Here is a 50,504-nt window from a genome sequence, read left to right as displayed (position 1 = left end):
ATTATAATAAAAAAATTAAATAAAATTACATAAAAAATGAGAACTTTTAAATAATTGATTTGATATTAACATTGATATTTTTTTTTTTCAAATTTGTATGATATATTCAAATTTATATTTTATTCAAAAATAAAATCATTATTGTTTTCTTAAAAACACATAAAATCGTATTATAACATCGACAAAGACAAATAATAAAATAAAACATTAAAATCGAGATGTGTCTCGCTGCATTGCACGAGTACTCTTCTAGTTATAAGTAATTAATGGATACAAAAATTTTAATTTCTTCAAAATTATATTTTGACATTATTTAAATATTAAGAACTGAGTTTTACGAAAACTATCCTATCCTTATTAAATATGAAGCCAATCATTAAATAAAACAACATAATTTTTACAATTTCTAAAAATCTAGTTTCGTAATTGATTTTTTTTTTAGAACACAAATAAAAAAAAGTTAATAATTCAACTTTTATATGTGAATAGTTAAGTAATTTATATATGAATTAAACAGGTTTATATATAAAATAATTTATATGTGAATTATACGGGTTCAAATATGTATTTGATTATTCGATATTTAACAGTAAATAGTGTAAATCTTGATCAAATAAAAAGTTACGGTCACTTCTCAAATTATATATATATATATATATATAGGCCTAATCAAAAAAGAACTAATTAGTTTGTGGTAATCATGAGGTCCAATCTCAACCATAAACCAATAGATAAATTAGAAAATTTATAATTTTGGTAATTTTGAATTAAAATTTTAATGCAAGAACATTTTAGGTATTTTCTCTCATCTCTCATCTCTTCTTTCTTCGTCCCATGTCCTCAGGTCACCTTCCTCCAGTGGTATCACAATGCATCTTATATGTGTTTGAGTATCACACTGAGGTTGTTTGTGTGGCCGATCGGAGATGTACACAGTGGTATCACAATGCATATTATATGTGTTTGGGTATTACATTATGTCTTTTGTTTAACAGAATCAATATTTTTAGGTATCACAGTGATATCACCGCAGGACGGTGGCCGGAGGACAAGAGACAGAGAAAGAAGATAAAATACCTAAAATGTTTTTGCATTAAAATTTAATTCAAAATTATAAATTTTCTTAATTTATCTATTGATTATATATATATATATATATATATAATTTTTATTTAGAGGTTTAAAAGTTGTGGAAATTTTACGGACAAATGGAGAAAGAAAACTAGTGATTGGGCATTGATTCGTGGATACACGTCGCAGCAGCCAATCATGTGCTCTGTTTTTGCACCTTGCGGGTCCTTCCACTTGTATCGATATTACACTCTTGGAGAGATGCTTTTGGCCACACATAATTTTTTCAAAGAAATTGCAACACCAAATTATTTGATTGCTAGAAAATGTAACTTAATGAATTAAGAACAAATATTCAAGATATATTTATTATAACCAGAAGAGTATTCATACAATGCAGCGAGATAAATCTCGATTTTAATGTTTACTTTTTATTCTGTCTCTATCGATATAATACGATTTTATGTGGTTTTGAGAAAACGATAACATTTTTATTTTTGAATGAAATATAAATTTGAAGATAACATAAAAGTTTGAAAAAAAATAAATCGATATTAGTATTAAATTAACTATTTCATAGATCTTGTTTTTTGGGTAAAACTTCTTTAATTCAATTTTTTTATTATAATTTAATCTAGATTTAATAACAAAGTAATTTATTTTTGGTTTAACAATATGTTAGAATTCAATGATTGTTTTAATTATATTTTAGATTTTTTATATTTAAAATGGATGTTTATCCTGTATTTGATTATATTTATCCGCATTTAGTTACACGAATTTAAAAATGAAGCTTTAATAAGTTGTACTTACGTAAAATTACTTGTAATTTTGAATTTTAAGTAATATACATCAATAAACAGTACTTTATGCATAAAAAAATTATTTTTAAGAGTTTTTTGACAAATGTTTTATAATATAATTTAGATTTTGTGAAAAAACTTGTTTGCTTAAACTATAAATAGTAGTAAAATTAGAATTTAATATATAAGATTATGTAAATTATCATTTAATAAATTAAATATAGCAGTTAAATAAATAAACAGCGATTTGATAGTTTAAAACCAACGATTGAATATGCCGAAATCAACAAAAACACTAAAAAATCACTCGAAATCAACAAAAAATCTTTAAAAATCCCTCAAAACGTTGTAATTAGATTAAAAACACATCGGACGATTTTGTGGAACTTTAATCTACCTTAAAGGTGACCTCACTGAACAAAAATTCTAGATCCGTCACTGAACATGCCGCTTCTGGTTATGTAAATGATTAGAAAGGAAAAAAAATTAACTTTATGAGAGGACAAAATTTTTTCTACATAAATGTGAAATTATCTTTAATCTTTAACAAATTCAGGGTCTGTTTAGTAGTGGGTTAATAATATAGAAACTAGTTAATTCAGTAAGTTTCTTGAGGGAAACTTTATGTAGAAAGTCAAGTTTTTTTCAAACATATATTTCCCAATTAAAAAGCATGTTTATTTTCATCTATAAAAAACCTATTCAAACAAAAATCTTCTTAATTTATATAGACGGATTAATCCACGCATATAACTTTATTCAGACATGACTTAATAGAAAACCAACAAAACAACCCCTTGGTTTAACAAAAAAAGAACAACAAAGGTTTTATATCCAGATATCCACTTCATAAAAATATGTTAATTTAGATCACATATTATTGATAAAAGATTAAATTGTTAAAATTTTAAAAAAACTAGAAGGATACTCGCACAATGCAACGAGATGCATCTCGATTTTAATGTTTCGTTTTATTTATTTCTTTATCTCAATTGATGTTATAACAGGTTTTATGTGATTTTGAGAAAACGATAATATTTTTATTTTTGAATAAAATATAAATATGAAGATATCATAAAAAATTAAAAAAAATATTGGTATTAGTATCAAACTAACTATTTAAAATTTCTTCTTTTTATGCATTTATTTAATTCATTTTTTTATTTTTGGTTTAATAATAAATTTTTTATAAAGATAATAATTAAATATTTTGTTAGAAGTCAATGACGATCTTAATTATATTTTAGATTTTGTATGTTTAAAATGAAATGTTTATCTTTTATTTGATTATGTTTATCCGTGGTTAGTTACACGAATTCAAACATGAAGCTTTAATAAGTTGTACTTACGCACAACTTACTTGTAATCTTGAATTTTAAATAATATACATCAATAAACAGTACGTTATGCATAAAAAATTGTTTTTAAAAGTTTTAGCCAAATGTTTTATAATATAGTATAAATAGGTGAAATAATTTGAACAACTTAAATGTTAATCACTTATAAAATTTAAAGCTTTGTTAAAAAAAATTGGCAAGTCAAGTCAACCTAAATCATTTGACCCGTTTCAAAATTCACTCGTTGCGACTTAAAAACCATTCCAATTCATTGGACCTTTCGATACAATCAAATAGAAAGCCCCAAGGACACGAACCCAAACTATGTGAATAAAAAAAGTTCTTATATTATCTTGAAAATTCGGGTTATTATTTGAGCAATAACCATCTAACATATTAATTATTTATAAAATTCAAAAATTAACAGATAAATACAATTTAATCCAGTTCAATCCAATTCATCTCATCAGGTTTCAACTCAAATTCATTTTAATATGTTATATTAGTCGTTATATTTGAGTCTGCTTAGGATTATTAGAATTTTCTGACTGTTATTTTCAAGACCTTATAAAATTAGTTAAGATACGTATAAGTCGGTTGAAGTATATATTATTATAATAATAATAATAATAATAATAATAATAATAATAATAATAATTTTGGCAAAACCTTTAAAATGTGGTTATTTTATGGCAAATGGTTGTGTAAAACGATTATTTTTATAAATTTCCCTAATAATAATAAAAGGGTTTGTGTTGTCAATTATACCCAAAAGGGAAAAAGTAGGAAGGTGGGCATTTTCGTAATTTGGAATATATAATAAAAAGGAAAAAAAAAGGTTTGTGTTGCCAATTATATCCCAAAGGGTGCGTTTGGTGCGCAGACAGGACTGGACAGGACAGGACAGGACAGGACAGGACGGGACAAGACAGGACAGGACAGCTGTTCAGCGTTTGGTAAGACAGGACAGGACAGGACAGGATAGAACTGGTTAAAATGACCAATTTACCCCCAGTGAGCTGTTTAGTGTTTTTTCACTACGAAATGCATTCTGGTATTAATTCAACAACAACATTCAGCAATCATAATCAATGTAAACTCTCGAAATAAATCATAATACTTCATTAAAATCCCTAATAAGTACTTCAATTAATCAAGTTGTTGGCAAAATTGAGTACGAAACCACCATCAAAATATAATTCCTTACTTGCATGAAATAAGAAGAAAGATATTTGAAGAGTTCCTTCAAATTCGTGATGTAGTTGCTGTAAGAAGCAGCGGCGGCGGCCATCGGAGAAGCAGCGGCGGCGGCCATCGGGAGAAGCAGCGGCGGCGGCCATCGGAGAAGCAGCAGCGACGGCCATCGGAAGTCGCCGTCACCGGACGCCGGTTGGGCGGTGGAAGCGATGGAGGAGAGGAGAGTGAAGGGGAAGAAGGAAGGTATGCGTATGAGGTTTTTGAGGGTARAGTGGTAAAAAGTTTCTTGTTCTACTTAGTTCCATGGGTAAAGGGTGGACAACCTTGTCCCACCCTTGTTCTAGTTTGTTCTAGTTAGTCCCACATAAAACCACATCAAACATAGGACAATTGTGTTCTGTCCTGTCCTGTCTCACCCTGTCCAACGTACCAAACGCACCCAAAAGGTGAAAAAGTAGGAAGGTGGGCATATTCGTAATTTTGGGAATTGGAAGGGGCAAATTATGAAAGAGAATATCGGAGGACTTGAAAGTTGAAATGGAATGAGTTGACCGTCGCCTTCATTAAGTCAAAGTCTTCGTCCGTGTAGAACATTTCACAGAGACTTTTTTTTTTTAATTTTTTATTATAATATATTTAAATTTTGAGAAATAAGCGGATAATTGTTGTTAAAACAGAACTGATTATTTAAAATAAATATAAATTAAAAAGGCATTTGGGATTGCTTATAAAAACAACTTATTGACTTATTTCGATGTGGCATCGGTAATAAACATTTTAGAGTATTTGGATAAACAGCTTATACCGATGTCAAACTAGTAATAAAGAATTTTTAAAGAAGTTAAAGCATTCTAACTTATAATAAGTTAATAAAAAAATTTGTAGAAAAGCATAAATTGTTTCAATTAAGCAATCCCAAACATTCCCTAAATGGTTATCATATTGTTAAACAATAATGAAAGCTTACTATATTTTATTTTATTGGTGGACTTGTTCTTACGGAATTTTTAGGTGGTTTTTGATTCATATATTGGAATTAGTCAACAGAATTGGAAGAATTTAATTAGGTTAATTTGATCGTGTATTTAGTTGGCAGGAATTGAAATAGAATCTGTCAAAAGAATTTGAATATATTTCGTTGGCTCGTTGAATACAACAGTGGTGTTGGGATGGAGGTGACAGCGGTGTCAATGGTAGGTGGGTGACGGTGGGGTGAAGGCAACAATGGTAATGGTAGCGTTGGCAGGTGACGGTGGTAGGAGATGTTTACTTTTTTTTTTTCTATTAAGCACTATATGTGTTAAATTGTCTTTCTGGGTTAATTTGTTTATTTGATAGACAATAAAAGGAGGCAAAGAGAGAAGGTCGGATTATTCCAAGGACAGTTGGTATTAATTTGTTTGAGGTGCTTAACGAGGACAAGTGAGGAGTTCTGACTTATTCCATGTAAGTCATTTTGACTTAATGGCATCACGGTTAAGCCTTAAGAAATCCTCCTATATGGCTAGTTGAATAAGTCGTCAAGATCATTAAGCTCATTAAATTATAAGAACATTTCCAACAGTTATCCTAAAATAGAAAAAACATGGATTTTAGTAACTTTTTTCTTCAACAGCTATGTTATCTTGTATGCTAAGATAAAGAAAAAATGAGAGACATTGTACAAATATCTAAATTTAGAGAAATCTCTAAATAAAAAGGAAAATTATTTATTTTAATATTTTTCATCAATGAAAAATATATAGTAAAATATTTAGAAGAAAGAAATAATATTTTATTAAATGTATTGAATATTTTAATAATATAGTTAATACTGGAATTGTTAAAATAGAGTAGTTGTTAGAGTTAAATGTAACTTTTTAGATATTTTGATTTTTAATACTTTATTTTAGAAGAAAATATAGCATAGTAGTTGGAGATGCGCAAAGCAAACAACTCTTTAAGAGCATCTTCAAGAGCTATATTGTATTTTCTCTAAAATAAAGCATTAAAAGTCAAAATCTCTAAAACTCCAACAGCTACTTTATTTTAGCAGTTTCGACATTAACCATATCATTAAAGTATTCAATACATTTAATAAAACATTATTTATCCCTCCTAAGCATTTATCTCAATGCCTCTTATTCATATAATGTATTAAGATAATAATTTATCGTTCTGTTTAGAAATTTCTCTAAATTTAGAGATTTTTACGGTCTCTCCTCTTTTTTCTATTTGAGCATACAAGATAACATAGTTGTTGGAGCAAAAAATTACCAAAATCCCTCTTTTTTTTTTTTTTTTTAGCATAGCTATTGAAGATGCTCTAAATGTTCTCAACATATTTAATAGCTTGAAAAAAGTTTTTTTATACATATAACACCTTCATTTTTACCCTGAAGACGTTATGTTTTCTTCCGTATAATAATCATCATATTTATCCTAAATATCATCGTTAGAAACTCCCAAACTAAAACGCAACTCACTCACATCGGAAGCCTTTATAACGAAACCGACATCTTATCACCAATAGTTCGTTACATACTAAACCAAAAAAAACGTTGAATACTGAAATACATTTTGGTTTTGGTCTCTAAAACGCATTAAGCGCACCAGGGGTCAATATACCTCGTGTTCTCATCCACGTAAAAGTTTTAAGTCGAAACAAATCGTGCTCCTTCTTCTTTCGACTCAGCGCTTCAGAATCCCATTATCGGGCTAGGTCACCACAACGACACGTGTAGAAGACAAAAGGAACTGGGCGACCTAGTTGCATGACTTCAGGTCATGGACCCAGATCGCGACTAGGGTTTTCAGCTAAATAGACGAAATTCTCGATCAGATAGTCTCATGCTAAATTTGTTCAATACTCTTTTCTTCCCGGTTATAACAAAACCGAAGGTCTTACTTCTTGTCTCCATTTTTATGGACAAATCTTCATATAAAGTCGTTTTGTAACTTCAGTTTAACGTATAAAAATGCTCTCTCTCTCCCCCTGTAAACGTACACTATCACTAAGATAGTGTAAACACGTTAAATTGCAGTCTTATTTTACGTGCGATAGACATATTTGCGCATTTATGCTTGATATTACCTTTACGGTTTTTGTGGTTTGATTATTGTGAACGGATTGTTAACCCCTGAAAACCGTCTATGCTTACGGCACGGTCGCTCCTAAACGCTCTTTCTTTTCCGTTTGATTACTAACAAAATTCAAGACACTCAACACTTACGATAACCAAGATGATGAGTATACTATACAATATGAAGAAGCTAATGAACAATGAACTCGACAAATCATATAATTACATTGAAATAGTAACGGATATACGTATCCTAAAGAACATATAAAACAAAACGATTGCTTTCAGGGTTTTTAAATACAACGGCATTTCACTTCAATTCGTCCAATTGATCAACGTACCTGCAAGAAATAATAGCAACCCCAAAATCATTCGTGAAGTAGATGTACAACGTGCGGAAGAAATATCTCCGGCATGGACCTCAAACTCATTCCCGGACTCTTCATCTTTCACTTTGATGGTTGATGAGCCTGAAATCACACCAAAACCGACAAGAACGGGGTTAAGCAAAATACGTTTTTGACCATTTGACTCAACCATTTTCCGATAGCCCGCGCATTAAAAGTTGAATGGTCGAATAAACTTAATTTCCCGGTGGGGAAGATTTACGGAAGTCAAAAATTAAAGGCAAGTGTACTTACAATCATGGTCAACCCATCCAATGGCCTTGTTTTCTATATCATATGTAACCAGCCTATCTGCTAGAAGAAGATCTGCATACAGAGAAAAAATGGAAGAAAAAAGAAATTCAAATTTAACCGAACAATGCTGCTCAAAGTTCATAGAGTCCATATCTGACTTTCGGGAGTCAAACGTGTCTTGGTTTTAACTTCAAAAGTGAGAGAAATCTGTGTTCGATGTGGTAGGATGTACTAGTTTCGAGTATTGAACTATAAAAGTATTTGAATGATGAGTTTGAATCTAAAAGGCACTAAAATGCATGCAAAAATCTGGTTCTGCATGGAACGTAGGTTTGACTATCAAAAGTCAACAGTGAAGCGTGATCATGTTAAGCTCCCAATGTCCCACGAGAGGCACGTAGTGATTTAGATGGCATTGAACTGAAACCAAGTAAAACTTATCGACAGGCCTAAAAGGTAAAGGCTACTAGCAACCCAACCTGCGAGAATATGTGGACCCCACCAGATTGATTACTCTCTAAAAGAGCCCATCCATCGCTGGAACTTGTAAAGTTTGACCTTAAACATGATTCCACACAAAGTGTTTGACTATAAGTCATGTGTCTAAAATACCCTTGATCAAAGGGCCAGTGACCTAGTAGTATCCGGTAACCCAACCTTCGTGGAGGTCAGGGGTTCAAACCTCACAAAAAATGAGAAATGTGTGTGAGTTTTGTCGTATATAAGTATTATATCCAAACATGGTTATGTGCACAAGAAAAATTATATTGCCTACCTCCCAATAGAGTCAGCTCTCCTCCAGAACCTGATTGAATATTACTGTTCTGAAAACCGATGCACCATTGGTCATCCTGACGAGAGAAGGTAATGGAAATCGTTATCACAAGTAAAACGAACGATTAGATTACTTCTAACGTTTGATGCATATATATATATATATACCTCCACTTCGAAGAAATATTGATGGGGAGTAACTGTCAATGAAAGTGAATCATCAAAGTGAAACGTGACATTTGGAAAACCTTCATCAATGCTGCATTATGGGAGGATCAGACGACGAAATGAGTCATTTTGGTCAAGTTTCAAGTAAAATAAGGAACTCATGTGGCACTCGAAAGCCAAACATCTGAATCTTTTGACAGATAGTACTACTACAAATCGGGTTTATAGGACGCCAAAAATGTCTAATAGACCGCTTCGTAGGGCTTAAGTTTATAGGATCAAATAATTGTGTGTCCTATGTAAAAACCGTTGCAATAAGTTTATATTTTGGGCGTCTAAACAAGTTTTTCAGAACACTTCTAAAATAAAATATTGTATTAGCTTTTTTACATGACACTTTTGAGAAGTGTCCTATAAACATATTTTTTTAAGATACTTCTTTTTACAAACCATGTTTTCGGATAACGTCATATCAAAAAATTAACAAAACGCTTTATTTCAAAAGTGTCCTATAGACATTTTAAGACGTCCAAAAGCATCTTTAAACTTATTGCAACACTTTTACATAGAACGCACAACTGTTTGGTCCTATAGGCGAAGGATCGTGTGAGAAGGAGAGTTAAGATGAGAAGCATAAGAAGAGATCTGGAATCTTGATCACCTTTAATCTCAAACCCACCCATGAATTGCGCTTGATACGGAGATTGATCCGGTGCATCTCATCCTAATGTGCATCTAAGGGTGAAGATCTCTTCCTACGCTTCTCATCTTAACTCTCCTTCTCATCGGAACCCAACCCTGGTCCTATAAACTTAAAAGTCATATAAAGCAAGTCTATTAAGACACTTTGACATTTTTGGCATCCTACAAACCCTATTTTATGATAGTCTAGTACGTCTTTATAGTGGAAGAAACCATACTTGCCGGAATACTTGTAGCATTTAAAAAGCTTCTCAACTGTTTCTGGCTTCTGGTCGGGTTGTGCGGCCATGATCTAGGTGAAAAGAATAACGTTCGAGAATTATAAAGAAAAATATATGCAAATCTAAGATAAGTAAAGAAACTATGGTAGCAAATGGAGCCTAAAATAGTCCAAATACCTTTTGCATTAGCGGGTTGTAAATCTTAGCGGGAAAATAAGCCAAGGTCGTACCACTGTCAACTATTGCTCCTTCTTTCTTTCCCAAATCAAGTATATTTTTTGGGATATCTAAAGTTTCACCATTCACATCAATTGACTTCATTTCAACATTATAATGCAGACTGCATTGTAGACAAATCACAATCACACCAATTCTTGCACAATAAAATCAAATCAAACCAAACAAACCCAGTATGTCCCACACAGAGGTGGGTTTCGGGGAGTAAGATGTGCGCACACCTTACATATACCCTCGGAGGGGTAGAGAGGTTGTTTCTTTGAGGACCCCCGACTTGCAAAACAAATAAATAAGGGCACGTTTGGTACCCAGATAGGATTGAACCGATGAGAGTGAGGTAGTCAGGTGAAAGAATTGTGCAAGGTTTTAGGGTTTTAATTTGGCATGGATAGTTCAGTAATTTACCAATCTTGTTCCACCTATCTTGATGGGACAAAGAAATGCAGCGTACCAACTCTTGTTCAATGTAAAACAGAATTCATTGGAAAGAAAGAAAATTTACTTGTCTTCTAGCATTGGTGTTGTTTTCACTTTTGGCTCCACCACTTCTCCAATAGCAAAAATGCCACCTCCTTTGGAACCACTCAAGCAATGTGAGAACATTCTTTTCACCTTTTTAGCCGAAGCAAACTGTGAAAGCAACGAAGTACCCGTTTGCCCAAGCCCAAGAATACCGTCAAGAGCTTGTTCTGACGAACCTAACTCCCCCGATTGTTTAGCTCCACACCTGTCTTGGATCATAATATGAGCATTATATCTAAACCCAAAGACTTCATTCTTACATCATACAACCACTACAACAAAATGGGTATGTTAGGATGCCTAGTCATTCTTGGTCGTCCTAATAGAGTATTTAACGGGACTTATGAGTTTCAAGTCCAACAACAATGTGTCATATACAATAAGTTGTTAAGACGATGATCATTTGCAGGCTTGGGCAGGGCCTAACCTATTTGTCTTGTCCAACGGACCTAATATAGCAAATTTAAGCCCTTTTTACCGGCTTGAAAACTTGCCTTTACCCGCCCTACAAATGGTTCAGGCTTGCCCACGAGCTAATGGGCCTAAAAATCTTTTTACATTTTTAAGAGAACAAAACTTATATAAAACCACAAGTCATGTAAAATAATTCAAAATACATAACAATTTTTCCAACTTAAAAATAGACGCAAATACGTAATAATGTACATAATTTATAAAAAAAATATCCGCAAAATATGGAGCATCAATAAAAGAAATGACCAAACGAGATAACAAGGAGTTGAGCAATTGATGTCATTATGTTTTTAGATTCCGAAAGAGTGTTTATATCACGAGTCATAATTAAGTGGAAGCGGTAAGTATCTAGAATTTTCAATTTTATTTTGTAAATTTTAATTGCAAAAGTTGATCAATTATAAAAATATTAACAGCCAGGCGGGCCTGTCCAAAAATTCTTCGGACGCCCATGCCCGTTCATTAATTTTAACAAGTTAGTTCAGGCCCGCTAGTTTCTTCAAAAGTGGTAGTCCAAGCCCGCTTTTCTAGCGGTCAGGAGATGGCGGGTCTAGTGGGCTGTCTCGCCCATGAACAGCCCATTTTGTTGTAGTGCTCTCAGAATTTTACGCTTTCCGATACTAAAAGACAACTTAAAAACTCACCCAAATGTTATATTCCCACTCATATATTTAGTCTCACCGTCTCCGGATGCTTTGAGAAGTTGCAGATTGTCGTTAATGAAATATCCAGCAGTTCCGCTCCCATCACCATACGTAACAGTATATAAACAAGACATTCCGACCTTACACTCGGTATTAGAAGAATCCATTGTGGTTCTGCAAAAGTCATCATCACAGGTAACTTTTTTGGCACTTGAGGAGTCGTTTGGATCATATAGTTGCAATGGAACCTGTAGGTAGAATGTTTAACAATTGTTGCTTTCTAAGTAGAACGAAAACTTCAAGTAAACATATGAACCACGATAATGGATACATACTCCAAGGTCACTTGTCTTTGGGCACGACTCACATTCGATACAATTCACCCATAAAAGATCACTCCCTGTATCGACTTGCACGTGATAATCCTTCGGAGGAGACCCGATTTGAATCTTGGTGAAATAGAGACTGCATAAGAAAATAGAAGACTAAACAATATGAATTGGATCATATACTCGGAACAACAAATCTGGCCATGTGGGCGTTCCAAGAAGTTCCAATCTTCTTGGAGGCCCTGTTATACCTATACCAAGACTATAGATCAACGGGACGCCAAATCGGCTAAAGGAGTAAAAGACTAAAGCATTATAATCGGGTTAAAGGTTAAAACCCATATATAATTGGGTAACCATATCTCGCATTGGAACACCAACGGGCACGGCCCCATGTGGCTGGGAGATATAACTATCATGATGTAACTACATTCGTTTATATCTTTGCCATTAAGGTGGTGTTTGTTTTTTCATTAAGTCCAATATGGATTAAGTTGTCTGTATGGATTTATATAAATTTGTTTGTTTGTTTTTTGTACTGAAATAAGTCAAAAGTTTGAAATGATGCACCCTTTTGTGCAATGCAACCATCTCAATAAACGAACAACAAGATCATATGTTTTGTGTCATCAATTATACATGCAAATAAGCATTTGAATTCAGAGCTTGTTTTGGTGATCCATCTCCGAGTTAAGTTCACAATGACCACAAAGGGGTTTTCCATTCTTTTGACATGATTATTGGAGCAACGCAGAACCATGAAAAGGAAGCACCAAATTGAGGTCTACGTAAATAGGCTCTGATACCATTACGAAATAAATAAATAAATAAACGATTAAGCCAATTGCTACATGAAGCTATGCACACACACACACACATATATATATATATAGAGAGAGAGTTAACAATGAGAATTTAGGAAGTATTCCAAAAGCAAACAATTATTTAGCTTAATCCAAACAGACGGTAAAATGGTAAGGTAAGAATTCAGCATGACAAACAAACAACAATTTAGCCTCCTAATCTATACAGCTTAATCCATACCAAGGTTCTAAAAGGCGTGCGGCGTATCATGGCGGTGAGGTCAAGCCTCAAGCCTTAGAAGCCTAGGTGAGGCCATAACGTTTTTCAAGACGTGACTTATCAAGGCAAATATGTATATCATACATAAAATTATATATACATACACATATATATTCTACTATTACTCGATTAGTCAATGATATTGAACAATTTAAATAATGTTTATGCACTGAAAACTAAAAAGTAAGACACTAAAAAGGTAATAAAGAACAAAAAATCAAAGTATGCCTTACAAAAACTGCACATCAGGCCATGGCGTACCATAGGCTTAACGGTGGTAAACTTTGCTCTCAAAATCATAACGTCTAATCAACAGCATTATCAAAATTACCCATGATTGATCTGAATAGAGAATTTATCTTCCACACATAATATAACTAATCTAACATCTGGGTGATCAAGCAATAAACAATATCCATACAAAATGCATTATGGCAATCCATAAACCACATTTATGAATACAACTTTCAGAGGAAAATATATCTATTGACATATACATGCATAGAGGGAGGTTCAGGGGAAAACTGAGGAACACCATGGTAACCATTCATTTGGACGGTATGCACATGTGCATACAAGTAATTGAAGTTGTTTTTTGATTTTCATGCATGTGTGCATGTTATGCTTATGTGAATGCAAATGTGCATACCGTCTTTCATTTTCATTACTCGTATAGAAATTCTCATATGCACATGTGCTTACAAATTAATCGTATGCACGCACATGTGCATACCGTATGCATGCACATGTGCTTACAAATTAATCGTATGCATGCACATGTGCATACCGTATGCATGCACATGTGCATTGTGCATACGAGAGACAAATTGCTTGTAAGTTACAAATTACTCCGGATGAATGATTATTGGAGTGTTGCTCAGTTTTTCATTTTTTTGCGGTTTTCCCCGAACCTGACCCTACATACATACACACATACATGCATGCATATATATATATATACATATATATATATATATAGAGAGAGAGAGAGAGAGAGAGAGAGCTAACGCGGCTGAGGTGGGGCTGCCGTCGCCACCAAGAGGGAGTTCAGCGACGGCCAGCATTCTCTTATGGCGGTGGCAATCATGAGAATGGACTGCACTCAAAGGCCTTTTACGGTCATGAAACTTATGCTGAACATGTAACACCATATTCGCTGATGCCAAAACACCCAATTGAAGAACAACAACAACAAACCCAATTACACAAACAATTCCTCTTCTATTCACATCCATATCTCAAAATTCGAATCAAATCTATCTAATCTTCAAATAGGTATCTTAAAATCGAAATAAATTAAGAAAACCCTGTCCTTTGTGCGTGTTTATTTACGAATTTGTATGTTCTACAACATTATTGAAAGCAAATTAGAATGAAGACCAGAAACGCACCTGAATTTGACGAAATTTGAAACCAGATATAAGGATGGAACGAAAATAGGGGGAGAGCGGCATTAACGGCAAACAGACGATTGTTTTGGTTTTCCGAATGTTTGAGCTTTGCTGGCATGGTGGTGATCAATACCCCCTTTGACTTTGACCTTTTGAAGTATTAAAATGTCTCATATCAACCCTATACTTCTGAACTATGACATATTTAGTCCTTTTAGTTTTTTTTATTAACTTGGATATTCAACCCGCTATTCGAGCCGACTAATCCCAGAACGACCACCTTCTTTGCAGATAGACCGGAGTCATTGCATTTGAACCTCCGTGGCCACAAGCGGATTTTTATTCCTCGGATTTGAACATGAGACTAGGGGTGAACGCGGGTTGGGTTGGGCGGTTTACAACAATTTTACAACCCAACCCAATTATGGCGGTTTGGAAAATCTCAACCCAACCCAACCCATTCAAAAGTATAACCCAACCCAACCCTTGCGGGTTGAGACGGGTTGGGTTGGGTTGGCGGGTTAGTAGTTACATAATTTGACGAATGAAATAATTCATAAAACTTATGTTTATAGACCATACTATAAAGCGTCCTATCTAAAAACGTAACAATAGGTTTATAGGACGTTTTTGGACGTTTCAACAAGTGTTTTAGAATGATCTTTAAATAAAACGTCGTATTAGTTATTTTGTGGAAACATTTTGAGAAGTGTCCCGTAAACTCATCTATTTATAGGACACCTATGCTCATATGACACTTTTTCAAGTCGTGTTGTRTAAAATAACTAATACGACACTTTATTTTAAAAGCATCATAGAATTTGTTAAGACGTCCAAAACCATCCTATAAACATATTGAAACTCTTTTAGATAAGACATTTTTCTAATGTAACTCTTTAAAAGCGTCATAGATTGATGGATTCGTTCATCAAATATCTATCAATATCATTCATATTTTCCAACATATCAATTTGTTGTTTTCTACAAAACAAATCAATAATTTTCCTTATTAATTAGATTTTTTGTCATCATTATTTGATCGTGAATTTTCTTTTGGTAACCTATACGTTTAGTTAAAATGGAACAAAATATAATATCAATAAAAATTATATAAAATTATACATTATTAATATATATATATATACATAATAAATATATATATATACATAATAAATATATATATATATATATATATATAATTTTATAAAAATTATATATTAGCGGCGGGTTGACGGGTTGGGCGGGTTGAGCTAGGCTCAACCCAATTTCAACCCTCCTAATTGGCGGGTTAGCGGTTTGGCGGGTGGACGGTTTAGCGGGTAGACGGGTTGGATTTAATTGGGTTGTTAGCGAGTTGGGTTGGGCGAGTTTCGCGGGTTGACGGTTTTTTGTTCACCCCTACATGAGACCTCCATGTACTTTTGACTTTGGACCAAGCTCAAACCAATCAGGCACCACCCTTGTGGTTAGTTCCTTTTAGTTTTTTAACATTATGTTTTCTTTTGCACTTTTTTTCCCAATCGTCAACTTAACAAATTAAAAACTTCCATTAAAACCTCGTTTTTTTGCTAAATTTTAATATCAATATATACATCAAAAATAACATTTGACACAATAATCAATACAAGAAACAAAGTTCGTGTACATGAACTCAAAAAATATTGGTGGCCCGTAAGAACTCTTCGTTATGGTAGTAATTTTATAAGAACTCCACTTTTTTGTTTGTAAGAACTTTTCATTGTGGATGCTTTAAATACATATTGTATAATTTATACAGCAAAACTCATACACACTTCTCACTTTTAATAAGGTTTAAACTTTTGGACTAAAACTGTAACGCCTCATTCCACACATTGCATGTAACATATACTTCATATACAAGAAATACATGTTTGTACACCACAAAGGTCCCTTAGTACAAGAATCTACCAGTACAAAAATACATGGTCCAAAAATTCCAAAATACAATCTTGTACTAAACCAGTTTCATCTGCCAAAACTATACAAATCATCAGCCAATTTTCATGCAGATAATCATATAGGGAATTTACTATATTTTTCTCTTTCCCTTACCATCAGCACTTCCTGTAATACATATTTAAAATCACAAAACGAGGGTTAGACCGAAAGGTCTAATGAGTTACCCTATTTATGTCATTGTAGGGTGAAAATCACCAAAACTTTTAAATAAAACAATTTTTCATATATATTACAAATATATGAACAAGTAAGAGCATAAAGTCAATACCTTTCACTTTTCAAGCCATTAATCTCTGCTCGTAAACAATATATCAAGACAAGTTTACATTAATCAATATCAGAACGCCACTTTTAAACCTCTTGAATCAAATAAGGTTTAATCAAAGTTTCAGGCCAAACCTGTTATCTCCTCTTCTATAACATCCAGACTATGATTTCCATTAAGAACCTTGATTCTAAATCTTTAAATCACAAAGAAATAAAGATTTCAAACCACAATAATCTTAAGAGATATAATAGTAAGAGTTATATTACGAAATACACACACACAAATGCCACCCTTATATCCAAATGTACACCTCTCCTTGATATGACACCCTTATCCCATGGTACACCTCTCCTTGATATAACACCCTTATCTCATGGTACACCTCTCCTTAATATGTTACTATTATCTCATGGTACACCTCTCATTGATATGTCACCCTTATTTCCTCATCAAAATATTTCATAAAACAATTCCATATATAATACACCGCAGTCAATGGAATTATTATTAGTTCCAATTCAATTTTGTCAAAATTCTCATTTATTGTTTCAAAAGAATCATATTTTGTCAAGATAACACTTAATCCGGTCAACCTTGTCCGGATAACAAATCCGGACAACACTTCCACAAATTGTCCGATTTATCATTTGACTCAAAACACAACCTTGTCTGGATAACAAATCCGGACAACACTTCCACAAATTGTCCGATTTAACTAAACCGGTCACCACTTAGTCGTATTCTTACTTCTCCGTTCAAAATATTTAACATAAACTCAAAATTCATAAATCGCTCAATGCTTGTCCAGTTTAAGACTAAACCGCTTAACACTTATCCGGTTTAAGTCTAAACTGGACAACATCCACCAGATGGTTCATTTATAATTCGTTCATGCCTTATCCGGTTTAGGGCTTAAATCGGCCAACACTTGTCCGATTTAGGGCTTAAATCGCCCAACCCTTGTCCGATTTAGGGTTTAAATCGCCCAACCCTTGTCCGGTTTAGGACTAATCCGGACAACACTCGACCGGTTTAGATGAAATCCGGTCAACACTTATCCGATTTAAGGTGGTAATCCGGATGATATATGAAACATAACAAACCAGTTCAAAACAATTATAATTGTTATACCAAAATTGATACTTCAAAGCATAAAACACTCACCTTATGCAAATCCTTAGAAAATCAGATGAGTTCAACTTCTTGAAATCAGGTAATGTGAAATCCGGTCAACCTCTCTTTAAAATCACTCAATTCTTCAAAAATGGCCAACAAAAGATACGAGGGTTTCTCCTTCTTATTTATACTTACCAAACAAGGTAATGCAGCTAAAGTGCCCTTACCATACATACATGCATACCTCATAACCATTGCACATAGATCATATATATATATATATATATATATATATATATATATTACACCTCGTCACACCACACACATACACATATATATATATATATATATATAAATTCTTGTATATATATATATATATATACATATATATATATATACATTTCACATTTATGCATAAAATTCGCATACCCACATGATCAAATGTACAAATTTATCATGCTGTCACATAAACACATAATAAATAATCACGTATAAGTTACCTCAGGTGATAACCAAGATCCAGTTATCACAAAACAACGTCAAGATCTACCACTGACACGAATACCACTGAACCGATAACTCTTTGGTACTTGTTCTCTTGACGGGTAATTGTTTTCTTTCCCTTATGGTGATTATTTTCGAGTTTGTTTAAAAAAAACCTCGTTTTTATCTTGTAATATTACGTTTTGCTACTTCAAAGGGTTCACATTAGTAGAGTTTAGCATCTGATGATGAGTTACTAGCTACTGGGGAGTTAGCAAATGCGTGGAAAAGATAACATTCATTAACGAGTTTCAGTTAGAAATTGCAGCAATTAAATCTGAATCATAAAATAGATATAGGATTAAACCATGTATATACTATTTATATTATAATCACTTTCAAAGGTACTATGGCAGTTCAATATTTTTCCGATACTACATCAATTCGTTATGTATGGATGATGAGATTTCATTGATATAGATCTTCCAAAGAACAAGGCCCGAGAGGATGATTAGTCACACTGGGACTGAAACACGGCCCATACTCCTATAGGAGGCAGCAATGGGGAATTTTCTAATAAAAGGCCCATAGCCGAAAGTGAAAGTGTCATGAGTTGCATATATATTTTGAAATTATTAGTTGATCATCATTAATAGCCTTATGGAGCTAATCTATGTTCATTTTGAAGAAGATTATAAAGGAAATTACCCAAAATACCCATTTTATACATTAATAAAATGATAACTTTTCAAAACTTTTTCACAAAATGACCATCAAAATCGTATAAGGAGGGCGATTTTGATTATAAGGTACGGATGGGTCCTACATGTATACCATTTGGGGGACAAAAATAAGATATTATATCTGAAAATGGGCAAATCGCCCTTAAAAAGTGAAAATCGCCCCATGGAGGCAATTTTGACCTCCATTTCGTCTTCTAGTGAAGACAGCTTATGACGTAACGATTTGACACATCAACGACGATTTGACGAGACATCAAGGGCGATTTTCATTGGTATTTTGTTTTTTTTATGATCCAATGTAATATATATAAATTTTGTAGTATTCTCTATAAAATTGTAGTGATCCAAACATTTCTACTCTTACAAGCCCCATTGATGATTTTCACTTTTTGAGGGCAATTTACCCATTTTCATATATAATATCTTATTTTTGTTCTCCAAATGGTATACATGTGGAACCAATCCATACCTTATGGTCAAATTCGCCCCAAAATAGGAGGGCGATTTTGGTGGTCATTTTGTGAAAAATCTCTGAAATGTGGTCATTTTGTTAGCGTACCATTTATAAAATGGTCATTTTGGGTAATTTCCTTTACTATAATTTGGAATCTATGTACATAAACCGACATATTATATTAATATATTCAACACAAACAAGTTCTTTATTTTCAGTATCAATTATATTTATTAAAATATTCTATAATTTTATCATCTTAATACATCTTTTAAAACAACTTTATATAATAATTCAATCTCATCGGTGAAAAACAATAAAATAAATAATTTCTCTCTTCTCAAGTTAAATTTTAAAGAATTTTCTGAACTCGGAGTTTCCTCTATTTTAAAAAACAATATAAAGTATCTGTCATAACAAAACAGATAACAAAATCTCCATTTTTAAAGAATCTGTAGAAGATGGTGTTATATATATATAGGGGTTGGTTCAAATGTTAACAAAGATTATCGTGTTAACTTTGTTAACCGATCTTGACCGTTAATTTGAATAATAAACGGTTGTGATTTAATGATATTTAAAAATTAATTATTATATTAATATTTTCAATTAACATATGTGAACAAAATATCAAAGGGTATTTAGGTAAAAAGTAATCTATCTTTGATACACGAGTTGTCAGACATATGAACAACTTGTGTGTATCTTCAAACCACATCAAACAAAAAAGATTAGACATATGAACAACATGTGAATTGTATGAACATCTTCTGTATATTTAGGAGCCAACTCTGCTGTATGTATATGAACACCTATGAACCAAGGCATCTAGGGCTGTGTGTTTTCATACGTGTTCACATGTTTTCACATGTTCTGTGTGTGTATGTATTCATATGAACATCTAATGACTTGAATATTCATGAACACTTATGAATCACGACATCTAAGGCTGTGTGATTTCTGATGTGTTCATATGTCAAAGGTGAGAACTGTAGATTAAAATAAATGTGAATTATAGAACATGAACACGTGTGAAACTCCAATGTCAGTATTGGATCATGATCAATTGTGATATTTTCAAATTTGTAACTCCCAATTAATTATTTGGGAGTTACATAAAATAACAAATTACTTAAATACCCTTGTATTTTATATATGAGTTACATTTGAACCAAAGGAAAAGATGGAATATGATTGGTTGAGCTTGGTTAACATAGTTAACACAAAAAAATTGGTTAGTATTTGAACCAAGCTATATATATATATATATATATATATATATATATATATATATATATATATATTTTTTTTTTTTTTTTTTATTAACCTAGACATCCAACCCGCTATGCGAGCTGACTAATCCCAGGGCGACCATCTGCTATGCAGATAGCCGGAGTCACCGCATTTGAATCTCCATGGCCACAAGGGGATTTTATTCCTCCTCGGATTTAAACCTGGGACCTCCTGGTACTTTTGACCTTTGGAGCCAAGCTCAAACCAATCAGGCACCACCTTGTGGTTGATGGTGTTATATTTTTACTGAAAAGGGATAGAGACTAAAGTGGAATAATTAACAAGTAGAGAAAAGCAATTTGATTTCAGAAACAAAGATTATACACAAAGCAGGAGGAGGTGTATGTATGTATAGTAAGAGATGGTAGATCAACTGCATCTAACCTCATCTATTGCATCAACTAAATTGTTAAACTTAGCCCCTGTCACTTCTTTTACAATCTTAGAGTCCTTGAGAATCTTGAAGGTTGGAACCACCTTTAATCCTAGCTCCTTTGCCAATACCTGCCATTTGCCACCTAATTAATACCGTATCAACGCATCTCTACAACTCTTTAAGTTGCGAGTATAAACGGTTGCTGGGTTGGGTTCCAGAGAGAATTGTCCCTTTTCGTGACAACAAGTGAATCTGCCCTTATATTGTGTGAACATTTGTCGTGAGAACTGGGAAGGTTACCCTTGTATTGTCTAAAGATTTTTCGTGAGAACTGTTAAGGTACCCTTACGTTGTGTGAAGCTTTTTGTGAAAAATGAAAAGACACCCTTATATTGTGTGAAGATTTGTCGTGAGAACTGTGAAGGTATCCTTATTAACGTAACCTTCACAACACACAATTAAGGTGAAGTGAAGGTTACAATCGTCACACAATATAATATAACCTTCACTTGTGCTCACATTCTCATATGACCGTAACTAAGGGATGGTGGTGTTAGCGAAACTTGCTTTTAGGGAATTCAAATCAGTTAATCACAAACCTTGTTGTCTTGATTGCAATCAAGCTTTAGAAAGACCACATCAAGATACTTCTCAGACAATTCTTGGAATTTTGGAGCGATGACCTTGCATGGACCACACCTATAGAGTTCAATAAATAATCAAAACCATGGGACGAGGGGGAAGATGCAAATGAAGAAAGGAAGATAGCTTAGAAGTATTGTTATCATGGTTGTATTTCGTGCATGGTTAGTCTTAGATTTTGCAATTGACGTATTTTCCAAAGAAATTGTTTCTGTGACTCAAACCTGTTATCTTTTGGCTGCAAACATACGATTTCCCTCTAGCAACAAAAATAACCATATGGAACAGAACCACGACAAGTTTTTCTTTTATGGTAATCGTGGGTATCCGGACCAACTTCTGCGCACTTCGACTAACTCCATGGGTCCCTGAATATAGCAGCCAGGAAAATCCCAGTGGCCTAGACTTGAACTGGCGACCTATGGGGAGGAGCCCCAAGGCTTAGCCTTCATATTGACACTTGAGTTAGCCTTCAAAGTTCACTCCAAGTATGTGAAACCAACTAGGAGGGTTACTCACTGTCAGGGATTACAGAATGCAAAAGAAAAACTACATACAAGGACTTCCCTTACCAAATTCACAAAGCTGGCAATGCTTTCGCTCACCAGGTTGCTGCTTTGTCAAACTAAACCAAACCAAACCAACACAGTTTATCTCGCTCAAAGATAGGTCTGGGAGTGGGATACCCCAAAGGTTGTTGCTTTGTCGTTTTCTTTTAACCATAGGCAAATGTTAAATCGGCTACCGGTATCACTGGGGACTTTCAAACTCATGGATGAAGTGGGCATGCTCAAACAAGGTTTTATCTTTGGTACCCGGCTATGGAACCGGAACCGGAACCGCCTTGGAACTGCCGGTTCCGGAACCGGAACCGATATGAGTGGTTCCAGTTCCGGTTCCTAAAATACGGAACCGATTGAGAATGGTTCCGGTTCCGGTTCTCAATTTTTCGGAACCGTTACCCGCCGGGTACCCAGTATTTTTCAAGTAAAAAAATAATTATTATTTTTTAATACCAAATTTATATTAGGTTTACATCTTGAAAGCATGTCGTCATTTTCATTCTTCATCTAAATTCTCCATATAAAATGATCCGTATTTTTTTAAATTGTGTATTCACTTGGATTCATAGTATGTAATCGTTAAACTTTGAACATTTACCATTATAATATGTAATCGTTAAACTTTGAATATTTTCTATTAGTCTATTATAGTTTGTAATTGTTAAACAATATTTGTAACAATTATTTTGTATAATTTGTATTCTTGCTTATTTATTTAGTGTTTTGGCAATGTTTTATTTTTTATTTCTAAACAATAAAATTTTAATATTTTAGGAAGCGGGTACCCGGAACCGGAACCGGTTCCCGGCGGTTCCGGTTCCGGTTCCGGTTCCAAAAATTTAAGAACCGCTCTAACCGGTTCCGGTTCCGGTTCCAATATCTCAAGAACCGCCGGTTCCGGTTCCGGTTCCTGTCAAAAAGGGCGGATACCCGCCTATGCTCACCCCTACGTTCTATCACATAAGTAATAGATATAGATCTTTATATATATTAATGTTTATGTCCTTTGTCAATGTAAAAATACATTTTGTTTCAGATTGGCAATGCTAAATTTCCTTATCAATCCTTATAAAGAACACCCTTTATATAAAAATCTGAACATCTTCCAAGTGTTGATCTAGTGTCCTCTAGGAAGATTGGAACAAAGACATTTTAGAAACATTTAGAATTACTCGCATGCAAATACCATAGAGCATTGATGTATGGAAATGTGGTTTCCAAATATGTAAAAAATACTTTCATATATTGGTATATGCAAGGGTTTGGTCCGTGAGTTGGCTAGGGTTGTAAGCAAGTCAAGCCAAGCTCCACAGTGTTAGGCTATGAAACTCAATTTGATGGCTCAAAGAATTTCATTAAGGCATGCTCTCGAGCTCAACTCTGAGGAAGATTTGAGCTTCAATAATTTGCCATTAGAAATATACAGAATAAATTAAGCTTGACATAGTATACACACTTGATTTACTGTCATATTAATCAACTACATAAGTAAACATAGACTGGACTTGAAAAGCTGGATAAGAGTTCACATGAGAGTTCTTACGAACTCGAATTTAACTCATTATACTAGTATTTGTACTCAAAGTTAATGAAGTTCAGCTCAATAAAGCTCCATTTAGCTCAAATAGCACATCAAGCTCGAATAATTTGACAAATGTTCGGTTCGATTACTGTCTAAGTTAACTAGATGTACTCAATCACGTTGTTGCAAGGTCTATTTTGACCCCTTAAAACAAGGGCACAAAGAAGCAGTGCTCATGTTTCATCTTGAAGTTCGGTATGAAAATAGCAATGTTCCCTTTAGATGTGACTCTTATAAAATTACTGGAACACTAAATACGTTTAAAATCCTTAGAGACATTCCGTGGATCAAAATCAGTTTCACCACTGATTGGTAACAATGAGAACGAGACCTAAAGTTTTGCAAGTTTCCTGGACAGAAATTGTTTCAATTTTATATTGCAAGGTCAGGGATTCAGATGATCGAATATATATACATACAGAAATTCTACAACGTTAACTTCAAGTTTAGGAAACATAGAGTACGAGTTTGAGCTAATTTACTTACCACTGGGTGTACATATCGAGAACGACAGTCTTATCACCAGCGGCATTAACGAGAGGCCAAAACGTGTCCTTGCAAACCTCGGTGACCTGTCCAACAACCACCGTCGGACCGGCGGTTTCCAGGCTCGATCTCACCTTGACGGAAGAACTCAGGCCTTTCCTGTTTCCATTCTTCTTATTAACCATCATCATAGTTGAAAACCGATGAATGTCTCCGCCTACAACAGACTGTTTGGTAAAACATGACGGCAGTGAGCCAATCGACGACGATGACGATGACGACGGCGACGGAACCGGCCGGCAGAGTTGATGAATTTGCAACGCCATTGTAGAAATCTATATATACAGAGTCTGTATCTACTACTGTGTTGGTGTGTGTGTGTGTGGGTGAGGAGAGGCGCAAGTATTTGAAAGCTTTGGAAGGAAAACATGATCGTGCATTTGAGATGTAAAATTACGAAATTGTCCTGGACATGGACGGGTTTGATGCGAATATCTTGGGGTAGTATTGTCCATGAATTTTGGGGTAAGAAATTTCCTGTGGCTAAGAAATTTGAACTTTTTTTCTAAAATAAGAAAAAGGAAACTTTTACGACAAAAACATCGTTTTTTTATTCAATTCAATTATTTTATTATTATTTTTAAAATAAATATTGTTTAATAATTTAGCAAATAAGCTTTTAGGGATCGTTTACTAAACGCTTACCCGGTAAGTACTTACAGGCTAATTTTCCTTACCGGATGAACATGACAAGGGCCAAGAATCTTACGCGGTAAGAACGATGATAAGAATGAAAAGTCTTACCCGGTAAGTGAGGGTGACGACTCTAACTCGGGTAAGCACTTACTAGGTAAATTGTTGCATGAGATACGTTTTGATCTACTAGAATTTTATCCTGTAAAATAAATTATAGTGTTGACCGATAACGGTAAACACTTATTGGGTAAGCATTTAGGTAAACAACCCCTTAATGTCACGTCCCGTTAAGAGGTTTTCCAGCAACACGGAACATTCTAGATCAATCAAGAAGATAAAGGAACCTTGAAGTAAAATCAAGCAAGGATCAAGAGGAAACAAACATTACTAGATGGATACATACACCTCTGGTTCTTAGCTATACTACCTTATAAATCAGATTTGTCAAAATTCTTAAAAACAATTTTTAATGCACAACATACTATACGTTTATGCACAAAGTCTTAAAAACAACTCATAATGCACCAAGTACTACTACTTTATGCATTCATTTTTAAAATCTTTTAATCTACAATTAAAATAGCATATAGTACTAGTTACAAATGCACATATTATTACTTTTTCTTTTCATTTCCCAAGATACTTTTGACATCTTTCACTCATGTTTTCACCTACTCATAATGTCTTCTTCTCATCCCCCAATGTGAGATTCAAATTGATATTCACCATTGGTTATTAAAAATTATTCCATTCAATTGCTCTAGAACTCTCAGTCTCGGTCTCGATCTCTTGACTCTTTGCTCTTGGTGTAAATCGAACAAATTTGTGGAGTCGTTTAAATATGTTGGATTTTAAATATATTGGATTTTAAACTGTCATACAATTTTTTTCATCGATAGACTGTAATTAAAACCATAACTCTTATTTATTCAAATTGTATTAATATGTAAAGACCAAAAGTAACTTATATCATCGTTAAATCTCCTCTAATAAAACCAGTGAAACTTCAAAATCGTTAAAATTCACGGCTCCCGCCGCATTGCTCGACTCACAACTAGTATAACTAAAACCTTCCTTGTAAATATCTAGATAATATTCTCAGATAGTTACATAGAGTAGTATAAATAGAGATAGATTATCGTTTGTAAATCACACTCCACAATCCACAACTTGAGTAATAGAAACATAGTGTTCTCATAATCTGCTTAGAGTTTATGATGAGGAGTTCAACTGATAAGAGGTCAAATCAATTGCGTCTAGCTCTTCGATCAGGTGTACGGTTTTATTAATTGTTAATAGTTTGAATCGTGTTTCTATCATGCACAAGGTGTGAGGAGTACGAAAATTCAAGGTAAATTCGTGAAGTTTACGGGAACTGGTGTGTACTTGGAGGATAAAGCCATTTCGTCACTCGTCGGTAAGTGGAAGGGCAAAACTGCTACTGAGTTGAGGGATTCCGTCTAGTTCTACAGGGACATCGTTACTGGTAGTTAAGCCTCAACTAGTTTTGTGCCAACGATGTTCATTTCTTTTTTCATATTATATGGGTGAAAGATGAAAAGACGGTGTTGAAAGGCGGAGAAGGGGTGGAGTTGTGGCTGAGAAAAGTCGTCACTGCCAGGTTCAACCTTGATGACATGAAAACGACGAAGATTGTATTTGATTGCATAAGGTGGAATAACATATAGACGATATTTGTGTTTGATTTCATGAGGTGAAATAAGATGTAGACGGAAATTGTGTTTGATTTCATGGGATGAAATAGATTAGAAATTAAAATTGCGTTTGATTTCATTTGGTGAAATAACATATATATGAATATTATTTTTGGATTTCATGAGGTGAAATGGCATATTTATGAAATATGTTTTATTTCATGATGTGAAATAACATGATGAATGTGTTTCATTTGGTGAATCTTTGTTACCAGAATGATGATTATGTTTTTTTTTCTAATTAAAAACAACTTCCAATAAAAACCATAGGATCAAAATCAAATAGTGGCTTAGATTACTAATGTTCTCAATTTTTTTGTGCTTCTTATTTGATTAATTTATATATATATATATATATATATATATATGTGTGTGTGTGTGTGTGTGTGTGTGTGGAGGTTCAAACGAGAACACCTCCATTTTACGAGAACGCGAGAACACCCTTATCACATGTGATAATACGCGTGAGAGAATCTTGTGATGTGCGGACGACGTGTTCTACGACTTAGCCTACACAAAAGGTTGTCTGCTTCTATGATTTAGCACCACATGTGATGGTCTTGATGGATTATAGTATCATATTAACAACACCTTTATCACATGTGATAATACATGTGAGGAAGCTTAGTGGTGTAAGGGTGACTTGGCCCGCAACCACGATCGCATCGAAAATCGTCTGCTTCTCTGATTTAGTATCACATATGTATCATATGTGATAAAATAATAGTATCGATAGAATAATGGTATCACATGTGACTGACTATAGTAAAATGGTGTTCTCGCATTCTCGTAAAATAAATGTGTTCTCGTTTAAACTCTTCCATATATATATATATATATATATATATATATAGAGAGAGAGAGAGAGAGAGAGAGCGCTAAGATCATTTGTTAACCATGAAAAAATGTATTAACTATACAAACTATTTAAACAAATGACAAGCTTTTGTTAGATTAAGTTCTCTTATCCCCACACAATTAATATCGAGGACATCAATGATAATTTTCTTTTTTGTCTTAACTTCACATTCATTAATGGGCGATTACAAAAATATCAATCCCATGATTATAGTTAAAATAATATGTTTATTATTTTTCCAAATTATAGATGACTTGTTATTTTAATATGATAAGAAACTTAAATATTCTAGTGGTGGAGGAGTATTTGATAGATAAATATTCATAATATTGATATACAAACGTGGGTGAAGACGGTAGATCACAATACAAGAAGACTGAAGATCTTATGATTAAGAAGTATTGTGTTCACACGTGAAAGTCAATAAACTAAGTAGTCGTCAATGTTCAGATGGTGTGTATATTGTTCACATGTGTTTCAATGTGTTCATAAAACAGTATATATATATATATAACATATGTGTTTACAAGCGAAACACTTTGATCATATATTATTGTGTTCACATGTGAAAATCAATTACTTTAGTGTTCATAAGTTTTAATGGGTGCAAATAAATGTTCACAAACTAAGATTAGTTAATAAGTTACATATATGTTTATATGTATTCATAAGTGTTCATAATGCAACATAGATAATTCTACGAACTATAAAAGTAATGAGCAATTAACGATTTTGTAAACAATGTAATTAATTAATTATCGATTTGTAACCGATTTGGACATCTCGCCCAAAAATACCCCTGTTAACCTATGTATTGGCATCTTCATTTTTAATCAACTACAAACATGTCACAATTAATCTCATCCATAGATTTTAAGAATCAATGGTCAAGATTGGTTCACAAAGTTAACACCAATTATTGGGTTAACAAAAGAACTTTCCCCTATATATATATATATATATATAGCCAAAGGTTATTTTGAAAAGTGATCTTAGCCCTTCATACAGTCAAGATCGGATTTGACTGGTCAACAATTACGACTTTGACTGGCCAATAATTATGGCTTTGACTGGTCAAAAATTGCGGCTTATGCGAAAAATAGATAGGGTAGTTTTGTAACTTTTACAAATAGGCGGCAAACGGGTTCACATACGAACTATATGTTCATATATTAACTCGTGTAATTCACATATAAACTATTTTAACTGATTCACATATAAGCTAGTTAACTGATTCACATATAACTAATTAAATGATTCATATATGAACCTGTAGGTTCATATATAAATCAGTTAAATAGTTCACATGTAAACTAATTAATGGGTTTACATATAAACATATAATTTATATGTGTATCACATGGGTTCACGTATGAACTCATTTGACGCATATTTGTAAAAGTTACAAAACTACCCCGTATCTTTCATATACACATGCAAGGTTTTATCCGGTGCTTCACGGCCAAAGTCGCAAATGTTGACTAGATGAAAGGCTAGAATCACTTATTTAATTTTCAATATTTACCACTTCTCAAATGAACATTTCCATATATATATATAGAGAGAGAGAGAGAGAGAGAGAGACTTGGGATCATGTGAAACCAATGGTTTTTCGTGAGACCCGTAAGACCAATTCTCAACCCTTGGATTAGATTTACAATCGTCAGATCTGAACATTCATAAACGCCTCGAGACTTCTCAATAATTACAAAATTGCCACCTTGCAACTTTAGACCGTTAGATCATAAGTTTATAATATTGATCAATGAACATAAATTGGTCTTACAGGTCTCACGAAAAACTCTTGGTCTCACGTGAACTCAACCCTATATATATATATATATATATATATATATATATATATATATATATATATATATGGTTTTATTTGATGCTTCACGGTCAAAGTTGCAAATGTTGACTAGATGAAAGACTAGGATCACTTATTTAATTCTCAATATTTACCACTTCTCAAATAAACATTTCCTTATGTATGTGTGTGCGTGTGTGTGTGGATTCAGGTGAGAAGGGTAAGAAGAAATCTTCACTATTTGATCAATCATAATTAAAGGTGTACGCAGGTTGGGTTGGACGGTTTTTGATATTTTTACAACTCAACCCAACCCTTCGTATGTTCATTTGTGTAATAAAACATAAATTTATATGAAGAAAGAAAACAACTTTTAAACATTTGTAGTTCCAACTTCTAAGAGCATCTATGCAAAAGAGAATCATACACTAACGCGATCATTGACATCATATAATTGCATGTATGATCACTATATTTATCTTTTTTCAAAAGAAACCAAATAAATATCTCAACTCCTACAAGATCCTTAAAATTGTTGATCATATATTTCATATAGGTAAAAAAGAATTAAATCAATAACAAGACATGGTCCATATCATAGAAGGTTTTATTCAAAGGTGTCCAGCAATGTTCGACGGCGTCCAACAACACTCAATCTAGTCGTTTCAATGTACTCGTGTTAAGGGGTGTGTGTGTGTGTGTGTGGATAGATATAATTTTATCGAGATAATATACATTAGCGACGGGTCGGCGGTTTGCGTTGGGTTGAGTTAGGCTAACCCAATTTCAATCCTCCTAATTAGTGGGTTGACGGTTTGGCGGGTTTGATTTAATTGGGTTGTTATAGGGTTGAACTGGGCGGGTTTCACGAGTTGATGGTTTCTTGTACACCCCTAATCATAATTGAAGATCAACATTAATGAGATGCACAGATCAATTCCTTTCTAAAGCGCAATTCATGGGTGACATGAGATTAAATGTGATCAAAGGGTAAAGATCTCTTCTTACACTTCTCACCTAAACTTTTTTTCTCACACGACCCTTCGTATATATAGAGTTGGGTTTCAGTGAAAAAGAGAGTTAAGGTGAAAACCATAAGAAGGGTTCTCCACTCTTGAATGCATATTAGGATGAGATGCATCAGGATGAACTAGACCAATCCCCGAATCAAGGACGATTCATGGGTGGGTTTCAGATTAAAGGTGATAAGGGGTTCCAAATCTCTTCTTATGTTTCTCATCTTAACTCTCATTCTCATATGATCTTTTGCATATATATATATATACACACACACACACACATATACAAGGTTGGGTTCCGATGAGAATAAGCGTTATGATGAGAATACTTCTAAATTGTTGAATACAACTATTTTTTGATCTAACAGCAAAATGATGGTGGACCTTCTACTACCTTCAATTGATTGCTAACCAAAAACACGGACCTTCAATTAACTTCATCTACCTTTATTTTCACTTACACTCACCTTCACGAATTTTTACATACCTACCATCTCTTTCACATGTATGAATTTGTTAAAGTTTCAGTAATGGGCAGGGGAAATAGAAATAGGTCAATGAAGGTTATGATTTTGTTCTCACCAGATCTTTTATTCTCACATGATCCCAAGTCTCTCTCTATATATATACATGTACGTATACGTATATATGCCAAAACCCCGTTTACAGAAGCATCTAAACACGTTCCACAACAATTCGACCAAGCAAAGGGAAAAAGGGATGCATAGCACCAACGATGTCTCAGCAAAAAAAGAAAAACACATAACCAAATAAATCCATTATATCTCACTCGAAAGTGAGATCTGGAGAATGGAATGCATGCATATCGGATCTCTACCTCTACCCTAAAGAATAGACCGAGCTTATGCAAAAGTGTGAGCAAAAAGGAAAGAAAGAACCGAGACTACCAAAAAGTAAGCAACAGAGAAAGAAGAAAGAAAATGGCACATTGGTATCAAACTAGAATACTTAAGCTTGTCTTTTATTACACAATAATGCATAAATTCACGATATAAGGTACAATAAACTCTACGGCTTGAAACACCAAGACGACATACAAATATGGTACCTGCAACGCAATCCGATGGAAGTATTCTACTCTTCCTTGTACCTCTTTTCGACTTCCTCCATACTCTGAATCTCCTTGTAGTACTTGCAAACACGATAGATACACCTGCATCACATCAAATGCATATGGCCGATTGATGCCCGTGTAGAAAATAGAGGTCATTGTAGACTATGGGCAGTCGTTGCATAAAGTTAGGCACTTTTTGAGCTTTATGACATGGATTTTGCGATACAAATTTTGTACAAACCTCAAAAAAGTTGAGAACCAATCTCGCCGTATTGTTTCATATGTATTTGTTTCTTCTAAGGCTAGAATTTAAGGTATTGTTTCACATGTATTTGTCTCATAATGTGAAACTTATGTACATGTATCTCACATGTGAAACAATACATGTTTCATTACTTCCCAACATTTTTGAGGCTCTCATTTGGTTATATATATATTTCATGTATCATGAAAGCCATGCAATAACCATGTACCAGTAGAGAAGACATGCTGCACAACACAGAATTACATTCCTCTGAGCCTTGTATATCTGCAAGAACAATCGCATTATCAATCCAATTTGCAACAAGTAACAGCAAGGTTCAGTTTGCACAGTAATTTGAATATAAATGTTAAAATACAGTTTGATTTAGCCCATTTTTAGCAACCATAAGCTAGCCTATTTTTTGAGCTTATTGAAAAGACCCTTTTTAGTTAGCCATAAGCTAGTTTTCCTGAAAGTTACTTCAAGTAACGCTTTTCCAGTTATGCCTCTTGATCAACATGATGGTTTTGTATAACATGGCAAGCCTTTTATCGCAATTCAGTTAAGACAGGCCAAAAATAACGGAAAAGAAATTATAAAGCACTGAGACCTGATAAAAAAAATTAAGAGGTGAATCCCCATTCCATGCACTCCTATCTAAGGTCAACTTGTTAATCACTCAAATTTCTCTTCCCTACTTCCCCCATGCCAATCTTTGCCAACCCCTAGCTCACCTATTTTTACATCCTCCTGGTACAAGTTGGCTCTTATCTAGCTTCTCATTTTTTAACATATCTGTTTTTCTCGCTTTCACACACTTTTCACTAGCTGGCGTAGTCACAGAATCAGCCACTCTATTATTTAGGGTAGAGGCCACGTATGCCTACATCTTAAACCACCCCTGACCCCACCTCCGGATGGGGCATACCCGGCTCGTTTGGTTTGGTTTGGTAAAAGTTGGCTCTCTAACTGGTGCATTCAAAGATTGATAATTGAGACAGACACACACCATCTCATGTTGTGTTGCTCCTCAATTGCGGCACAAACCTTCTCTCACACAATTCATTTGTAATCATATCCCTCAACACATGCACATATCCATCCACCATGGTACTAGCATTTCTACAACACTCATATTTGTGCATGCTGTATTTGATAGCTTGACATCCTATTCTATATATCATAGCAAGTCTAACACATTCAACCAACAGATATTACGATTCAGCTTCAATGGAACGTTCCAGGATGACATCTAAACTTGTCGCAATCTCATCCAACCCAGTCTTATCCTATCACTACTTTCCATATCAATCTCCGCATTATATTGATATACCCAAGTACTAGAAGATATCATTACTACCTACGTCTTGTCTAGACATGCTTATCACATATCCTAGATATCAACATCACTATACTATGTAATATAGTCCACTGTTAACTTTATAGTACCGTTCTTATTTGATTAGCAAACTATAGGTGTTGGATTAAGATAATCAATAAATTTTATATTAAATTTGGCTAAATAGATTTCTATTAATAAGATTTTGATTGGACATTATAAACCGACTAAAATTAGTGTTGATATTACAACAGCAAACGACTGACACGTGCACAACCCTGTCACATCTTAAAAGACAAAATCTCAACCTGCATCTTAGCTGAAACTCAACTGAAACTGCACAAAAGCACCAAACGTAAACAAGAAAAATTAAGCAAACCAGCTAATAACGCTAAACAATACCTGAAAGATCCAACGATACAGCCAAAAACTCAAGCATGTGGAGAAACCACAAGTAAACCTCCCACAATGAAGATTAATACAAGTACCAAGAAATTCAAAGTTGTTTGATAAGCAAAAGCCATTGTTCAATAGTTGATTGATCAATCAATGGTCGATTTACTTAATGTGTGGCACCTAAAGTGGCACGCCAATGGCTACCTCTCATGTTTACTCAAGACTAGCCAGTATGGTATGACTTACTTGAAGCTACTCATTTATTTTGGTTGAACTACGGTAAATATCATTCATTGGGAACAATCCACAACTGCAATCCAATCCAGCATCTATTAAACTGTTCCTAATATCACATTGTGAACTAGATGTACAACACTAAATGAAGAACCAAAATTAGTAAAAGCCATGATAATTCAAAGAAGATTTTTCCAACTAGTGTCTAAAGAAAGAGTTAGATAAATAAGAGGAAACCTCGAAATACATACACTAAAGTCTAAACTGAATCATTAAGATGAGAATATTCAAAAAAAACATTGCAGTGTCTAAAATTTACATATCATGTATAAATTCTTACTTTCATGCACACAACTTTGTAACATCCCGATTCAGTTTAGCTACTGAAACGAACCGAATCCCACCCCACCACATTTTCACTCATCTCATGTTCCACATTACCTACCCTGCCATATACTACTTTGTATTGTTTTCGTCTTGATGCTGGTCTAACAAGCCTGCTGAAGAGGCGCCACATTGTTGAAACCAAACATAGCAATTAGATTTGAGCAGGAGGCCTGTTATAACGGTAACTATGACTATATTGCTATGTTATTAATTGCATCATTATAGCGGTGGTACAGTGGTTCGCAGTCCTCGGAATAATAGCAGTGTGAAATTGTGGTGCCGCAAATAGCGCCGCATTTTGACCGCAATTTTCATTTGCGATAGCGGTGCTAAATCCGCAATTTTCCTTGTGCTTGATTTTTTACTTTAGTTGGGCTCTTCAGTGTTCGGCTCAATTAGTCGTGCTCTTTTTTTTGCCAAGAGTCGAGCTCTTTTAGGTTTAGGTTAAGATTTTTGAAGTTCACGACTTTTGAACTGTGAAGTTGCTCAACAATGTTTTGGAATGATGTCAATTTTGAAGCTGAAATTTAGTTGGTTTGACTTTATAAGTCATTTAAGACTTCGCTTATTTCTTTTTTACTTGTTAGGAGTATGTATTTGGCTGCCAAAACATAGATATTAATATGCAATTTCAATAACTACTAGATGGACTTCAACTGCCAAAATATACATACATATATAATTGTAATTATGATATGAATTGCTAGTTTCGGACAGCTATACCATCGCTATAACTGCTAAGTCGTGCCCGCAATTTCAAATTTTGAGCGCTGTAACAACATAGCTATAGTGCAACTGAAAACTCACGAAAGTTGCAACTTGCAAATAAACAAGTGCAGATTGAAAATTTGAAATGACATTATGGAGGCAATTTTTTTCTTTACAATGTACGCCATAAATTCATGTTGTAATTGTTTCTTAGATAAGATTGCTCCTAAGCACTCTATTCTGCCACTGAGATACATTCTTTGAACTAGATGGAAAAAATAAAATGTAGAGCAATGCTAATGATGCTCAAGCAAGCTAAAAGAACCAGAGATCCTACCAATGATATTTCTTGAACAGAGTTGTAAGATTTACATTAGGATCTTCTTAAACAGTATTTTTTTTCGCCAATGGTGTAGTTAGTACAAGTGAGGTGATTGCTGCATATAGCTTTAAACAAGGTGATGATGCTTATGATGACAAACAATGAGTACCTTGCAACTTGCAAGATGGGAACTAAATGATTCTTGGATCTTGAGAGTTGAGACTAATGGCATGTTCCACCAAAAAACAAAATTTAGTTTTAAAGATAATCTAAATAAGAAGAGGCTCAAAGTGCAAAAACGGAAGTCCAGGAGTTGATAATCTTCATCATTGACAACTAAATTCGGAAGGAACCAAAGGGAATGGAATAGGATATGTAGAATGGACCATCATAAAGCAATGGATTTTTCGCAGCTTTGAACTCTCATAAGGGATCCCAACTCAAGGGACTCTTTGTGGATAAGGAAACCATAAACAATGATAACCTCCAGGATTATCCTTTAACTTTTTACAACATCCCTTAACCAAACAGAAACAAAATGTGGATGTATAGTAGAATATTGACATTGTTAATGGCTGAAGTAGTCACAGATAGATGAAGGTTCTCTAAAAATTCAACCATCTGGAGAGACTACCAAATTTCACCATAAGTCCTCTCTAACCTCAAAGAAGGATCCATCTCAAAGCAAACGCTTGAAATGGGTAACTAATTCTCAACTAATAGATTCTAGGGTTGAAAAAACATTTACCGATCTCTCGTATCGATCTCTCTCAGCAGTAGTACAGGTCTCTCCAGAACACATCAACCTGTGCTCGTTCTTCCAGTAGATATCTGGAACAACAAAAACAGGAAATCATAAAACACAAAAACTAGAGGCAATCACAAAATCAAGAATCACGACCTAATTTAAGGGCTAAAGAAGAGAACACCTAGAAGCTGAAAACCAGCAAAGGGGACGATGAACATGGAGGGTTGTAAAATGAGAGAAATTAAAGAGACGAGACTAGACTTCAAGGCCTTGGGGGAAGGCATAGTGAGCAACAAGGCTATGGCTGCCTCAGCGGCAACAACATACGTCAGAATCATCCATTGCAACGCCATTGTTATCCAGTGATAGGAGATCGGTTGATTAGGTTTTTGCAGACTCTTTACTTGTCGACCAAGGTGGACGAAGATACTAAGGCACGCGAAAGTTGAAACAAACAGCAAAATCAATAATATTAATTTTTATTTTCTTTCAAATATTTTAATTTGATTTTATAAATTTTATTATATTCATCCATATTATATCGTAAACCATTTGATAAAAATTCTTAAAACTCATTTTTTATACATAAAGTATTATTTATTGATGCATATTACTTAAAATTCAATATTACAAGTAAATTATGTGTATGTATAACTTATTAAAGCTCCATATTTAAATTCATATAATTAACTGTAGATAAACATAATCAAATACGAGATAGGTATCTTATTTTAAATATAAAATATATTTAGGATAATTATTGAATTGTAACAAAATTTAGTTATTATCTTTATAAAATAATAATATTATTAAACCAAAAATCAATGACTTCATTATTAAATTTAAATTAAACTATAATAAGAATTGAATTTAAAAAAATTAAAAAAAACAAAAACTTTTAAATATTTAATTTGATACTAAAATCGACACATTTGTTTTTAAAAAATTTTGATACCTTAAAATTTATATTGTATTCAAAATATAAAAACATTATTGTTTTTTCAGTATCACATAAAATCGTATTATAACATCGACGGAGACAAAATAAAACGAAAACATTAAAATTGAGATGTATCTCGTTGCATTGCTCGAGTACCCTTCTACTACTGTATAAAACATTTGAAATAAAAATTTAAAACACCATTTTTATACAAATACTCTTTTTGATATATGTTACTTAAAATTAAAGATTACAAATTAATAGTGTACGATGAATACAACTTTTTAAAAGTTGTAGATTTTAATTCATATAACTAACTAATAAACATAATCAAATATTTAATAGATATTTCATTCTAAATTAGATATACAACTTCCTAAACTTTCATGTTTGAAGTCATATAACTAAAGGGCTGTTTGTTTTTAATAAAAAAGCTCTTAATGTCCTCTTAAGTCTGAATCGGTCAGACATAAGAGGATTCAGTGTGTTTGTTTTTTTTTCTTCAATTAAGAGCTTAAAAGCTCTTATTAGGTCTGAAAATTTAAGTGGTTGCGAAACCTCTTATTACCTCTTATTTCAAATCGTCGCCTACCTACTCTGATCTCTTTGCACTCGATTTCTCTAGATCAACTCTTCTGTCTCGATCTCTCATCTCTCAACTTTGTCAACTGTCGATCCATATCAACTCTCGATCTCTCATCTTCAAACTTCATATTTCAGACGTAAAAAATAAACAGTCTGACTGATTCAGATTTCAAACTTCAGCACAACCTCTTAAAAATCAGAAGTGAATTCAGACTTCAGACTTCAGCACCTTTTAAAAAACAAACGCCACCTAACTGATAAATAAAATCAATACACGGTAAATATCTCATTGGCAATGGGTAGGATATGGATCAGATAATGGGTTATTTTATCTGTACCGTACCTATTAAAATGTTGGATAATGGGTAAATGGATAATTTTTCTGCTCATACTTATTCAATAAGTCGAATCCTTGTCGAGTATAAGCCTTTGAGAAACTCGTTAAAAATGAAAGCTGCAGATGATGTGATGTGCACCCTTCTTGAAAATTACACGAATAAGTTACGTTTTTCTTTCCTATGGTCTTTTGAAAATTTCTATTTTCATTTTTATTGTTTTGAAATTACGATTTTCATCCCAATTGTTTATAATTTATTATTGTTTTTGTTTTTTTGATTTAAACTTTATTACTTTTTTAGTCTCTGTAATTTACAATTCAATTTAGTTGCTCATACTTTAAGAGCAGTAATTAGGGGTTGTTTGTTTACCTCTTAATAGTTCCATTAAGAGACAACCTCTGAACCGTTAACAGGTGAATCTTGGTTGGCAAAAAAAAAGTGTGCCTCTTAATAGTTCTAAAACCATCTGAATGATTTTGTATCATGGATCTCCCTTAACTATTAAGAGCCTTAATTTCATTGTACACAATTACCAAACAATTTTATTTCATTTTGCACTATATCATAAGAGTCTCTTAATCATTCTGGCCACTTAATCATCATGTATCAAATCATTCGGTAATTGTCAATACAGTCTAGTTTCATAAATGAAAATTAAAATGAGTTGTAAATCATAAAGAAAGAAAGACCACGGTTTAAAAAAAATACGAAATCCATAATTTCTAACAAAATTTAATTAAATTATATTATAGAAATTTAAGAGTCCCATGTGGTGTGCATGACGTGGGCATTAATTTTATCATGTTAAAATAAGTTGGTGATGCAACAAGAAATGCATTTACGGTGAAAGCTGGACCGATTAAACACCAATCTAGAAGTTTGTTTTTTAGGGTGTTTGGGATTGCTTATAAAAACAATTTATTGATTTATTTTATTATGACATCGGTAATAAACACTTTTAAGTATTTAGATAAACAATTTATATCGATATCAAACCGGTAATAAAAAGTTTTTGAAGAAGTTAAACTCTTCTGACTTATAATAGGTTGACAAGTGCTTTAGTAGAAAAACACAAGTTGTTTCAAATACGCAATCCCAAACACCCATTTATTCGGTAGAGATGCACACTCTGGCTAGGCCCACAGAGAGACCTGGATCGGGATCGGGACCAGATTAAGTCCGACGGTTTAGGAACGGTTACAATTTTCCTTAAAAATGATGCATTACCTAGGATGTATCACAGGATCAGTTATGGATGCGGGACTGATTTTTTTTTTTGAATTTTCTAGCTGTTGAGGAGGTCTTGTGACCATATTTCAGCCATTTTCGAGTACGGCAAAAGATCGTGTGAGAAAGAAAGTTAATGTGAGAAGCGTAAGAAGATATATGAACTCTTGATCACTTGAAATTTCATGTCCACCCATGAATTGCGTATTAGAAGGAAATTAATCTGATACATCTTGATACATAGCATTAGTGTTGACAATCAATTAAGATTTATCCAAGGATGAAGATATCTTCTTACGCTTCTCACCATAACTACACTTCTCACTGGAACCTAATCCTTTCGATTACAGTCTACACTATATAAGTGATATAACCAAAGGCGAATGATCATGTGAGAAAGGAAGTTAAAGTGAGAGATCTGAACCCTTGATCACTTTTAATCTAATGCTCATCCATGAATGACGCTTTAGAACGAAATATGCACCTCTTGACATTCAATTCGGATTGATCTGAGGGTAAAGATCTCTTATTACAAAAGAAAGATTACATATCCCAACAAATGGCATTTGACCATACTCCAATAACGCTTGATAACGCGCAAGTATGAAGAATTTGAACATTCGTATATACCGAAACGAAGAAGATCCCTATCCCCAATCCACAAATGGAAGAGGCGGATAACCGTTTTCTGGTGGAGGTCTTAACGATGGAGGTAGATTTTCTAGCATAACACCCATCCTATCTACGACCATGCCCCCTGCAAACGCAACACAAGGATGATTTAGTTAAATAACCTTCTATGAAAGTCAATTTTGCAAACTATGGGATCATTTACAAACACAAACCGGGAAAGTGCTTATCAGGTAAGACTCACAACCCTTAGCTTATCGGGTAAGATTCTTGGTCAATAAAATAGCATAGTATAAACGTCTCTTACCTTGTAAATGCTAACCAGGTAAGAGACACCCCCTCATTTACCGGGTAAGATTCTTGGTTTAGCAAAATGGCACGATAAAATTGTTGGTAAAAAACACCATTTTGACCAGGTAAGCGTCAGTAAAAAGCAATAAGTGTTCAGTACTTCCGTTACCCGGTAAGAGACGGTAAGTGTGTAGTAAAAAGCTCCTAACTTTCTAACGTTTTTTCAAGATTTTACGAGGCAGGATGTTTACAGAGGCATGGCGTGTAACACCAAAGGTGGTCATTTGAAGGTTACAGAGTAAACTAAAAATTAAAAGGTGATTCTAAAATTGAAAACTCATTGTTGTCATCTAACTAAATAACCTCGCAACATACCATCATGATATTTATAACTGCAACCCTGTAACATTTTTAAGGGCTACATGCTCGGTTGGCTAGAGCCATTGAACAGGTTTCATATCTTAAAGATTGCTAAAGTGGCCAGTCCATGTATTAGATTGTTTACAATGTTAAGACATATAATTGAAATGACAATTGTTAAGTTGTCCATACCTAAATACACATGCATACATACACACACACACACATAGATACATGCATATAGAGGACCAAAAACGGTTAAAAACCCGTGAGAACTGATATAAAAATTATTTTTTTACATGATTTTTTTCACCAAAGACTTCAAGGTATTGTTGATTTGTTTCACATATGTTTGTGTTCACATTGTGAAAAGAATACATTTGAAACCTTTTTTTTGGTTCACATAATTTAACAAAAAAATACACTTGAAAAGTTTCACATTGTGAAACAACTACATGTGAAACTAGTACACTATGAAACAAATATATGTGAAAAAATATTTTTAGAACGTTTCTCACGAGTTTATAACCTTTTTATGGTTCTCATCTTATTTACCCCCTGCATATACATAGACATATGTATGTATGCTTGTATGTATGCATGTGTTTGTATGTATGGAAAGGAAGTAGGTAGACCAAAATCTTGCAGTAAAGTTTGCAGATTATCCAAACTAATATTCATAGCAGAACTTGCCTGGTAATGAGGATCTCTCAATGGGTTGGCTCCTCTGGAAACTTGGCATTTGGGTTTCCATGCTGTTTGTAGCTAAACAAGAGATGAGATTCAATATATTAGAGTTAGAAAAGGAAAACCAGTTGTTATGTACCATTCAATTTGTTCAATATGTCACTTGAACAAGAGAGAATGGGAAGTAACCGGTTAATGATGCATCAGATATTGATCAGAACTGGTTGTCAAATGATGATGATGGTGATGATGATGAGTGAGAGAGAAAGGAAATAAAGGAAGTTTTGCAGGTTTAATATAAATCCTTTTGAAAATCTGGAATTTTACCTGCAAACCCCTGCACATTCCTGTTTTGCAGGTTTCGATTAGGATGAAGATATTTACAAGAATCACCATATGGGCATGAACCCTGCAAGCAGCAAGCTGGAATTGATCAGGATACCAGAACAAAATAAATGTAAAGACAACACATGGTTTAAATAGATGTCTGGAAAAAAATTGATGGCGGGCCAAGTCCTTGATGGTAGGGCACCCAACAGCATCCTTATTAACAAGTCAAATAAAACGAGTATCCGGAGCCAAAGAATGGGAGAACTCTGGCTCGTAAACAGATATAAACCAACACGGCAAGTAGTGAATTTGGCTGGTAAATTCATTTTAGTTTTTGGAATATGACATTTGATACTGTGGCTGTATTACTTTAAAATAGTATTAGGCTTTACTTGAGCTCAACATCTGTAATAATGCTCGCATGGTTGTGGTGATTGCAATCTTTCGCATGGTTTAATGTTCATTTAAAGTCCCAATTTCTATTTCTTTAAGATCTTATGAGACCTATTCACTGATCTATTCAAGTCAGTTTGATATTATCGGTATATAAATATACATTTTATAATCTTATCCATTTTAGATGTCAATAACCAAACCTCATATTTAGAGAACACAACCAGAATGGCACTAAAACTCTAACAAAAAGATGCCAACATTTTGGAGATGTCATTTAATTTGTAGAATAGCTTCACTGAAGTAAAAGGTATATGAAGAAAATTAAAAGAAAAGAGAAGAATGCAAAATATCCCTACATTAAAGGTGTATTTTTCACTGTTCTCTCTATGAACAAATAGTTCATGTTATTCATTTCACCCAACTCCACCAAAGTGCATGTCTATTACCATCTTAAAGTCAAATTTGTTCTTCAACACCAATTAGGTGAAGTCATCTCTATTACTTGTGGATATTGGAGAGATCAAATATACAGTAGAAAGGTGGAACAGAAGACCAAGAACAGAACCTAATATAAACTAAATGACCTTTTCTATTCTACTATACCCAACCTAATTCTAGCAAGCATGAAGTGGGAAAATAGAAAAGAAGTAATCATTGAACTTGGCATACCTTAAAAAAGAATTCATCCATTACATGCTTGGATCCTCAAAATCATATCAATAGCGTACTCTCCATCTGATTGAGGTTGGTTTTCACAACCCTGAGGTCCTGTTTGGTTTGCAGGAATGGAAAGAATTTGGGGTGAGTTGGAATTTAAATCCATTCCAATCCCATGTTTGGTTTGCAGGATTGCTCGAATTTGAAATCCCTCAAACATAGGATTTTGAAATCCTATGGGGGTGGTTGGGACTTCAAGGGATTTCGAAGGATTTGTATATAATATTTTTTTAAATATGTTTAAAACGTTTGTTTTCCAATAATAAATTAATAATATTTAATTATTTTTATAATTATTTGTAATTTGTTTTACAAATTATTTATAAAGAATGGAATTCAATTCCATTCCAAATCCTAACAACCAAACACAAAAAACATTCCAAATTCTTCTGAATCCGAATCTCTCCGATTCCAAATCCCTCCACAAAATCCTAGTCCCTCCAAATCATTCCATCAAACCAGAACACTGGGTAAGTGTCCAATAGTTGATGGCTGAAGCTTTAGTTCACAAGCAATGGCCTTTTGTCAATTTAGTGCCTAATAGAACTCCCTCTACAATTAATCCCCCAAACCGGGGAAGCGTAAGCGGAAATGAAAGACGAAGATCAATCTTGACTTCGTTGGTTGATAATGACAATCGGACGGGAAGAATGTTTTCAGAGAGCTTTCTTGAGGTAAGCAAGTGATAGGTCAAAAGTGTTCACTATCCTGCCAGCATAAAGTAATCATATCTCTATTCTGAAAGAGCTGGTCAATCAAACCGTTAATAAGTGTAAACTTGTTATATTTTTCTATCATCAGAACCGAATTTGCGCCTTCTTCTTCTTCCCATGTTCAGACAAAACAACACATAATGACAACCACAGATACAAAAACTAAATCGAATTAATGATCAACTGGTGATGCAAATAGAACCAAACATCTAATCGAAATATCAGGCATCCAAATGGAATCGAACAAAACCAAGCATCCAAGTTAGCCATGCAAATCAAATGATCAGACATAGAGGATCACTGCAGCTAATCTGGGAAATATCTTTTTCAAGATTTATCTTTTGTTGTTCGATGTCAAAGCTACAAAATTGAACAAGTTTTGTTGCAAATTTAAGATCATATTTTATTCTATTTCCTAGTATTTGCTATAATGTTTTATTTGGTTGAAAGATAGCATGTTTGATCAAAAACATTTCTCTATCATCCATGTGCAACAGAGGGAAATACCATGAAACTCTAAATATCGATCATACAGCAATAGCATTAAGTAAACTGCGTTAGCATAAACGGAGTTAGTTTTTTTCCCTTACACAATTATCCCCAAAAACAATTCAACACCGAAATGGAAGTTGATAAAGTCAGTAGCGAACGAAAGAATTACCGTCCGAATGAAGCGGTTGCATACCCCAATAGCGGATGACTCTAGGGATATCTGATTGGGATCTGTAAAAACAGAAAGCATATGATATGATTTAGGTAAAAGAAGACATAGAGCAGGAGATAGAAGAGAGAGAGAGAGAAATGGAACCTCGTGGTATAGATGCATACCAAAGAGCTTTGGCTTTCTGGTGGTGAAGCCCCTGAATATGGCGTTTCCGGTGAAACGGTGTATCCTGAAACTGCTTATCGCAGTAGTCGCAGTAGTATTTTCCCAGCGGCATTCCTGTTTTCCCTTTCCCCTCCTCCCTCCTCCCTCCTCCCTCCTCCCTCTTTAGTGCAATCAACTTTAGTGCAATCAACTTCGTTTGTTCTAAAGTGAAAGTTTGTTGCATTAGCTTAAGTTGTTATTACCGATTTGCCACCGATATAAACCGTTTTATTTTTTATCCAAACACCATAAAATAGCTTATCATCGGTATCAGATTGAAATAAGTTAAAAAACAGCTTTTATAAGTAATCTCAAACACCCCTAATTGAGAGAAAATAAAATTCTTTACTATAAATAGGAATTAAATTGAATTTTGTTGCATTTTTGTAAAAGTGTTTATCAACTTATATGGTGTCAAACTAGAATTATAAAAAAATGTTTGAATTAGCTTATAATGGTATCAAAACGTAATAAATTACTAAGGAGCCATTTACCTAAATGCTTATCCGGTAAGTGCTTAATGTTAGGAGTCCACACTATAATTTATTTTATCGGGTAAGATTGTAGTACATCAAAACGTATAATATACAATAATTTACCTGGTAAACGCTTACACGGATAAGAGTCGTCACTCTCACTTACCGGATAAGACACTTTATCCTTATCATCGCTCTTACCGGGTAAGATTCTTGGACCTTGTCATGTTCATCCGGTGAAGAAATTTACCGGATAAGCGTTTAGTAAACGGCCCCTTAAGTGTTTTTTTTTTTCATTCAAACACTAAAAACTTTTTATCACCGGTATCATACTGAAATAAGTTAATACGTTATAAGAAGGTAACTTATCAAGAACTCCTTATCCCGGTGCTAAACCGATATATGAGTATTTCTTTTTTTTTCCCATCAAAATACTAAAAAACTTTTTATTACCGGTATATTTTTTTTATAAAGAAAATTAAGTATTGGATCATCTTCAACAGTCATGTTAAAATAAGAATTTTGATGGTTTTAGATTTCCCTTTTTGTCGGTATCCTGTAAGATATGCTAAAATAGAAAAAAGAAGAGATAGTTTTTGAAAATCTTGGAGAAATCTAGAAAGAAAATCTAATATATAAGAGATAGAAATAATATTTTAATTTTTTCATTGATAGGAGACATTAAAATTGAATAAAGTATTGTTTATTGATGCATATTACTTAAAATTTAAGATTATAAGTAAATTATACGTAAATACAACTTATTAAAGCTTTATTTTTGAATTTGTTTAACTAGTGATAGATAAACATAATCAAATACGAGATATACATTTTATTTTGAATATAAAAAAATCTAAAATATAATTAGGGTTATCATTAGTTACAACTAAATACGTAATTATTATTTTTATAAAAAAAATATATTATTAAATGATAAWTAAATTRYTTTGTTATTAAATCTAAATAAAATATTAAATTAAAGAAAAATTACATAAAAATCGAGAAATTTAAATAGTAAATTTGACACTAATATCGATATATATGTTTTCTTCAATTTTTTATGAAATCTTTAGATTTATATTTTATTTAAAAATAAAAACATTACCATTTTCTCAAAACCACTAAAAACCGTATTATATCGACATAGATAAATAATAGAACGATACATAATCGAGATATATCTCGCTATATTATGCAAGCACCTTTCTAGTTTTAATAATATAATTAATGTTGCAGTCTCTAAATATAGTAACTATTGGAGTTTGATGTAATTTTTTTTTAGATTTTTACTTTTGATACTTTATTTAAAAAAATATAGCATAGTTGTTGGAGATTTTTTCAATAAATCAACAGTAAAATATAATGAACCAATAAAACGAAAGAAATATATCATTTTTATTAATCTTTATTTATTTTTTTCAAATTCAAATGACAACCGTATGTTTGTTATTGATGTTCCTTTGAATCTGAAAATTAAATAATCAGTAGTTTCTCCTATTACTGTAATTTGGATATGAAAAGTAAATAACGACCAATGGAAATGGTCTATAATCATTTCGTTTTATCTGACCTGGTAAAAAGCATAGCAAGGACAAAAAATCTTACCTAGTAAGTAAGAGAGAAGACTCTTACACGGTAAGTGCTTTCAATTCATTTTGATGACCAAAAATGTTGTCCAATAAAGTAGGTTATGGTGGTGATCTTGTTAGTACGTGTGTTTGGTAAATGAACCCTTAATCACCCAAAACGTGAAAGTGTCTTAGGGGCCATTTACCTAAACACTTACCCGGTAAGCGTTTACCAGGTAAAATTCAACATTATCGTTTACTTACCTGGTAAGATTTGAGTCCGACAGAACGACATTGTATGTAATAACTTACCCGATAAGTGCTAACCGTGGTAAGAATCGTCGTCATCACTTACCGGGTAAGACTCTCGGTCCTTGTCTTCGTTCTTACCGGGTACGATTCTTGGTGTTTGTCGTATTCATCCAATGTGATTTGGTAAGCACTTACCCATATAAACATTTGGTAAACGGCCCCTTAGTTGTTTTAAACTTGTGTTTTATTAGGTGTAATAATAATTTTCTTTTCAATTAGATTTCCCACCTGTTTTACATTATGAATGAATTTGCAATTTATATAACATTGGTTGATTTTCATATGACATGTTCTTTTCCATGTAATGGGGGTGTTTGGGATTTGCTTATTTGAAACAACTTATGTTTTTCTACAAAAGTACTTATCAACTTATTATAAGTCATAATGGTTTAACTTCTTCAAAAACTTCTTATTACCGGTTTGGTACCGGTATAAATTGTTTATCCAAACACTCAAAAGTGTTTATTACCAGTGTCACATTAGAATAAGTAAATAAGTTGTTTTTATAAGCAATCTCAAACACCAAGATTGATGATATAACTTGATAACTATATTACCAATAGTTTTACAATGTACATGTAATTGAAGTTTTTTATAATAAATTTTTCAACCAAGATCGTCCACGTAACTAGACTAGTTAAAATCAGCAAAACCAAACGAATTTAGCATATCCCATTTGAAGCAAGGTTTCGGAGAATGTGAGACGTGGGTACACATGTTCTCTAACCCTGATTAGCGCTTACCGAGTAAAAAACCATTTATCAACAATTCATTTTGATGCTCAATAATGTCACCTGATAAGATAAGTGATGGTGATAACTCTTACTGATAAGCTCTTGGTAAACGTCCCAGTTATATGTTTTATTTGATGTAATCATATATTATGTTTTCCGTGTTTTAAACTTCGATATTCCTTTTGTGATGATGAGATTCTTCGATTGCATTATCAACCTTTAAATGTAAAAGAAGGCACAATACATTGTCTTGAACTTTTTTTATAATCGTGGGTGATAAGTGTTAATTTATTAATCTTATTACATCATTTTCTTAACCATTTTCCTTTGTTTTATTTGCCCATTAGTGTCTTAATTGAGTCTTTTTATGTCTTTTTCATATATTAGTAGTAATATTGTATATCTAATGTTAATTTCTTGTTTATGCAGGTTTTTGACGATTTTGGGGCCCAATCCTACAGCAGTCCTATAGGACCAGGAGTGGCATGGTCCTATAGCACCTGTCCAAGAGCTGAAATTTTGTTTGGGCCGTGAAAAAGTGGGCTGATCCATAGAAGAGGCGTGGTCAACGACCTTGGGCCCGGACAAAGCCCAATTTTGATGAAGCTTTTGTCTTATTAGTTGGCACCCACTTTGTAAACTTCCTTAGCCTATATATAGAAGGCTTAAGGCTTATGTTTGCACACCAATTAACCATTTCACAAACCAATTAACCATTTCACATATTAATTCTCCAATTTACTTGTTTTCTTCCATTTGATACTTATGATATTTGTTAGTCACTTTCTAAATCATTGCTTTCGGTTTCTTTGTTTCCAAATCAAGAATCGATTTTTGTAGTGAAGTTGTAATTACGTTCTCAAGTTTTAATTTAAGTACTCGTATTTAATCTTCATCTCATTTCTGTTTTTATTTCCAAGTTACGTTACGTTTTCTTACTTTTGTTACGAGTTACGGATTAGTCAATCATTGTTGCTTTACATAGAATCTCATCCTTTGTGACTCACGACTAATTCACGTAGACTAAATAAATTGTTTTTACGAGTTTATAAGTAACCTTTTCGGTCTTTGTAACGAAACTTGTTTTGCAAATTTCCTTCAAAAGTCAAACTCGATTTCCAAGATTTTCATTTGTCTTTCCTCCATCCCATCAAGTACTTTCCTTTCATCATTGCTAGATTAAAATTAATTAATATTATTTAGTTATTAATAATTTACATTTCAGTATTTATATTTCAGTATTTATATTTCAGTCTTTATATTTCAGTTTTTATATTTCAGTATTTATATTTCAGTCTTTATATTTAAGTCATTTACATTTCAGTCGTTACATATCAGTCATTTACATTTCAGTTATTTACATTTCAGTCCTTTACATTTCTGTCTTTACTTTACTGCAATTTACATTTATGTCATTTAATTTCCAATACTTTACTTTCAGTCGTTTAATTTTCCAGTACTTTAAATTCCAGTATTTTCATTTCCTGTAATTTATTTTATGTAATTTACTTTTCCGTCTCAATTATTTATTTTTTCAGTCCTTACATCTTTCGAGAGAAGAAACCGAGCGATGATGGGCTAACGCCTTAGCTTGGGGTGTAACGGGAAATTAAGACCAAAGCCGATGTGAAAGTACAAAGGTGTCTTATTAGCATTATAGTCTACTATTTATTTCAGGTGCTTAATATTTCATTTTATGATTACATTAAAATTAATTGACAACTAATTTTGTGTATAAAAATGTATTGACTTTCAAAACCTGAGGTAATAGGAGAAAGCTATAGATACCTTTAGTATCTGACAAATGCTATACTCCTACAGTATAAGATGATAACACTGTGTTGTGCTAGGATACACGACGTCTAACATAAATGATATCGTATCGATAGCACGTTGACCGGTGTGTGCTCTTGGGAGGCCGTSTGACCCGATAGTTGATACTGTYMTAGTTATATAAAATCATTTATTGATTTTAGATAATTATGACAGGAATGCTATGTCMCCTTTTTACTGAATCATTTGTTTAATGTCTTAATCAACTGTTGCACYYTGTGCTTCTTTTTAAGATTGATATTTCCTTAGTGTTAATCAAACCTCCCCATTTTAGATAAATCAAATCCCTCGATTCGCCATCTGAAATTAGTTTTTATAAACTGGACTTTTGAAATAACTTTACAAGCTATCTCTGTGGGAACGATATCTGATACTTTACCATTATTACTTGTTACGAGACGACAGTAGTTCAAGGTGTATACTTGCGCCGAGTTCTATTTTTGTGTTGAAATCTAAGGTTGAATAAACCGACGAGCAATGGGTATCTGAGTAAGTTTGGACGCAACTCAACCAAACCCAACCTTTGAAGTTAGTAGTCACAAAAACCTCTGATGATCCTGAGTGGACTCAAATACGGTGATCATTGGATAAGAAGTTTAATGTCTAATCAATTAAGTTGCCAGAGTTAATGTTGCGTAAATTAATTACGAAAATGTTTGATCTTCAAAACTACACAGTTTTATTATATCTGCAAAATTGATAACCAAGTACCGAAAAATTAACACTCATATATTCGTTTAATCCATTATACAAACGAGCAGGTTTAGGACGTGTTTTTTGGTTTTGTCACAAGGGCAAAAATGGAAAAAGAGGGGCTGAGTGGATACGACTCTATGAATTAAGCTGAGCAAATAAGCTCATTTGTGAATCAATAATTCATTTTTGAGCAACAATGTATGACTTATCGAATAAGCTATACATGTTCTAGAACCTATTAAACTGTTATTGAGCAATCCCCAACACCTCTTTATAAACATTTTAGACATCATATGTCTATTATTGGACATTAAAAAATGATAACCGAAACTATTTAATTTTCAAAAATTAAATGATTTATCTTTCAAGAAGTATTAAAATCATTTCACTTTGTTAGCACTAAAAGAGTACTCGCGCAATGTAGCGAGACACATCTCGGTTTTAATGTTATATTTTATTATTTGTCTCTGTCGATGTTATAATACGATTTTATGTGTTTTTAAGAAATCATTAATGATTTTATTTTTGAATAAATTATAAATTTGAAAAAAAAAATATCAATGTTAATATCAAATCAACTATTTAAAAGTTCTCATTTTTATATAATTT

The 50,504-nt window shown here is 33.3% G+C and overlaps 4 protein-coding genes across 4 annotated transcripts; all 4 read right to left on the bottom strand.

The window, feature by feature from the left end:
- Positions 1–7,763: 7,763 nt before the first annotated feature.
- LOC112506471 (aspartic proteinase-like protein 2) lies at positions 7,764–14,700 on the bottom strand (the record flags this gene model as incomplete). Its single annotated transcript, XM_025110545.1, has 10 exons — positions 7,764–7,940; positions 8,112–8,183; positions 8,887–8,962; positions 9,054–9,144; positions 9,974–10,047; positions 10,154–10,316; positions 10,716–10,940; positions 11,854–12,101; positions 12,189–12,318; positions 14,657–14,700. Coding segments are annotated over 10 exons (1,278 nt in total), but the record flags the coding sequence as incomplete, so codon positions are not given.
- Positions 14,701–21,270: 6,570 nt separating this feature from the next.
- LOC112523769 (thioredoxin F-type, chloroplastic-like) lies at positions 21,271–25,016 on the bottom strand. The gene is made up of 3 exons (XM_025133450.1): positions 24,643–25,016; positions 21,969–22,068; positions 21,271–21,497 (listed from the first exon to the last, which is right to left on the bottom strand). The coding sequence occupies exons 1-3, from the start codon at positions 24,966–24,968 to the stop codon at positions 21,363–21,365; spliced, it is 561 nt and encodes a 186-aa protein (XP_024989218.1). The 5' UTR covers positions 24,969–25,016; the 3' UTR covers positions 21,271–21,362.
- A 6,657-nt stretch (positions 25,017–31,673) lies between these two features.
- On the bottom strand, positions 31,674–36,653 carry LOC112517475. Its single transcript, XM_025124923.1, has 4 exons — positions 36,376–36,653; positions 36,195–36,277; positions 32,290–32,345; positions 31,674–31,915 (listed from the first exon to the last, which is right to left on the bottom strand). The coding sequence occupies exons 1-4, from the start codon at positions 36,545–36,547 to the stop codon at positions 31,837–31,839; spliced, it is 390 nt and encodes a 129-aa protein (XP_024980691.1). The 5' UTR covers positions 36,548–36,653; the 3' UTR covers positions 31,674–31,836.
- A 3,096-nt stretch (positions 36,654–39,749) lies between these two features.
- LOC112518320 (zinc finger CCCH domain-containing protein 3) lies at positions 39,750–44,377 on the bottom strand. Its single transcript, XM_025125972.1, has 5 exons — positions 44,217–44,377; positions 44,070–44,131; positions 41,580–41,661; positions 41,259–41,330; positions 39,750–40,041 (listed from the first exon to the last, which is right to left on the bottom strand). Exons 1-5 carry the CDS (start codon positions 44,347–44,349, stop codon positions 39,932–39,934), a joined length of 459 nt encoding a protein of 152 aa, XP_024981740.1. The 5' UTR covers positions 44,350–44,377; the 3' UTR covers positions 39,750–39,931.
- Positions 44,378–50,504: the final 6,127 nt, after the last annotated feature.

The sequence above is a fragment of the Cynara cardunculus genome (assembly GCF_001531365.2).
Source record: "Cynara cardunculus var. scolymus isolate 2C chromosome LG 1, CcrdV1, whole genome shotgun sequence".
Taxonomy (NCBI): domain Eukaryota; kingdom Viridiplantae; phylum Streptophyta; class Magnoliopsida; order Asterales; family Asteraceae; genus Cynara; species Cynara cardunculus.
The sequence above is the reverse complement of the archived record's forward strand: the minus strand, read 5'-3'. Positions and strand labels throughout refer to the sequence as shown.

Coding starts and splice junctions, on each gene's coding strand:
- LOC112517475 (XM_025124923.1), bottom strand. CDS start 36,547: ATGGCGTTGCAATGGATGATTCTGACGTATGTTGTTGCCGCTGAGGCA. Junction 36,278..36,375: donor TGCTGGTTTTCAGCTTCTAG/GTGTTCTCTTCT, acceptor TTGTTGTTCCAG/ATATCTACTGGAAGAACGAG. Junction 31,916..32,289: donor GCAGCATGTCTTCTCTACTG/GTACATGGTTAT, acceptor GATGTGATGCAG/GTGTATCTATCGTGTTTGCA.
- LOC112518320 (XM_025125972.1), bottom strand. CDS start 44,349: ATGCCGCTGGGAAAATACTACTGCGACTACTGCGATAAGCAGTTTCAG. Junction 41,662..44,069: donor GCAACCGCTTCATTCGGACG/GTAATTCTTTCG, acceptor TGCTGCTTGCAG/GGTTCATGCCCATATGGTGA. Junction 40,042..41,258: donor TGAGAGATCCTCATTACCAG/GCAAGTTCTGCT, acceptor TTGCGTTTGCAG/GGGGCATGGTCGTAGATAGG.
- LOC112523769 (XM_025133450.1), bottom strand. CDS start 24,968: ATGGCGTTGCAAATTCATCAACTCTGCCGGCCGGTTCCGTCGCCGTCG. Junction 22,069..24,642: donor CTCGATATGTACACCCAGTG/GTAAGTAAATTA, acceptor TGAACTCTATAG/GTGTGGTCCATGCAAGGTCA. Junction 21,498..21,968: donor ATTGCAATCAAGACAACAAG/GTTTGTGATTAA, acceptor GGCAAATGGCAG/GTATTGGCAAAGGAGCTAGG.